Here is a 67,472-nt window from a genome sequence, read left to right as displayed (position 1 = left end):
AAAACGTCACCATTTTGTGACGTTTTCAAAAATGCCGTACTGTTCACATGTCACCAATATTGGTTTTTTTTTTTTTTGATTGTGTTAGCTGTCACAATCAACAATCACATTGATCTTGCCAAGGTTATCTTGAACCAAAAATTAGTTACATGCCCACAACAACACACATAAAACGACTTTCTCCCAACAATCAGTGATTTTCTCATATTATAAACATATTTTAAGTGCCTCAATGCTACATCATTTATCATTGCATTGTCTATAGTGATTGAACAAATTTTATTCTTAATACTTCCGTCTATAAAACATTTATAAAGTGCATCAGCAATAATATGTAGAGAGTGTGGATATAAAATACTGTAGAAGTTCAACACATACCTATTTAAACACTATTCTATAAAATGACATGTCACAACCATATATGACACTTTTTTACACAAAGTCTACGTGCTAGTTGTGATGTTAACTTTGTAAGCCCAATTCAAAAAAGTTTTCAATTTATTTTTCTCTGATTCATATTTGGCAAAGTAAAGAGACTTGGTAGTAGCCCAAGAATTTTTTTTGTCACTGCAATGTGCAAGCCTTCATAAACTTGTTAAATAGCTAATGCTCCACTTGCATAAAGTGATACTCATGATAAAGGATCGTGCATGTGAGGAAAAATTTCCGACAAAACCTTTTGCTGCTTGGAGCCTATGAACTTGAAACATTTTTTCAGGTTCCTACCCAAAGTAGATGTAGAACTGAATTTTGATTTGGTGAATTTTATCTTGCACCATTTGCATTTTTTTTTTTTTTTTTATCACCACCCACTTCCATTTCAAAAACAAATGATCTCACATAAAATTATCACCACATTGGTGGTCTCTCAGCTTCTCTGAGCCTCCTAACGCCTCTCACGTGCCACCGCGTGGTGCCCACCCAAAGCTTGGTCTTCACATGCCGACGCATGGCTTACAAGCACCACCCAATCACCGATCTTCACCTCGGTTTCTACTGTTGTTGGTTTTTCTATGGTTATTTTTGTCTTTGTGTTTTTTCCTTTGTTTTATTGTTTTAGGTTTTTGTCTCCCTGCTCTTAAGTGGTTTGATCTAGTTATGGGAGATCCCATTCGAATTTTGACAATGCCTTCCCCCCAATCGTCCCCCGGCAGATGTTGTTATCTAGCCGGGGTTCGGGTAGGGTTGAAGAGTATTCTCCTATCTATGCTCCTTGCATTGGGGAGCCCACCCCTCTTTGGATTTTTGTTTCGTTGCAACCCTTTGCCTTTAATACGATGTATTTATTTATTTTTAAAAAAAAATAATTCATTACAAGATTCACAATAGACACAGGTGCACGCCATTGTTACAACATGAAGAAAAAATACATTGAAGCAAAAGCAAAAAAATTTTATTAAGGCAAATTGCTCTATCATCTCTCTCTCTCTCTCTTGGCGAAAATGCCAAATACTTTATTTTATAATTAAAATGGCGGGAACACTTTATTCTAAAATATTATTATCGAGAATTGCTAGGAGCATGCAGCAAAGAATCCGTAATCCATCCGCAAATGGGTGACATGGGTGGCTAAAAAGTAATCGAGATGGAGAATTCCGAATTCCAAGTCCTTCAAACGTTGTATAAGGCTTTAATTCCTTGAATATCGTCGGCATGCAGACCTTTGGTGACTCCTGAAGTGATGCTAGAGTACATGATAGCTCCCTCAACTTCGCTATGCCCGAGTCCAAGAAGGTGCCCGATTTCATGCAAGGCAACTGTCTCCAAGTCAAATGCACCTGACACTGCACCCACACTCCATCTCTCGTCTCCATCATAATGGAATCTCCCATCAGTCGGTGCAAAAGCATGAGCCAAGGTGCCACCAGCTCCATCAAAAGGGTGCCCGTCTCCATGATCCCCACGACTAAAACCAATTTTGATATCCGCGTTTGAGACGCCTTGAGCCTGTGAGAAGGTGAAGTGCGTGTTTGAGGCCCATGTCAGGAAGGCTTGTGCGACGGGGTTCATGGCTTCACTTGGTGTGCCATCCACAAATCCGTAGGTGAGGTGATACCTGGAGTTGGAGGGCGGCCACTTTGGTTGTCCACGGAAGAAACTATAGTGAGAGACGGTATGCAATGAGCCATGGCTCTTGTGATGCCTCTTCTTCCCCGGACGCATCCAATTTGTACCGTTGATTATGTCTGCCACGCCGCAGCGAGGCCTCATCATCGTTGATACTGTTTTGTCATCCAAAGTGCCACTCGCATTGAGATGGTAATTGAGTTGGTATGTTTTGACGGCCGATTCCAAGAGCTCGTCGAAATCGTCGTCGTTGGCATGGGTGTGGTTTTTGGAATGGCTATAGCTTAGATAACCAAATTGCTCCAGGTATTTTTTGAGGTGGTGGATGCCTTTGGTCTTATTACCCTTGTGACACCCCTGAAGGTGTTTGAGAAACTCGAAGGGTGAAGATTTTTTGTCATGCGAATTTGGTGAATTAGTTGCATGAGCTGAAAGGAGAGGAAGGAGGAGGAGGAGGAGAGCCAATGAGAAGAGAGAAAAAGCTTTGAAAGAAGCCATGGTTGGATGGATGTTGCAAAATCCTCTTAGCCTCGTGGCTTTTTATAGTGGTGAGTCGCTGACGATAGTTTTCCTGGAAGTAGCGCAATATTTAGACCAAGTATTAGCGTTGACGCGAGTTAATTAAGAAGAAATATTAGCACGCTAAAGTGAAGAAGAAAGATCGAGTAGAGGAAGAAGTCCTGGACGGCAATTGGGTCTTGGATTGGACTCCATTCCACGCATTTTATAATATTATTGACGTAATTAATTATGGCATTTTTCACACTTTGGTCAAATAATTGGTTAGAGGGTATTTTAGTTCATGTTCAAAATACTTGTGTTCATATATACTTTTTGATAGCCTCAACGCACCAAAAACCTATTGAGTCTCCTTTCTTTGTCTTTCTTTGTATGTGGGCCCCACGTTTTTGAGTTGAAAAGTCTCCTTTTTTCCAAGCCGTGATTGGGTCCCATCTTTTTTTTTTTTTTTTTTTTGACATGTTCACACAAGAGAAAGGTGAGGGGGATTCAAACTAGTGACCTCCATTTTATGATGTGTGATTCACAAGTTGATTGAGCTATCCCTTAGGAACTCTCTTTTTATTTTTGTTTTTGTTTTGTCTTTTATACATATCGCTTGACTTGTCTTATTGTATTCCAATTGCTACAAATATGTAATTACTTGGATTAATATATCAATTAGGGGGTGGTTTCAGCCTTGGGGGTGGTTTCGACCACCCCCATTTGGCCTAGGTGGCCGAACTGTACTCTAAGGTAGTTCAGCAACCTCAAAAGGCCAATTACAAAAAAAATTAGGGTTGACCCTTGGGAGTGGTTTGGCCACCCTTAGACCGACTGATATGGGGTGGCCAAAATTACCCTAGGCCAAATGGGGGTGGCTAAACCACCCCCAATAGCCTTGGGGGTGGTTTCGGCCACCCTCAAATCGGTTAGGGGTGGCCGGCCACCCCCTTGAGGAAAAATGGGGGTGGCTTGTTACCCGAAAGAGGTGGTTGGAGCCACCCCTTTTCTAATTTTTTTTTTTAATTTAATTTTTTAATGTTTTTAATCATTTTATTATTTTTAAAAAAAAAAAAAAATTATTTCTAATTGGGTACCATCTAGATGGAGATACCATCTATGTTTTTATCCATTATCGAGGTACTATCAGTGATATAAAATGAAATGAGGGGTCAAAAAATAAAGTTGTTAAACCCAAGGAGCAAAAAAGTATTTAATTGTAATTCTTATGATAATAGATTTTTTTTTTTTTTTTTCGAGGTATGTTACACAATTATCTTTCAACCATTTTTCAATCATATTTTTTTGCAAATTTAGTGGTAGATATTCATCTGTTTTTTATATGAAGATGGATAAAGGATGGTTGAAAGAATAAATTTTATTATTTAACTTTGGGTGAGGTTTTGCTGCCTTTAATTCCTGCTTGATTCACGCTTATAATTTTCTTCAGTCAAGCTTCAACTCGATCTTCAAAGAAAGACTTGGGTGTGTTTGGGAAAGTTCCGTCAGATTTGACCCCCCTTGAATTCTGCGTCATTGCCGTCTTCGCCATCTACAAAACACACCATTCGCCCCGCACTACACTGCTCAAGAACATCTTCTAGATCTTGACATAGAATTCCATTGTTTCAAAGATGGAAATTTCTATTCATAACAAAACCTTCTCATTCTTCTTGCTTTTCTTCTTCTTTGCCATTTGCTTTGTCTTCTTGTGAAAAGTTTTTTATTTTATTTTATTTTTTATTCTTCTAGTTTCTTGTTTCTTAAAAAAAAAATAAAAAATAAAAAATAAAATCCTTCTAATTTTCTATCAATTTTTACTATTGATGTTTTCCTGCATTTATGTAACATTTTAAGCTCAAAATTAGTGCACAACAGTACGTTATGATAATGCTTAATTTAATAAAAAGAAAATGTACACATTTAAGTTATGCTCAGCTAGCTCGATTGAATAAAAGGGTTTTTATAAAGCTCAAAGAGATTAACCATGAAAAGGTTGTTTGGTGGCTGATTTGAGAAACTCATATGATATTTGCAATGTTGTTAAATCTAAGATTAATGCCTTGCTTATTGATAATAGTATAAATTCTCTTGAGAATGACTTAAATGAAACCAATAAACTCCTTAATAATTTCTCAAGTGATAGATTGGTATTCAATAAACATGTTGCTTCTGCTTCACACATGCTTTTGATTCTATAAATAAGACCATGTTTGTCAACTTTGTAAAAATTGGGCATGTTAATTAAGGTTGAGCAAGCGTGCATGTTTGGATACAGCAACATCGATCTAGTTGCATGAATGATTGTATGAATCCCAAATCCATTACTCCGTCTAACAAACAAATTTCTTGATTATACAAGGGTTAAGCATGTTTGCTACTAATCTAATGCTTTAAAGCATTTTCTTCTTTTTGAAAAATGAACATCTCTCATTCTCATTCAATAACTCAGTAACATATCTGGTAAAGATCACAAAGAAGGGACAGATTCTTCCCTTCGTACAATACCATAGATGTCCAGTGGAACATTCTCCAACCAGGTTGCATCTGTGACATGGGTGGTAGCCATTTTGGTTAACCGATGAGCAGCAGTTTGGCTTCTCTTGATACATAGATAAATTGAACATTCTCAAAAGTCCTCATTTCAGATTGAATCCCCTCCACAAAATGTCCATAAATGCTTAGGTCCCTCTCCATTGATTTCCTTTATGATTGTCTGGGCATCCCCTTCAAAAATAACATGCTGGAATCCCATCTCCCTGCCGAAAACAGTAGCATAAAGTGCTGCTAGAGCTTCCGCCACTGCAGGTTTCGCCCTTGTCACCTTTGTCATGCTGCAGTCCTATTCTTCCATGCTTCGCGTCCACCGCAGCGTCCCAATATTTCAACTTAATATAATCCACTGGAGGCGATGTCCATTTCCCCACATTCTGAGTAACTTCGTCCTATGGTGCCACTTCCTCCCTCTTGTTCGCCTTTTGATAATCCTCCAGGGCTTCACGTGCTTGCCGTAGAAGTTGGTTTGGGTCCATGAATGTTTCTCCGTGAATCACTGCATTTCTACGTAGCCAGTATGGAAGTTTATTGATTATTGAAAATGTAAGGATGTAGAGAGGAAGAAACACTTAGGGACTACATTTTTCCCCTGATATATTTCATTTCATTGATGGCTTATTTATACAAGTGATTTACTAGCCGTTATAATATAGCCGTTGCTATGTTTCCTTTTGTTGTCTTGTTTCCTTTTGTCTCATTGTCTTTCCTTTTGTTGCTTTGTTTCCTTTTCTTGCTTTATCTTCTTGCCTTGTATGCCTTAATACTCCCCCTCAAGATGAACGATCTGATAGGAGTGTTAATCTTGGACCTCTTGATTGATATGCTTGAATCTTGGGGCTTGACAATTGTGGCCTTCGAATTTACTTTGATTTCGGTAATTTTAGCTGATAGCCCGTATTTGAACTTTGGCCTTCAAAAATTCTATTGCTTGACAGTTGTGATCTAAGTCCATATATAAAGTCCTAAGACTACATTTCGCTCTTACTGAATTGATTTGTTTACAATACATAATGCTCTATTTACAGAGCTTACACATAAATGTAATATTAATCAAATCTCCTAATTTAAGGTAATCAAATCATAATCAAATTCCTAAAGTTAGGCTAATCTAATATTCATCAAATCCCTAAGTTTAGGGTCATTTACATATGCTCTAACATCCTCCCTCAAACTCAATGCATAAGATCTTGAAACTTTGAGTTTGATTGATTTTATTTTTATAAGTTGGAGGAGGTTGGTGCACTTTAAATAACAATACAAAATAGGGTCATCTATAGGCCAAAAGAGAGCCCAACTATGGGCTGAAATGAGCCAAAGGTCAAAGAAAAATGAACCAACTATTGGCCAGAAATAAAAACTAACTGTGGGCTCAAATAGGCCGGGGTTTTAAAAAAAACCACAAATGCCGAAGATATTGGGCCATCAAAGGGCAAAAAATGGGTCAGGTCAACAAAGGACCAACAATAGACCAAATAATGATTAGGCTAACAAAGGGCCAAAAAATGGGCAACTTGGCCTCTTGATTTTTTTTTTTTTTTTTTCCTTTTTTTGTCAACTGAGATTCTTTCCCTATTTTTTTTTTTCTCGGTTTCAATTGTTTTTTTCTTTTATTTTCTTTCTTTCCTTTCCTCTCTTTTTTTTTTTCTCAATTTTTTCTCGCATAATGACATCGCATCATCAAAACAAAATATAAAGACAACCCAAAAAATCAAAGCACTGTTGTCGTAACCTCTCTTGATGATCTTCCTTGCTTTCGCTTTAAAAAACTTTTTCGGCAATCTCTCCTTGCTCGTGGCTTGTTTGGGTGTTCTTCGAACGGATGGAGTTGCTGAAACAAGGAGCATATGGGTGGCTCACGGACATAGACGGCCCAATTTGCTTCTTCTGCACACACATAGTGGACATCTCTAGATTGCTTCGGCCACTAATGCACAATGAAGGTGATGAAAGGAAATCTTGGCAGCACTTGGGATTTCCAGCCTTGGTGGACCAAAGGTGCCATCAGATTTGGCAAATCACGCCGAATAGCGAAACCATGCCAAATAGCAGAAAGCCAAAAGACGCAATCAGTGATTTTTTTTTTTTTTTTTTTTTTTGTCGAATACAATGCAAGATCTACGGTTATGAGATTTGCAAAAGTATTGACTATCACGAACAAGACAATAAACCAGAAGATGGAAAGGAAAGAAAAATCAAATTCACAGGACCACTGGATCGAATATTGACATTAGCCTATATTGCTCTAATACGATATGGAAGCTTATTGATTATTGAAAATGTAAGGAAGGAGAGAGGAAGAAACACTTAGGGACTTCATTTTTCCCTTAATACATTTCATTTCACTGTTATACAAGTGATTTACTAGCCGTTATAATATAGCGGTTACTATGTTTCCTTTTGTTGTCTTGTTCCCTTATGTTGCTTTGTCTCCTTGTCTTTCCTTTTGTTGCTTTGTTTCCGTTCCTTGCTTTGTCTTATTGCCTTGTATGCCTTAATAGCCAAATGCGTCACACTACCGCTGCAAAAAGCTCAAGATCATTGCTATCACATCTGTCCGTAAGCTCCTCAAAAACGTTAATGAAGGACTTTCCCACACATTTGCTCTTTTGTAGTTTTTTGATCCCACATCCCCATACGTCTTTTGCCGAAGGACAGCTCCAGTGAATATGCTCTACACAGGCTCCTCTTCTCTCTCACATATAGGACATGTCTTATCTTGCACCACCCCCTGCAGAATAAATTCACCCTAGTGGGGAGTGAATTGTTCAAAGCCCTCCACAAGAACATCTTAACCGGTGTGGAACATCTTAACCGCATTAGGAACATCTTGACCTATGAGGGAAAGCAACTTGAGGATCACATGCAAGACCTTGGCTTCTTATGACATCAAAGAAGAAACCACCTTAGAGATGTTTCCTGCCATGATCCAGATATTTGTTAGGGCATGAAGTGGGGAGACCATTACTCTTGATGTACATCGATATAACACCATTAGAGATGTCAAGAACAAGATTTTGCAGAAGCTGACAGGTGTCCTGAGTAATGATTGGAAACTGATCGATCTATGCAGGAAAGCAACTTGAGGATTGTGATGTCTTGGCTTCTTCTGACGTCAAAGAAGAAACCATGCATGTTAGAGATTTTTCCTGTCTTGATCCAGATATTATTCAAGACATGGAGTGGCCGGGAAGACAATTATTCTTGATGTACAACGATGTAACACCATCAAAGATGTTAAGGATAAGCTTCGTGGGAGAGGAATTTCCCTTTTTCGTCAGTGCATTTTATTCAATGGGAAAAGGCTTGAAGATAACCGTGATCTAGCAAGCTATGGTGTCCTTAGGGATTCCACCCTCCGTATGGTACTCTTTTAGCCTGACTTTTCTACTGTTAGATTATATGTATTGTATGTCTCACATTAGTTACGTATGTGTATATATATCTGTATTATTGACCTGTATATATAGGCTCTTTCTGTACATTTAGTGTGATTTAGCATACAACCTTATTCTTATCATGGATGGTATCAAAATCAAAAGTACCTTGAATTAAATCGAACCTTATTTCTATCAATTCATCTCTTATTTCAGTTAAATATTTCGCAGATTGATTCTCACTTATTAAAAAAGAATTTAAGCTCAGTACTGTAAAAGACAGTGCTATAATATTAATCAAACAATTAATTATTAGGGAGACCATTAGTACTCTTGATGTACAGCCATGTAAAACGATCTATAATATTTAATAATTAGAAAATATGACGAAAGTATGTTAATCCTTACAACTTATTCAGACGTGATGCCAACAGGGTCAACTACAAATAAAAAAATTAAAAAAAAAAAAACACTCTAGTAGCTCATGTGCTTCCCTTTATCTCTTGGAAAAGGCTAGCTTCAGAAACAGTACACGTATCTTCTGCATGGGGAATTAATGTTCCTTAGTCTATTTAAACCTGTTGCGTCTGATAATCATTGATGGCTCATGAACATAGAGGCTCCTCCTTTCTGGTTTGAGTTCCTGATCCACAGCTTGATGAGATGCTGATCCTTTGGAAGGCGCATCCATCCATGAATTAGAATATTGTGAGGTAATTTGCTAGCTGTACATATGTTCTTCACATCCCATTTCATCATTTCTTTTCGATCCTTTTGTTTTCTTGGCATGCAATCCAACTCCAAAATCTAGCTATATATACCAGTATGAGAAGGAAGCAAAAAACAGAGAGAGAGAAAGAAAGAATATAATGAAAAAGAAGATGAATTGAAGTCACGTTTTTTCAACTCTATTTTATTTTATCATTCACACAATATTTCCTTCCTCCTGAAGTATATACGTACTCTCATCATCGTCATATCTTGTCTCCTTCCTTTTCCAAAACCGAGTTAAGTTGGTTCTCATTGCTCTTCATCAGCCCATGCCCGGATCCGGAACCGGAACCGGATTCCACATCTGTGAAGTGGATGTCGGGTAAAGAATTCTGGTCTTTTGACCTCAACGCCTTTATTGAGCCGCCACCAGATGAGCCCTTTGACTTCCTCCGACGAGAGTGTTTGGGGACAGCTGGCAGGTCTTGTGATTGCAAGTCTTTTCCATTAATCGAATTCCGGTGTCGTCTTGAGTGTCGTGTGCTGCCCGGTGATTCTCGGGATGGGGAATCCGTTGATGCATCCGTTGAGCGGTAGCGCCGGGAGTGCTTTGGTGCATCACTGCTCCGTCGGGGGGAGTTAGCAGGTGACCCACTTCCTGCTGATTTAATATGTTCCAGCAGGCTTTCTTTAATTCCACCGCCACTTCGTTTTACATCTACTAAACCATGCACCAATAATTAATACAATACAACACCTACTCTTATACACACACGCGCGGGCGCACATGTCTGCGTGTTTAAAGTAATGTCATATACTGGACAAGTATTTGCCTTCCATTCATTATAGAGCCGATGTAACGGGGTTTTCTTCAATAAATTAAAAAAGAAAAAACCATTTACACCCACCAAATGTTAGTATTACCACGCTACATCAGTTACTTTGGTGGATGAAAGCTAAATTCTTGTCTAGTATATAACATTACTAGTTCGCTATATATATCCACGTTGACGTAAATGATATGTTCCAAAACATGAGTAATCATGTCAACTCAGCAAAAATGTTGACATTACATTATTAATTAAATGATTAAATTTACTCTTTCTTATTAGCTAAATTTTTTAGAATATTAGAACATATTTAGAATTGCGTTGGAAAATAAAACTTTTGTCATTTCAAAAAAAATAATAATTAATTTTTAAATTTCTCCCGAAACACGTTTTAGGCTCTTTTAGAGCAAAAAAGTGCTTTTATGTTGTTTTTACTGACGAACTCATTTTTGCTTGGCATATCTTTTCAAGTACTTAAAGCATTTTTTTAAAGCTCCTTAATGCAATCCTAAACAGGCTCTTGAAGTCAAATATTTTGAGTTCAAACCTTAACTCCACAATTTACCTCACATTTCAATTAAATATTTCACCGGTGGTATAAGGGATCCTATTAGGCTCCAATGTCTTGTCAGGTGCCAAATAATGTGAAAATGTTTTCAAAATTCAGTTTTATTGTTCTTTTTAATACAAGTGATCATGAACAACCAGATAGAGGACCATCTATATATATCTAATTTGAAGGCCTATAAGCCTTCAAATTATATACGTGATAAATAAAATAATTAATATGATTTTAGAAGAAGCAAACAAACCTTCAGATGACAATTTATTATCTTCTCCAAAAGAATCTAACTGCCCGGATGAGACCTTTGGTGTAGTAGAATTAAACCCCCTCATCTGCACAAACCATATCATCACAATCATAGTTTTTTGTAAGATAATCTCCAGAAAATTTGCTTGATACCCAATTAATCTTGGAGTTAATGAAGCTTGGAAACATCAACAAATTGGCTTTGGTTAATAACAAGAGATTAAAGAGGCAATTACGAGAAGAGAGGAAAATGATTAATGAATGGCATATATATATATATACGTACCCAGGTCGGCGTATTATTCGCAGACGGACCCTCCCACCCAATGTGCGCAACATGCTTTACATCCGTGGGGTATCCAATTTGCATTTCTGGTTCTTTCTGATCATCTGCATATATAATCGACAGTTTTTGTCACCTCGTATTTTTTTCAATTGAGATCGAGGAAAACAACTTACTCATTGAGGAGAAGTAATGCTCAAGCTTGCTTGTTGGAAAAATGGGAAAATGTGTCAACAAATTAAAAAAACATAGCATCCCAAGTGGTACCATGGCATGTTATGTTGAGAAATCCGTATTTCATCCACTAAAGTTGATATGACATGATTCTCCATATATAACATTTGGTGGATAGAAATGAATTTTTTGGTTGGAGGCAGTGACGGAGCTCGGGGTTGCCGGTGTAGGCCATGGCTCCCCAACCCAAGGAAAAAAAATGTAAAGGTCAAAAAATAAAATATATAGGATATAATTTTATTTTTATTTTGCTTATCGGCCCCTACAGGCTACCCATGCCAAACTCTGGCTCCATCCCCTGGTTGGAGGGATCAACCATGCACGTCGTATCAGTTTTGGTGGATGGAATACGGATGTCTTAAATCCGGGAAAGAAGTCTTACCAAATATCTGTGATATGTATCTTAGGCCTTTTAAAATACCCTTCACCTTGGTCGCCATTTTGGGTCAAGTAGTACTAATTGGCTATATGCACCAGAGGCAGAATGCAGGTTTGCGTTCGTTCAAGCACAGCTTCCTAAACCCTAAACGCAAAGCAGCAAAGAAAATTTAATAACAAGAAAAGAGAAAGAAAAGAAAAGGGCCTAAAGAGAAAGCACGTACAACACCTTCAGAGCATAATAAGTTGGCAAAAGTGCTTGACAATCCAGGGTGGTGTGCTTATGTTGGAATCACGTAGCATTTTTCGACCACATCGTTGCATAACTCAACTGTACATGAAACTATCATGTCTTCAAAACATTGTAACCATAAAACAAAAAAACTTTTAAAACAAGAAATCCATGGAAATATGCAAAATAGTTCTCTCTCAAGCTACCGATATTGCTTAACTGTTAATTGTGTATTGGAAATCGAGATGAGGAAATGAGGAACATGGGTTTTGTTCGATACTGTCGACAACGCGGTTTTCGTTCCGACTGCCAGTCAGATTAAAACCAGCAGCTTGCCGGATTTTCAGGTATGCATCCTGAAAGGAAGAGCTAGAAATCCATATTGGCCATAGGCTAAATATGGCCGGCTTTCTCAACGGTCAGTTTGTGAAAGCGCGGGAAAAACGGTTGGGAATGAAATGTATGGCACCTGTGGAATAGGTTAATTAACTGACCCATAAAATAAAAAATAAATACTTTACGCATTAATTACTTCTTCACTCCAATTAAAGTCGTTAAACATGTGGTTTAAAAAATACGGTTATCAAAACTAAGCAAATCCTGTCCAAAGATTTATAAAATGAATAGTAAGAGATGAACAGTACTTGAAAATACTGAGTAGTATTTTTTCATAAAATAAAAAATACAAAAAAATACAAGCCAATAACAGCCATAGCTAGACATCACCAATCGTGGAGGCATGTTATGGTGGGGCAATTAATTAGCCCATTGAGAAACTGGTTAAATTAATTAATTTGTGGGTTGATCAATTACAAGAGATATTTTTAAAAATTTGAATTTTCTTGTAGTTTTGGAAACTAATGAGCATATTAAGAAGAGAAAAGTAAAGATGAAAATATATTAATTATTTAAGTAACGGAAAATTTATATATGGTTAATCCTTGAGTTTTTGCGCAGTTTTAATTTAGTGCATGAGTGGGTGGTGGGAGGCCCAATTAAGTCCACCTCCCCCTTTCCCCCTCCACCGGCAGTGTAGGTTGTGAAGTTGGGGGAGGGTGACCGCTACTGCCTCCCCCCTCTTTTCACCAACTCTATGAGCTAGGGTGGGTCTCGAAGGTTCTGCTGTTTATTTTGCAACCCTAAGAATTGCATTGCTTTGTAAAGTTCATATGAGACTTCTTGGGACCATGTTAGGGCCAGGTTGGCAGGTCTGTCCTGTTTTTTTCTTTTTCTTTTAATGATCAAAATTTTTAAAAGTAAACTTTGAGTTTACAACACTCCAATAAAACTATAACCAAAACGGACTTCAACCCTATGCCCTTTCTTTACTCATCTAGCAACAATCTCATCCCATATGATTGACAGATCTCTAATGATCAGAGACCTATTCTAATCTCTAGTATCCAAGTTATTTCTACAAATTTTCCAAACCATTATAGTTTTTATCCCAAACTCTTCATTATAATGCTGACGTGTTAGTTTCAACCAACCCTTGAATTAGTTACTGTTTTTCTTTTCTTTTTTATATATATATACAAAAGTTATCAAGCATTGTAAGATAATTGTACAATAAAAACGTTATATATAACATTACTTCTTTGACAATGAATGGCAAAGCAATTTGATCATTAAACATTTGGCACCATCCAAGACCAATTCAGAGATCCAATGACAGTGGTTGCAGTGGATTATGAAACCGTCTAAACATATCCACCAATTAGCATAGTTAAAAGTAAAGGGGTCAAATAGGAGATATGATATACTTCATTCTCTCAACTATCCTTCAACCATCTCTTTATAATGAATTGGTGAATCTACCATTGAATTTTTGTAAGACCCACATAAGTCCACAAATCAATAATTGATTCATTAGATTTGCAAAAAAATATGGTCGAAAGATGGTTGAGAGAATGATGTATAACATATCTCGTTAAATAGAACCATGCACTTTCTGACTTTCGATCTCAGAAAGTTTTGTTGAACTACTCGGTCTTATCTCTTTCCCCTATCCAATCTCCATTTTCTTAGTCAAAACATGACACAATCAAATCTTTATCACTATTCTAGATACTCTTATTCTTAGCTAAGTATTGGTTAGATGTTACTCTGTATGAAAATGTCAAACATCGATATTCAGCATCAATGCTTGATGGGGCTCTAGTCTAGAACAAATTAAGGCTAATATGTGGAATCTTCATGCCACTCTAAATGATATATTCAATTTCTGGTGAAATGTTAACTACAATTAGCTGATTAAAAAGAGATAACCCTGGTAATGTGAAACTGAAAAAACCAACCCTGACATGACACAGGAAAAGTAAAAACAAAAGTTGAACAAAAAACAAGATTTGAAGGAGTAATTGGCAGAATGGGTTGAAGCAACTTATAATTTATGAGTACTCATACTTTAGAAGCCCAAGTAAATTATCCAATACCCAAAAATAAAAGAGAAACAAGGCGAACAAAACAGAGTAACTTGAAGTAGACGCCACTCATCAGGAGACATTTTCCTCATGAAGCCTTCAGATCATCAAAAGCCAACACTAGCCTGTGTCAAGAGAGGAACTTCTGTGAGCTCTAATTACAATATAAATAGCTATTAAAAAACTCGAGGTAATCTGTTTGCTGGGAAAACAAAGGTAATCAAAAATCTAAATATCACACTATTCTTCAAGCCCAATGCTACACCTTTTGTGCTCAGAATTATGTTACTCTTAAAACCTCAAACCCTTCTGCCCAATTATTTCAGTCTCATGCCTCAAAATTCACAATCTCACAGTTGCATTCTTCCTTTATCCAAAAGGAGCACATCCATCATTCAAAAGTTGGTAAGGAATTCGTTTTCCCCTTCTTCTTCGTTCTCTAATCAGTAGTCACTAGCCATAAATTTTGCGAATACGGCCAGACTCCAATACTCAAATTTTAACTAAGTCAGTCAGTTCTGCACTAATGGAAGAAACCTTACCAGAAACTTGTGATTCTCTTCAAGAAGAGGGGAAAAGGTTGTGCAGAATTTTCCTATGTCAGCATAAATGTCTCCACTGCCCCCTATAACCTCCATGAACTTCTTTCTATCAGGAGCAAGCATCATGGCAAACTGCAAAGTAAATATCTAATAAGTCAAAAAGTCTGAATGAAACTACTCTAGTATACCCAATTGATATAATTCAAAAGGTCTAAAAGGTCAGATCACCAAGCCAAGAAAAAAGTCTAAAAAGGGTGGAGCTAATCACCAAGTAAAGTTTCCATCAATATTAAAAATACTAAAAAGCGACCATATTGGAGCTAATTCTAAGAATCCAAGTAAAGTTTCTATTCCAATAAATAATTTAAGAATTACAAGGACATTACAGAGAAACTTGAGCGAGCAAGCCAGCCATGCCATTTCTTCAGGGTCTTGCCGTAGGCGTCGGAACAGGCCTGTGACATTGCCCAATCCTTATGCTGGAGTAAGTTGCGAAATAATTGCACCAAGAAATCCATTGCTCTGAAAATTTATCATAATTAACAACGTGAATATGAAGGTCTCACATTTCAAAACAAATGAAATAACAAAACTTACCTAACACTTGTCACTGTTAAATTACTGGCGAAACACGTGAAATGTTTAATTTAAATAAAGGTGATTCGATGAAGTCAAGGTTTGCTCCCAAGACCTTTAACTCTAATACCACGTTAAATTATCAGTTATCATATAAGCTTAACCTGATAGGAAAAGATAAATTTAATCGTTTAATCACTTCAACAGGGACAAGTATTAAACAAGTTCCCTTTGAGGTCCTGTGCTCCATGTCTAAGATGTTTTCAGATAAAAACATGCTAGATAACAACAATATTAAGCATTACCTTTTTTATTGAAGCAGTAATCTTTGGTCTGAACATGATTGATCAATTCATCTCTAACGAAAAATTAAAAACTTGCTTCGAGCTTTTTAGAGCATATTGACAAAGGAGACACATCCATGCCACGAAAATGGGTATATACGAAGGCACATGCAGAGAGAGAATAATGTTCTATACATTATTCATTCTCGTTTTCTTCTACATTCCTCTACATTTCCAGAATACTAAATCACTTTGATCTTAAAGAAGTATTCGTAAAGCTGCATGCAAATGGCCCAACACAACAAAATACAAATGGTACCCAAAAAAACACAATTTTAGGAGAAACTTCACTTAATTCCCCGTGAACTTTCAACATTTTTACAATCATCTTCTTAAACTTTAAAAACTATCAATTTAATGTATATAATTCTAAAAAATTTGCAATGTCACACTTACTATTAGAGTTAGAGGTTAAATCAAACGGAATATAAATGAAATATCTTTATAAACCTGTATTTAAAAATTAATTAGTTAAAAAATTCTATAAAAAAAAAAGGTTAAATACTAAATACCCCTAAGGGTTTTGTTTCTTTATTTTTTCCCTCCCTAGGGTTTGATTTTTATAACAAGAAGTCCATGTGGTTTTAATAATAAACCAAATTAGTCCTTCTGTAGTTGACTTAATGGAAGTTCACGTAGACCAATCAAATGTTGACATGTGACACCTACTTAATTTTTTTATTTTAGAAAAATAAATTTTTTAAAAAAAAGAAAAAAAAAATTGGGGGTGACCGAAACCACCCCCAGTGGTTATTGGGGGTGGCTGGGGGTGACCGAAACCATCCCCATTGGTGGTTGGGGGTGGTTTCGAGTCTCGAGCACCCCTTAGGCTCCATGGGGTGGCCGAGCCATCCCCCCAGTACCCACTGGGGGTGGTTTCGGCCACCCCCTTGGAGCCAAGTGGGTGACTTGGCCACCCCCAAATGGCCAACGGGTGGCCAATTTTTTTTCCTTTTTAAAAAAAAAAATAAAAAAATACTTTTTTTTTTCTTTAAAAAATTTTAATTAGGTGTCACGTGTCAACATTTAATTGGTCAATGTGGACTTCTGTTAAATCAACTAATGGTCAACTGACAGAATGACTAATTTGGTCTATTATCAAAACTACAGGGACCTCCTATAATAAAAATCAAACCCTAAGAAAGAAAAAATAAAGAAATGAAACCCCATAGAGTATTTGGTATTTAACCCCCCCAAAAAAAAATGAAACCCACAGCTTGCCCGTGGCTAAGCCTCCTGGCAACAAATTTTTTTTTTTTTTTTTTTTTTTTTTTCAATATTGGTATTTAGGATATTTTGGCGTCCTCCACTAGGATTTAATAGAAATCTTAACAAAATGGTAACATTGCAAACTTTTTTAAGTTGGATAGACTAAATTTAGAGTTTTTTTAAAGTTGTTTTTTTATAGGTAATTACAAACGTCGAAAGTCTAGAGGGTTAAGTAAAGTTTTTTCTTACAATTTATTCCATTTACCTTGTCAACCAAAGAAGAGCACCGACGCAACTGTATCCTTTTGCTGCAATATCTGCTCTCACGATGCTATACAAGTGGTTGAATTCCGATGGATTTGAAGAATATTTAGATTCCAATCTCTACAAGAAATATCATAGAGAAATCTTTACAACGCAAGAAAAACTAACTCATTTCAGAGACAAACTACTGAACATGACTGTGGAAAATACATAATAAGGACGTCTTACCGATATGTTTCCACCAATATCAGTTTTAACAAGAGCCATTGCACCTCCGAACTTATCTGGTATCAGAGAAATAATAGTATCAGAAATAATGATTAAGTAATTAAATTTGTCACCTAAGAAACAAGCCCAAAATGAAGCAGGTACTCATATTATACATTTGATAATTGAGAAGACATTAAGGTGATATAATTATAACGTCTTTTAAATCATCAAACATATAATATATCACATGAAAAAGCACCAATCATCTAACATTGTGCAAGCGCATGGCATGAAGTTGCACAAGTACACATTCTAGTGTACTAACAATGCCTAATCCAAATCAAGAATAAGTTTTGAAAGTTTGAAAATGTAGGAAGTAGGAACTATAGAATGGTTTTAGTAAAAACTAAATATCCAGCTGCTAGATAAGAAATTAGAAATGGCAATGCTGCCACCTTCGAATACAGTTTCCTGAATTTATGGTATGCATTAATGCACATAACGGGAGCAAGAGCATTCACCTATAACAGGTAGTATCTGCTTGCAGACCTCCAAGAAAGGCTTGGACAGCAATTCACCTTCCTCAGACTTCACATGCTTCAATCCTTTCAAAGCAGGAGTTAACACAGTCCCCTGCATATCTGTCTTTTACTGCAGAGATCACCCCAAAAAAAAAAAGAATAGTAAATTAGTGTCGAATTTCAGATTTTGGGAACAACAAAATTACCTTTGGTTCAAAAGAGTGACAAAGAGTATCATGGGTAAAACAAAGTCTGATTCAAGCACAGAAACCGTGTTTGAAATTGTTAAAATTCACCAACCCATGATTTCGAAATTAAAATTCAAGATGGGAAATTAACCCAGATAACAATACTAACTAAACTAGACCTGTATATACAATAAAAAATTCATTTTGTATATTCATAAATCTCAAAATTTTCGCAACAACTTTCTTAGCAACCAAATAGAGAGAGATTGAATCAGATACGTAAACAATCACAAATTTAGAGATAAAAGAAGCAACAAAAAAAGAATTGAAAGAGAGAATATGTACATGGAAGTTGTGGCTACGGTTCCTGCGGTTTAGGAGCTCAGAGACGCTCACTGATTTAAAAGATAAATTGTAAGGAGAAAGATCGGGGAAGTAAGAGAAAAAGTGTGGGATTGATTCGATAGAGTAACGAACCTACGACAAAAGAAGGAATCAGATGTGATCCGATAACGATTATCTTGGGTTCTCCTCTATGATTTACTTGGGTATGTATACTTTCTTTTTCTCTGGAGACAAGGCTATTGTATAATCAGATGCGATCCGATAACGATGAATCAGATGCGATCGGGGCTCTTCGGAAAAGAGCGACAGGACCATGGATGATGGGTTTGCGGTGGGGCGTGTAGCCACCGGGATCCAAGGAGCTGCGTGTGGTACACCGACTGGGCAGGAGGCATAAAGTGAAAAAGAGAGCATTCCGGTGGAGAAGAGGAGAGTGGAAGACGGAAGAGGGCAGAGGGCAGAGGGGGCAGAACAGGACGGAGCAGGGGAGGATTTTCTTTTTCGAGAGCGTTTGATTTTGTAAATGAAAATGAAAATTGGAGGGAAACTGGTCATGCGATAACTCGGTTTCTATTCGTCACCCCTGTTCTCCTTTGTTTTTAAAATTTACGTTGCGTATTTTTTTAAAAAAAAATTAATTAATTTTTATGCACAAAATATTATGAAAGAACACGTAACATAAACTTCAAAAGATGAGAAGAAAATGGGATTAATGTGATGTATAATCAATACTTTTATTCATCATCATTAATTAGCGTAACAACAAAATTCAAGTAGTTTTCTCGTTACGTGTCATTGTTGACATAATTGATTACTAAGATTTACAGGTATTTATCCAATTATTTTTTAATATATCATCGTGATTAATATGGACTATATTCATGAATGAAAAAAATATATATATATCACTATTAAACATGTTTGGCCGGGTTGGTACCCATTCAAATGCCGCCCTAGTTTTTTCTTATCTCCTAATTGCCCTCTGATTCTCAATGTAGTCCATAGCACAAAGCAACTCCATCAAGTTCATAGGTCAATTCTCTGCTCTCGTAGGACTCAGGTTCCCATCGAATACAATAAAAAAAATGCTCATCAAATTCCTTAAAAAGAGCAACCTCTGCTTTCACTTGAGGTTCCCTCTCCTCGAATGTTGTCCAATGCCTCCACTAGAAGACTTGTCATTGTCTCAATTGCTTGGGTGGTGTCCAAGATATTCCTCGTCTCTTTAACGAGCAGGGAGGGTCCCTCGCCATAGTTGTTTCCGCATGTCATCCTGATTTGCGGGTTTAGACCCCTTTCGAACTTCTTGGTTTTCTTTTCCTCGTTGGGAATGGGATATGTAGCAAACCTCAATAGTTGGGTAAACTTTACAGCATACTCTATTACAAACATTACCTTTTACACTAGGTCCACGAACTCCCGGGCCTTAAATTATCTATTTGAAAATCAACTGAAAACCTTTTTGTGCTTATTGCGAAAATTGGAAAAACAAGAAGAGAATTGATGCAGATCCAAAATTTAAGATAATGATATGTTATTTCCCTAGTTTTGATGAATTAGAGAAGTCTAGGAAAATAAGCATAGATGAGGGTTCGGTAACAGCTAATGAAAATTGCCTGGTGAAATGCAGATGAGACTTCTTGGGGGGCATGTTATGGTGGGCAGGTCTGTTATAATTTGGTATCCATCTTATTTAGAGAAATTTTCCAAACCAAATAGAAGATAATTTTTCTCCCACACTCCCCATTACAATGCTCTGATTTTTAGCTCTTTAAGAAATGAAAAATTTTCTTCACAAAGAGGCAACACCTCAAGGAACCAGTTTGATAATGAATGCCCAAGCAATTTGATCGTTAAACATTTGGCACCATCCAAGACCAATTAAAAGGTCCAATGATAGTGATTGCAGTGGGATTATGAAACCTTCTAAACTTGTCCACCAATTACCAGAGTTAAAAGTAAAAACAATACCCTTTATAATTTATCAGGAAAAGTAAAAACAAAAGTTGAACAAAAACAAGATTTGGAGGAGTAATTCGAAGAATGGGTTGAAGTAACTTATAATTTATGAGGTCTCAAACTTTAGAAGCCAAATTAAATTATCCAAAACTCAAGAGGAACAAGGCGAACAAAACAGGGTAACTTGTAGCAGTCGCCACTAATCAGGAGTCATTTTCCTCATGAAGCCTTCAGGTCATCCAAGCCAACGCTAGCCTGTATCAAGAGAGGAACTTCCGTGAGCCTCTAATTACAATATAAATAGCTATTAAAAAACTCGAGGTTAACCTGTTTGCTGAAACAAAGGTAATCAATCAAAATATCACACTGAATGCCAACACTTTTGTGCGCAGAATTCTGTCACTCTTAAAACCCTCTAAATCTTCAGCCCCATTATTTCAGACTCCTGCCTCAAAATTCACAATCTCACGGTTGCTTTCTTCCTTTATCCAGAAGGAGCACATCCATCATTTAAAAAGTTGGTAAGGATATTATGACCGGGAAAGAAAATCTTTTCCCCTTTCTTCTTAAAGTTCTCTAATAAGTCACTAGCCATAACTTTTGCCTAGAACAAAATACGGCCAGACTCCAACACTCAAATATTAACAAGACAATATGTTAAAGCAAAGTCAGTCAGTTCTGCACTAAAAGAAGAAACCTTACCAGAAACTTGTGATTCTCTTCAAGAAGAGGGGAAAAGGTTGTGCAGAATTTTTCTATGTCAGCATAAATGTCTCCGGTGCCCCCTATAACATCCATGAACTTCTTTCTATCAGGAGCAAGCTTCATGGCAACCTGCAAAGTATCTAATAAGTCAAAAAGTCTGAATGAAACTACTCCAGTATACCAAATTGATATAATTCAAAAGGTCTAAAAGGTTAGACCAAGCCAAGAAAAAAGTCTAAAAAGGGTGGAGCTAATTACCAAGTAAATTTTCCAGCATTATTAATAATATTAAAAGGGGAGCATATTAGAGCTAATTCTAAGAATCCGAGTAAAGTTTCCATTTCTATAAATAATTTAATAATTACACGGACATTACAGTGAAACTTGAGCTAGCAAGCCAGCCATGAAATTTCTTCAGGGTCTTGCCATAGGAGTCTGAACAGGCCTGTGACATTGCCCAATCCCTATGCTCGAGTAAGTTGCGAAATAATTCCACCAAGAAATCCATTGCTCTGAAAATTCATCACAATTAACAAGGTGAATATGAAGGTATCACATTTTCAGAACAAATGAAATAACAAAACATAGGTAAATGACAAGCATTAAACAAGCTCCCTTTGGGGTCCTGTGCCTGCTTTCTAAGATTTTTCAAGATAAAAACATTCTACAGAACAATAATATTAAGCATTACCTTTCTTATTGAATCAACACTCTGGTCTCAACATGATTGATGAATTCATCTCTAAAGGAAAATTAAAAAAGTTTCCATGCCACGAAAGTGGGCATACACAAAGGCACATGCAAAGAGAGTGAGAGAGAGAGAGAATAATGTTCTATACATTCTTCATTCTCGTTTTCTTCTATATTCCTTTTTATTATCTTTTTTTTTTTTTTTTTTTGGGGTGCAACCTATAGTGGTAGCTTACGTTAATGATATCTTCAAAGTATTTTCTGCATCAGTAATACCACACATTTCCAAAATGCTAAATCACTTAGATCTTAAAGAATTCTTTATATAGATATACACTACATGCAAATGCCCCAACACAAAAATATATATATATAAATGATACAGAAAAAAAAAAAAAGAAAAAGAGCACAATTTACTAATACCATTTACCTTGTCAACCAAAGAAGACCATTGGTGCAACTGGATGATCCTTTTGCTGTTTTAGCTTCAACCTCTGCTCTCACCATGCTATACAAGTGGTTGAATTCGGATGGATTTGAAGAATATCTAGATTCCAATCTCTACAAGAAATATCATATAGAAATCTTTACAAGGAAGAAAAACCAATTCATTTCAAAGACAAACTAGTGAACCTGACTGTTTGAAAATACATAATAAGGACATCGTACCGATACGTTTCCACCAATATCAGTTTTAACAAGGGCCATTGCAGCTCCGAACTTATCTGGCATCATAAATGATTAAATGATTAAATAATTGAATTTGTCACCTATGAAACATGCCCAAAATGAAGCAAGTACTCGTATTATACATTTGACAATTGAGAAGACATTATAATTATATCAAATGGCATGATTATATCAACATGTCATGTGATATAATTATAATGTCTTCTAAATAATCAAATGTACAATATATCACATGACAAAACACCAATCACATAACATTGAGGACGCGCATTGCATGATGTTGCACAATTACACATTCTACTGTAGTAAAAATGGCTAATCCAAATCAAGAATATGTTTTGAAAGTCTGAAAATGTGGGAACTATGGATTTGTTTTTATTAAAAACTAAATATCCAGCGGCTAAATCAGAAATGATAATGCTGCCAACTTCGAATACAGTTTCCAGATGCATCCATTATGGTATGCACCTGATGGGAGATAGAGAATGCACCTATAACAGGCAGTATCTGCTTGCAGACTTCCAAGAAAGGCTTGGCCAGCATTTCACCTTCCTCAGACTTCACATGCTTCATTCCTTCCAAAGCAGGAGTGAACACTGTCCCCTCCATTTCTATGTTCTACTGCATATATCACCCAAAAAAAGAATAGTAAATTAGTCTCAAATTTCAGATTTTGGGAATAAAAATAAATTGACCTATACTTCAAAAGAGTGACAAGGAATATCATGGGTAGAACTAAGTCTGATTCAAGCACAGAAAGCGAGGTTGAAATTGTTAAAATTCACCAACCCATGATTTTGAAATTGAAATTCGAGATGTGACATTAACCCAGATAACAATACTATACTAAATTTGACCTGTATATACAATAAAAAATTCAATTTATATATATATTTTTTAGTTTCTCAGATATGTGTTTATAGAAACACAGACACACAAAAATTTAGGGAATTCTTCAATGCGAAATAAATCGCTCGAAGCTATAATCAGATGCGAAGTATGCCACGCATTGACGATCGCACAAAGATATAAAATATTGCATTATTTCCTATATCGCATAAGTCTCAAAATTTTGGTAAAAACTTTCTTAGCAATCAAATAGAGAGAGATTGGATCAGAGAGGTTAACAATCACAAATTTAAAGATCAAAATAGCAACAAATTTTTGAGAGAGAGAGAGAGAGATCCATACGTACATGCAAGTTGTGGGTACGGTTCGTGCGGTTTTGGAGCTCAGAGACGCTCACTGATCTGAAAGAGAAATTTCAAGGAAAATTATTGGGAAATTAGGAGAAAAAAAATGTGGGTGTTATTCGATGGAGCAACGAACCTCTGGAAATGAGAATTGTCAGGAGAGTGATGAGAAAGAACGAATCAGATGCGATCCGATAACGAGGGAAGGTTTTTTTTTTTTTTTTTTTTTATAGTAATTTGGATTTTAACTAATTAATTGAAGAGGAACCGGTCGTGTCGGTTCCTCGGTTTGAAGTCGCAGTCCCGTGAATGAGAGAATAGAATGCAAGGGAGGTTTCCATTCTATTCTCCATTGCCTGGCCCAAATGGAACCTCAAGCTCTATCGGCTCAATCTTCAAAAAGCCCAAATGTGACTCTAGGACCATTTAGGAGCCCACAAGCCCAGACCTCCCAACAAGCATTCGGCGTTGGAGGCAAGTCGCCAGTAGAGAAACACGTACACCTAGGGCAACAAATTCCCATAATTACGACTTCGTAAAAGAAGGAAATAATGCCTACCAAAGGGAACCACTTAAAATGAAAGTATTCTACCAAAAGGCAAGGATATGCTAAAGACTCCTAAGGAAGACATCTTTAAACGAAACCTCAGTACCGTCAAAGGCCCAATCAACCAGTAAATCTTGCTTTACCCACTACCCAGACATTCAATCGAAGCCGAAACCACATCTATATAAAGTTAGCCAAGAGCTAGACCTACGTATGCTCTTAGACCCAGATATGCTCACATGGATGACAAAAATGTTGAGATTAAAGATTAAGAGAAAATTAAACTTTACCCATCAAAGTTGTCAGTATTTTTTAATTCAAACACTAAAGTTTCAATTTTTGTAATCCACTCCCACAAAGTTCTAATTTTTTTCAATTTGACCAATATTATCCTAAAATTCTCATTGCCCCTAATTTTTATTTTTATTATTTTTATTTTTTATGAAAAAATAAATAAATTTGGGTCTACAAAAATGGCTAGATGGCCCGAATTTTTTTAAATTTTTTTTATAAAAAATAAAAAATAAATAAAAATTAGGGGCAATATGAGAAGTTTTAGATACAATTTGTCAAATTGCAAAAATTTGAAACTTTGGGGGGTAGATTGCAAAAATTGAAACTTTGGTGTTCGAATTGAAAAACGCTGTCAACTTTAGGGGGGTAAACATAATTTTCCCAAATATTAAAATAATATATATAAAATTAGTATACCTATTCAGTGTTAAGAAAATATACAAAAGAGAAATGCTAAAGGCCCAACTTTTTTGCCCAACAAAAGTCCAACTTTTACCCTTTATTTTTTTTCTAAAAAAAACAAAATGGAAAATGGAAAAAATGTCTGAAGCAACCCTATCTATTTTTTGCCTTTCTTTTATTTAATATTTTTTTAAAAATGAAAAATAGTATTTTTCTTCATAATAATGACATTTTCTTGAAAAAAAAAATGACATTATTATGAAAAAAATACCAATTTCATTTTTTAAAAAATACCAAATAAAAGAAAGACAAAAAATAGATAGGGTTGCTTCAAACATTTTTTCCATTTTTTATTTTATTTTATTTTTAAAAAATAAATAAGGCAAAAGTTGGACTTTTGTTGGACAAAAAAGTTGGGTCCCTATCATTCTTTTATACAAAATAATTGTTTCAATTATAATTTTGCTTGGGTTTTGTTGGGTTTTAGTCTCCCTTCATACTTAGGGTGGTAGATTTTTGCAGTGAAGACTAGTGCTTCCGGAGACAGTACTCCCTTTTCTTCGGTTCCAGATCCAGATCTTATCAGTGTCTTTTCAGTATCGACTTCCTTCGGGTGGCTGATAGTGTTCTTTGCTGGGGATATAGATAGGTTTGGAACTCTTAAGATTCTTACACCTGTTTTGTCAAATTTTAGTCTTATCGCCCTACATCAAACGCCGCCAGAATTTTTGATACCCATAGTCTCAAAATTGTGCCAACCTATAGATTTGGAATTGCCATCGGCCCTCCGAAGCGCCGCCATGCACCTCTGCCAGTTTCTGTCTGCACTGTCACTGCCCTTGCAGGAGCTACACGCTTCTGCCGCTGACGATAGTTCAAACGCCGCCAAGTATAAATCTAAAGAGATCTAAAGCGTCTAGGCTTTCATGGTGGTGCTCACACGCGCCACCAAAAGGTTCTGTCTGTCAATAAATGCGCGTTCCAAGAGCAGTTTACGTGCTAGCAAGACTCGCCTAAGAATCTGTTTGTTCCTTTATACGCCTCCACAAAACTCCGATCACATCCGCGATAGCGCCAATCGATAGATCCGGGCCAAACGAGTCTAGAGCCGTCGAGCACAGCCTCATCGGATGATCCACGAGCCTCCACGCACCACTCGAAGATGAAGCATTTCCACACATGCCGCTGCAGCTCCTCCACGCGCCGCCACGTCAGTCCGTTCATGAATGTTGCACGTCCACCTTGCAGATCTAGCGCCGCCGGTCAAGAATCCCCCAAGAACGTCGCCATCAGATATCGGACGCACCTCCACGCGCCGATGGTAGCTCCTTCGCGTGGGTTTCACGCGCTCCGGTATCTCCACCCATTCCGGTCGGCCATGTCATCCAGCGCCACGTCATAAGATCTTCCACGTCAGCTTCACTGCCATGTCAGCACATCGGCCACGTCAGCGACTTTGCCACTTTAGCACCTTGCCATAGTTTACTTTTCCTGCATTGACTTTTGACTTTAACTTTCTACAGTGTTGACAGTTGACTTTGACCAGACTAAAAGTTGACTAGGTGTTTTCCACTCAATTTTCGTTCTAATTTCAAATTTATGGTATATTTTTGCTTTTGGCATCTCTATATGGCAGAAAACAAGATTCTTCGCCAAATCTAGGCATTTGTTTTATGCGGTTCAAGTCGGTTCATGCTTTGTTTAATTAGGTTCCACAGCCTTTTTCTTTGGCGCAGTTCAATCCGGTTCATTCTTCTTGCGGTAGGCACTCTCGGGTCAGACCAATCTTTTCTCAGGTCTATGGGTTTTCGGGCCAAAGAAGCCACTTTCAATCAGCCCACTTATCCCTTGTCAAATGCCGCCATCACCGAGACCATTGATCCATTACTAGTGAGAAATTTTTTTTTTTTTGTCAAACATTTCAACGGTCCAAGGATTTCAGGCATGATTAGCCTCTTCAACAGGCCATTTTTCTCCCTGCTTAGCTCAACCGACCAGGCAAGACGGTCCAAGGGTTTCAGGCATGATTAACCTCTTCAATTGACCCTGCTTATCTCAGTCGACCAGGCGAGACGGTCTACTAGTTAGAATTTTTTGGATTAGACTTTAGTTCAGCCGACCAGGTGAGACAGTCCAAGGGTTACGAGCCAAACAAGCCCCTTTTAACCGGCCCTACTTTTCTCAACCAACCAGGTGAGCTTCTTCATTATTAGTATATGGTTTTCAAGTCAAATTACAACCAAGTGAACCAAGCTCCAGCTTAAATGCATAGCTCAATTCAGGCTTTATCCACCGGTCTCTAGCAACTTTTATGGCGTCACTCCGGCAACTCATTTAATGCATAGCTCAATTCAGGCTTTATGGCGTCACCGGTCTTTCGGCACAAGCAGCTTTTTCAGCGAATTCATTTTTCTTTCCATTTTCTTTTACCCAAACTCAAGTTTACACATTGAGTTTGAAGGGGAATATTAAGAATATTATGTTAGGGTTATTTACTTCCTTAGGTATTATTAGTCTACTAGATTTACCTTTCTTTAGTCTATTAAGTTGCTTGCCTCTTTATAAATAGAGGGATTTGTATTCATTATTATAAAGAATATCAATACAATGTAGTCCATTGTCATGTGCTTCTGCTCTTCCTATTATTCTTCCGCTCTTCTTTATATTTCCATTATTTCAATATGCTATCAAAGCATTCTAACAATCCTAACCCAAAACTGTTCAACTTTATTTGCATTTTGTTATGCAATCCAACTCCAATTAGCTCCAATGGACAGCCTGGTCCAATTTAGTGACGGCTCTCTCATAATCCTGCAGCTTATGGTCTTGTGGCATCGTTCTATTACACCCTTGGATTAATAATTGTTTCCCGAAAAGAGAATAATAAAAAGAAAGATAATCGAGCATTAATCATCATTGACAAAGGATTCTTGTATCAAAATGTGTTCTCAAGCTCAGGAAACAGCACTACTACATTTTGATAGGACTTTGGGTTGGGTATTTGATTGCATTCTTGACAATTTTTTTGGCGGCAGCATCGGCAAGATCAATGCCACATATATCAGCCAACCTGATAAGGTATAGCAAGACATCAGACAGCTCCTCTCCCAGATGCTCCTTATCTGATTCCTCCCAATTTGGCAACCCTCTGTCCACCTCTCCTCTCCACTGGAATATTTCTGACAGCTCTCCCACTTCACCAACCTACACATGAGATATAAAGAATGGAAATGAAAGCTAAAGGATAGTCCAAAAATATTTAGCATATATATACACCAATTTGCTTATATATATATAATTGCCATCATCAGTATTTGTTAATGCTTTTTAGAGGGTTTTTTTTTTTTTAATTTTTTATTATTATGATATGATATAAAAGTGAAAACAGTTTACTTTTATTTTGAAAATACAGAACAAAAGTGAGAAAGATAATGGTTTAACAAACAAAGTTTTTGATTTCATAAGGGAAAGAGAGAAATATCTTCGTTTGCCCTCAAGGAAAATTCTCCAAGTAGCAGAAATGTAGAGATAGACTTCTTCTTTATGAATAAAATTTCTATTATTCTATTAACAACAAACACAGAATTACAAACATCAGAAAAGATATATATATATATAACATTTCAGAGGATGAGACGACACAGAAACTGATAGAGTATTGCTGTGAAAGAAGATTATAAGATTTGCAAAGCTAGGAAGAGCATTCTGTTTTTGTAAAATCAATTATATAACCAACCTCAGCTCAGATACACACACACACACACACACACATATATATATATACACAAATTAATTAATATAAAACATTTTCAGCTTTTTTACAAGAAGGAAAGCGAATAGTATAAGTGGTATTTATATATATGTAAATAAATTACCATAGCAAGGAGTAGATTCCTGGGACTATGGTACTTCTCCCAGTCTCTGGCCTTCGCAAATTCCTCGAGCTTCACTGAGAGATCTTTCAGGCTAATGTCCCTGCAGCCTTTCTCCTCCGATATTACTTCTTCTTCTCCCATGCTAGCTTCTTCAGTTTCTTGGAGCCTGCATATATGGTGAGAAGGAGGGATTTCTTATGGCTTTAAAGAGAACAAAAAGTATATTGTTTCTTGGGGAATGTGTCTCTTTAATTTTCAGCAATAAAATTGAGAAAAAAGTAGCGGATGGTAGTGGGAAAAATACCTTTTTCATGGCTTATACATGAGATTCCTTGCAGCCGCCACCAAGAGAAAATGGCAAACTTTTATGAATGAAATAGGTAAGAATATTCCGTTTTTACCATGAGCTTACCGAATCCAATAGTAGGGCTTAGATTTATTAACACATACATGCCCATTGAAACGCCCATCGATATGAAATGATCAGAATGGATCATACATGTATTTAGTGATCTAAATACTCTTTGATTACTATATTCTAATCCTAATGGCACAGATTGTTAAGTCGTCAATTACTTCACAATAATAGATCGAGATTCGAAGAGATGATGAAGATTCTTATCTCTTATCTTTATTTACTCTATTAATTAAGCTCACATAATTTAATTCAAAACCTTGTGTTTGAAAACGTCTAAGTTCCTTTCAACGAATCTAAAAGCTTTATACACATGCAAATTCATAGGACTTGTCATAAAATTTAATTCCTAGCTTACATACAAACACTTTAAAACTTGAAGAGATTTATATAATTAATCTGCTCCTGGTAAAAATGGCTACATCCAAATTAATCATATTTTGATACTGATCAAATGTGTAATGAATATATATAACTTAAAGAAAACTTGTTCAGAAAAACACATGTTTTGAGGGTAATTAAAGAAAACTTGCTCAGAAAAACATCTTCTCTTTAATTTCCTTTTCTCTTTTCCTTTTCTGTTGTTCAGAAAAAAACATGGCTATGCTGCAAATGCATGCCCCCTCACCAATATTTTGGGTAATTCGTAAGGACAAAGTTGAAAAGTTGGAGAGACTTTGTGGCTGTCGAAGGGCCATGGCATCCATGATCAGTGCACCGACCATATCACGGGCATTAACATAGCGGGGTCAAATGGAAATATGATCTGATTCTCTCCCTTTCCCCGTGAGACGATACTCAGCGCTAGCTTAGCTGTATATATATATAATCAGCATATATATGCATGCGTGCATGTTTCTTTTTTCTTTCTTTCTTTCTTTCTTTTTCTCTTCAAACACTCGATCGTACGCATATCATTTCAAAGATTCTTAAAGGAAATGCCATGTTCCTGAGGCTTTCGTTTAAAACATCTAAAAAGATGATCACCAGACATCATTGTGACGAAAATTTTACAAATGATTGGCGTACGTGGCGGCCATTGTCATATATATATATATATAGAAAATTGTGAGCAGATATGTTAATGTCAAGATAAGACCTTGAGAATATTTATGATTTTAAAATGGCATATAGAATGAAATTCCCTGTATAGATATATAGAAAGCATCAATTCTTCATGTAATAATTTTATATGGCTAGCCCCACCCTGACCGACCCATGCATAAATTAAAAAGCACCCTTTGAAGAACTTATATATATATGGCACAAATAAAAAGGGACGTCTGATAATATTTCCTTTTCTTGAAAGTATTCTAATCTCATAAAAATTCTCACACCAAGATGAATCAAATCTTATATCTCATCCTTAAAAAGAAAAGGTAACTACCAACTACACGTCGACCATTAAGATATTTAATAAGATAAATTTATATAATAAAACCTTATTGTCATAGGATACAAATCATACTATAAGTTAAAAATAAATAAATAAATAAATAACAGTCTTAGTGTTTGTGACAATTTTGATAAATAGAGCTTTTAAGTCAAAAAGAGCTTTTAGGCAAAAACGTTATTTTTAAAGCTTTTGCCAAAAGTACGTTTTAGTCATTTTTAGGCTTTTTGAATATTTAAAAACGCTTTTAATTTTTTTACCAAACAAATACTTTTTTTCTTCAAATGGACTTTTTGAGTGTTAAAAGCATTTTTAGGCCCATCAAACGCAATCTCAAATAGGCTTTAATTGCCAATGCCAAAAGCCAAAAAATAAATTGGAAATGGGCAAAAAACAAAAAAAAAAAAAAGGTTTTAGATCTACCTTTCCTAAAAAATTTGTTCCAGTTGGGGCTGGTGTTGAAGTTCTTATGGCTGAAAGCCTGAAACACCTATAACCCAAACCTGTAAGCCCATTTGTAGCTCTACCCAATTATATATATATAATTTAGGCCCAAGTTTTTTAAACGAGACCCGGCTCTTTGGGCGAATAAACCCGACATCAAGAACCCTAAATCGGACGGTCTCAAAACTGCTATAAAAACGCCTTTAAAACAAAAACCCTAATCGCTAACAAAAGCTTTCATTTCCTCGCCTTCACGATACGCCTATCTCTCCCTCTCACTCTCGCACACACTTCACGAACCCAAAATGGTGAGCCTCTCCCTGCATCTACTCCTCGCCCCAACACGACGTGGTGCTTTGATCTCGTATTCTGATATTTGTATTTGGTTTTCTTTTTCTGTGATTTGCAGCCTTGCAAGAGGTACGTGGAGATCGGGAGGGTCGGCCTCATCAACTACGGTGAAGACTACGGCAAACTCGTCGTCATCGTCGATGTCATCGACCAGAACCTAGTACGTCCCTTTTTCCAAACGATTTCTTCTAATTATCTGTTTGGAAGCTGAGAAAATAATGAAAGGGAAAAAATAGTGGGAAATAAAACAATGAGGGATAAGTTTGGGAAAATTGTTGTGCGGTGTACTACCTCTGTTACATAAGTTAAATCCATGTCTTGTAGCTATGTCCTCAGTTCAACTGATTTGATCTTTATTGTATGCTATGTTGGATTTGTTTCTGTTTGTGTATACAGTACGTTTGTTTATTTTGTTCTTGGCAATTTGGTTTATGGATTGCGATTTGTATAGTTTTTGGCTTTCTGCTGTTAAAGCGAAGTTAGAAGTGGTTCACTTAGACATATGTGCTTTTATTTTACTGTTTTCCGGGAATTGGTTATGGTGTTTTGGTTTCGAATTCTTTCAATCTGTTTTTGGGTTTACTTATAAGAGGACGAGACAATTTTTTTTAATCTATTAATTTATACAGTGATTTTTGAAAAATCATCAATTCAACTGCTCGATGTTACTCATTAATTCTAAGGTTTAAGATATTGAAAAGTCTACTTACTGAAAATTAAGTCCATGTTTCATTTTTGCTTTTTTGTGGCCCTTCTTCCCCAAATAGTGTCTTAGGAATTGTTTTTTTGTACCTTTGAATCTGTCTCTTACATTCCTACATAATTTTATTAGCTTTATGTTGATTTGGATATTTTCATAAATGGATTAAATGCGTTACTTCACATCATATCTATAGACATTTTTACCTTGCACACTATTAAGTGTTTGTTAATTATTACCCATCTTATGGTGATGTCTGTTTCATTTATACCCATAGGCTCTTGTTGATGCCCCCGACATGGAGAGATCCAAGATGAATTTCAAGAGGCTTTCTCTTACTGACATTAAAATTGACATTAAGAGAGTTCCTAAGAAGAAGGAATTGCTTGATGCTATGGAGAAAGCTGGTAGGTACAATTAGTTGTGGAAAATTATGATTCTCATTTTTATATTCAATGATTTCCTTGTTTTTCTGTCTTGGCAGATGTTAAGAATAAGTGGGAGAACAGTTCCTGGGGTAGAAAACTCATTGTTCAGAAGAGAAGGGCAAATCTCACCGACTTCGATAGGTTCAAACTTATGTTGGCAAAGATCAAGGTTGGTTATAATATATGCCTTTATAAATGCGTTTCTTTAGCAACTCTTCACATAAGTATTTTGCTTTAAGCCTTTATCGATATTTCTGATTTTGGCTGATTACAATTATTTGTTTGCCATTCGTTTTGGCTTTGAAGCCATTAGCCTTTTTTGAAGTCTCAATTCTGATGGATCTGTTAAATATATTTTTGCAGAAAGCTGGACTGGTAAGGCAAGAACTAGCTAAACTGAAAAAGGAGAGTGCCTCTTAAGCGTAATATTACAAGGGTTTTTCAAATTTTGTTGATGAATTTGTTCCAGTTTTATTTTTGGATTGTTGTCCTGTCTTGCAACGAATTCAGAGTTTAAGAGCACGGCTTGAGTTTTTATATATTTCTGACAAGACTATTGATAGTCAGTTTTATTGGTAAACCTCATCTTTTATCATGGTGTTCATGTTATTCCATTTTTTAATCTTAATATGGGACTTAATTTGGGTGTTGGGATGCCTATATTTTGTGGTCCATGATTTATTCTAGTGAATTGTATGGTTATCAGCATATATTGTGATCTGAAGTTTGGAATGTCTGCTTTTTGTACTTTTTAGAGTGTTTTCATAATGGCTCTCTATAATTAGCTTTTCTAAAAAAAATTAACATAAATAATGAAAACACTCGATTTACAAGTTCCCTTCAATGCTTTATAGGCTAAACCCTATTGTCTATTGATGAGCACAAAGGCACCTTGTTTGGCAAAAAACTTCACAAGCCGTAAACTATTCTTCAAAAAAATCAATTTTATTTTTTATATCACATTAATCACTTTTTATTATTATTTAAATAAAAAATTACTACAAAAATCACTTTTTATTAATAAAAAAAAAAAAATCAAAACTTTTTGGTACATCGATCACTCCCTACTACAATAAAAATGCTTAAAGCAAGGCCCTAGTTTTCAGAGCAATCATTCCCTTGCCTTGCTGTCTTATGTCTCGGTTCAGAGAAATTGGATGGGTGAGGTAAGGTGAAGCAATTGAATTTGTACCTTTTTTAAATTTTCGAAAGAGTAATACTTGATATTCCAAAAACAATATACAATTCCTTCAAGAGACTATTGAATATTGTTTTTCTCATAATGGATATCTTGCCGAACTCTATGAAAATAGGCCAAGGCATGTGCTCGATTTTATGCACTCTAGGGCCTCAAATCTTCCGACGAAAGTTAGAGTTAATTGTGATCGTTTTACTTTTTAGCAGAAGTGCTCCACCACCATGAATGAATGATTTGTTGGCATCTCTGGCAACTGAGTTTTCAGAGACATTTTGGGTTACTGCTGAGGACTTTCAGTGCTTATTAGATGGGTAGATTTTTTCTCAGCTCCTTTGGGATGGGTTTGGTGAATAATTATTTTAGGAATTGTGCACCAGCTCAACCAGCCTTCTTTTTCGTTTATTTATTTTATTTTATGGATGAGTAGAAACAAATATAGTTACAAAAATTGAAAATTATAGAATCCAAAATACAAAGACTTGATAACGATCTAGCAAAGGATTTTCGAAGATGGAGAAAGCAAGCGAGAATGCTGCCAACGAAGTTGGTTGTAGCGGCCCGTAGTGGACGTTGTGTGTAATAGGTATTAACAAAGGAAACCATTTTAACTTAACTCCTGACCAACTTATGAGAGAGCTGAAGAGATTAATATGTAGCAATACAATGGCAGAGAAGACACCATCTAGGGCGGTGGGGACAGAGAACAATCAAGATTTGATATTTTTAGGTTCATATCAAGAACTGAAAATTACTAGTAAACCAAAACCAAAAGGGTTTTACAAAGAAGAGCTAGAGGTGTTGTGATTGAGGAGATTTAAATGAGTGGTGGCGCTTGGGCATACACGCGAGAGAGGGGGGCTAGCAAATGGTTAAGTGGTAGCCAGCGATGAAGGTGCCTGTAGGTGGTAAAAGTTGTGAGTTTTCAATAGATCTGACCTCTAATGATCCAAACATAATATTAGAAAAACTAAGAGGAAAAAAAAAAAAAAAAACAGAGTGAAAAGAAAACACGAGAGTTGGTGTCAATTGTTATTCTTAGGCCTATTCATTAGCTTATACAATTCAACTTTTGAAGCGGCATCAAGCATGCCTGATATCTTCATTTCCTAATTCCCACCCTACGCCAATCATTTAACGGCTGTGGTTTTCAGTTTATTTTCTTTGGAGAGTTTTATTTTCAATATTATTCATATTTAATGTCATTTTCAATTTCTTTTCATGCCTCAGTTTTTTTAAAACTACTATTACTCATATGTGAAGTGTAATGAATGTACATATACACTATACTATAAGATAAATATATAGAATTGATATTATATTGCTTAAGATTCTAGTTAATTTATCTAATTAACTCAAATAACAAAATGTTAATAATAATTAATTAACTAATCATTATATATATATATATATATATATATATATATATTAAGAACACACGACATTTACTTTATATTTACAATGAATAAGTTAATTGAGTAGTTCATAAAAATTCGAGTTCGTTTGAAAAATAAATGAACATAATTTACACATTATTTAGTTCGGTGATAAGCTTGAGCTCAACTTGTGTTTAAAAAAATTAAAATTAAAATGAACCACGCTTTAATATTGTATACTCGATTCAATTACAACCTCAACTGTGTTCTTTTTCTTTTCTCCTGCCTTCGAGCAACTTGGACACTTTCTAAATAATCAGTAAATCTTTCAATTGCCATAATCGTTCCAATATAATACTTTGTGCAGCTTTACACACATGATTTGCTAAAGCAACTGTGAGGGGTACGTCAGCATTAATCTGCTATATCTAAATCTAAATTAACGAGGAAAAATTCTAATGAAAATGAATTTTTGTCCACGCAACATTGTTAGCCACCTTTATAAACTATATCAAAATTTGCAACGACTAATCAGTCTGTCCATCACCATAATATCTGGCTGTAAGATCAGTGAGTTCAACCATATCTATAGGACCTCCAAGGTTTTGCAGTAAACTGTGAATAGCTGCTATGACATGTTTTCTTCCGTCCGGCTGACTCCACAGGGCCTGGAGGACTTCTGGTGGAAATACAGGAGCAGGCTGAGCAACCCATTGGTGGCCATCTACTACCTTTCCATTCAAACTAGCATAAGAGAGAGAATCATGATGAGAACATTTTGATGATAGCGCTCATAAAGATTTATTGAAAGCTTCGCCAAAATTACCTGTTGAGAATGCTTAACATGTTAGGCCATTCACAGAGCTTGAAATGCACATCAACGGTTCCCTCATGTCTCTTTAATACGTTCTTGACCACCCCAAAAGAATTGCATATGGTCTCCATCCTCGGATTTGTGCCGTTAATGTTCGAAATGCGTACCACTGTCGTCCTTGGTGCATCAATTCTAAAGACCAATAGCTTCTTCCCCGACACACATATGGAATGTTTTGCAATTGCCCTCTCTTTGGCGTCTTCAGTCTGCAAAGAGGCACTAAAGCATTAAGTAATGGAAACTTGGTTAAAGATCTTGACTTGTAACCTCAAAGGATAGCTAAATCGGCTAAGAACCACGTCTCATGAAACGGAAGTCAATAGTTCAAATCTCCTCTTTCCTCTCACCTTGGGGCCAATTATTTATATATATAAAAGATCTTGACATGCATCAGAAGACAACTTTGGACTATGGTTGTGTTAGAAGGAAATTCTACTGGAGGAGAATTCTGGATTTCATGGCCTCTAGAAGTTACAATGGCCAAAATAGAGGTCTCTCCCACAAATTAAAGGTAAAGGTACATAGTCAAGAAAGAGCTGGAAAAATAAAATACACACAAATGTTGTGTTTGTGTGTGTGTGTGTATATATAAACCGACACACACACCAAAAAAAAAAAAAAACAAAAACAAAAAAACAAATAGGTGAAGCTCTAGATCCAATTTGCAACTTCCAACTGTGGCTCTCAGGTTACATAAATATCTTTGTTTAGCTTCAAAATTGGGTAGGAGTAGAGTGATAGCCAACCTATAGACTGGGATTTGTACACTACTCAGGTCAGCATTCCTCATCTAACTATTAGGTCATATTTAGCCACAACAGCCAAAAAAATGTTTATCAAACACATTCTTGAGAAAATATCGGTATAAGTTCAGATTTATGTAAGCTTTATATAATAATTAGATAAGAATGTTATTTTAAGTGGAAGCCGCTGCCAACCACACCCTAAGTTATAGAATCTAAGAAGGCACTTTCTAATATATGACTGCTTAAGACCAGCAGCAAAAGTGACAGAAGCCTAACCTCAAATTCTACGTAAGCAACAGAATTTGAGGAACCCAAGGAAAAGCTGGATATGCCACTTTTGCAGAAAGCAAGAGCTTCTTGCAGCTGACATGAGCTAATATCATGAGTCAATTGTTTAATTTTCGCTGTTCTGATGGGATTCCTAATCAATGCAGCAGGAACGTCAGGATCACCAATTAGCTCAGGAATGGGAATCCTAGTAGGGGCATCTTCCATAAAAGAAGTTGCTTCCACAATCACATCTTCATAATTTACCATCAGATCAGTTTTCTTGAGAGCTTTCTGCAATGCTTTCCTTGTCTGCAACAAAACCAGATGCTTGTTTAGAAAATTCGAATAAAATGAATGTTTATATAATTTAATGCACATTTTCTCCCAATCAACAAACTTATGGTATGTTTGGTTTACAGATAGACCAGGTACAAGCTTGTCATTTACCATCTATAGGATGGAACAACAAACCTTCTCCTTCATGAATTATCTTTCGCACTATGAACATAAATAGAACATAAATAGAATGGCCCCTAACTGAGAAATCAAAAAGCAGTTAAGGCTTCAAAGTACAATGCTTAGTGATTAGCCCTAACCTTAAAATGCACGTAGGCATCTTCAAAGATGCTCCCTTGAACAGAGGGAAGTTTTTGTATCTTTGCAATGGACCCACAATCCTTAAATGCAGACATAATATAAGTGTTATCCAGTTTCGTCATTAAAAATCTAACCAATACTTTGTTCTCTATGGATCTTTCTTTTGTTGAGTCTGTTGCTGGGATATTATCTAGGTCTTCTGTGTTAGCTAGAACAGGAACCAGTGGAATTGGATTTGACGCTGTGTCATTAGAGGCTGCAAAATCCACACTGCCATCCTGCTCATCCTCACACAACTCACTATGTGTCCCGAATGGAATATCCATACATGGCACTTCTTCAGTCTCATTCAACATTTTACTTTCTTTGCCCATAACATGGCTTTTCAACAAAGCTCGTCTATTTTTAGCATCGCAATCTTGCAAATCAACCCCAGGTTCTGTCCTTTTAACTAAGCCTCTACTACTGACTTGCTTAGTATTACTGCAGATAGAACTGTCATGAGATTTAACAACTGATCGATCTCTAGGCAGCTCCTTGATGCAGTCAATTAGACCTTTAATATCAAAACCTTTTGGTCCATCTTCCCCTAATGTTTCATCTGAATATTCCGAAAATGCATTGGGTGTTAAAAAATTGCTCTGTTTACAAGGCATTTCTCCTGCTGATTGGCCGTTCTTCATCTTTATAAACAAGTGTGGCAAGCCTGTGACCTTGGGGGCACCATTAGATGTATCAACTTCACCCAAATCAGAGTTGGCATCTGGTATTTGAACAAAAGTGGCAGATTTCTTGTCATGCTGACGACTTCTATCTCCAAAAGTCACTCCATCTGCACCATTTTTTTGCAATGTTCTAGATGCTTCGTCTGGTAACAGATGGGAGCAAGTAAGGTGCTCAGGCTCTGAGTTTTGATTTATGTCCCCTAGTATGCTGGATAGTCCCTCAAGCAGCCTGTGCCCATTTTCAAGCTCACCTTCCGCTTGATCACCTGAAGAGTTTTCCCTCATTTTATTGGAAGATGCATTTACTGAATAATTTTTCTCATAAACTTGAGAATCTGTAAATGCTTCTGATGATTGAACTGCACTTCCTGTCTCACTTAATTTAAAATTATTTGGACTAATATGCACCTTACTAACCTCAGGAGCTGTCATGTTTACCAAATCTTCAGAAGCAATTTCACCCCGCATATGTGATAGCCCACTTATGGCTCCTGATGATCTAACTATACTTTCAGGGTCCCCAGGCTCAGTTCTTGTTGGCCAACTACTAGTATTGTTAGTCTCAGAAGCTGTTGCATCAGCCACATCCCTGGAAGAGCTTTCTCCAATTAAATGGGATTCTACACTTGTTGAAATCCTCTCCTTGCTAATTTTAGAATCCACTATAGTTTCAGATGTCTGAAGTTTACTTTCCGGCTCACCAAATTCAGTATTACGTGAACTGTTCTGTGGTATGGGAACCTTTAATGCTGGCTTATCAGCGGCAGAATCTGATGTTTCGCTGGTGACTTGATTCCACAGCATCTTTACCTTTAAATTAGTAAAAATGCGTTTCATAGCGTTCCATGATCCCCCGACTCTGTTTCGAAGTTGTGTTGCTTTTGGTAAGAGACCTGGTTGCATTTCCATATTTCTGTACATTTAAGGATTTCAAGAGAAAAACTTTAAATAACACAATTGTTGGTAGAGCTAAAAACACACTATAAACACATCAAACATGCAGCCTAATGAAACCCCTTGCCTCCCCAAACCACCCAAAATCCAAGCTCACACATTAGCAAGTGGCATTCATGATTTGTATCAGCTTCTGTTCTCTAAAGCAATTTATTATAAAGAAAAGCAAATAGAAAGAGGTATGTAGCGATTTCTTTTTCAAGCTTAAAGAGACAGGTATTGTCACAGAAGAAAGAGAGTCTCAAAGAGATAATATAGGATAGATGGGACAGTTAGGGACAAAGTACTCTATTGCATGTTGGTTTTGTTCAAGTTATTTTTTCTCTTTAAGAACTCTCTCTCAAACAAATGAAAACACATCAATTAAATTAATGATGTTTCCTGTTGCAGCAGTAACAATTTTGCTCGACCATCGGTGGGATTTCATATTAAACAGTACAGAAACACATATTTATATGTGGACACATGCACACTAAATAAAGATACAGGCTTAAGCCAACTGATTTAAGCAACGGAACTAGCTGCTGGAAATTTCAAAAAATATAAGGTATATAGCAATTCATCTTTCAACAGTTTGCAAAATTAGGTCATGCTACTTGTCACTGATTTATTGTTTAACTGGGAATCACAGGGTCGCAAGTTGTAATGAATATACTTGGCAGGGCCTCCATAAAGCAGCAACTATAGTCATGCAAAGAAGGGTGCATGAAATGGGTAATCGACCACTCCAGCCAAAAGATCCTAGTATATTTGAACCCTGAACCCATATCACTTGCCAACTTGAGCAAGGGTTCCTGCCACCTTCAGGCATGACTGAGGCTTGAATTGTCTCATGGAGTTTGTTTTTTCACGACACTACTAAAGCAAAGAATAATGTAGTGGACCAGATAAGAAATCAAATATAATAGCAGAAATCCATCGAGGTTATGTAGTGTTAGTCAATTCATATGCATCAAGTTTTTATAAGCTAGGATAGACAGCAAAGATATCTCACGTTCCGTTTCCTGACATGAAGTGACAAATCTGTGTTTGATGTGTCCGGACCGGGTCCATGGTGTTTTCAAGTCGTATCCAACCCATGTCCAGCCCAAAATTAGTAACTTCTATTTGGATGCATAAGAATACATATCTGAGACATGTCAGGTGCATATAGTGCCCTGACCATGTTTGATACTTGAAGATTCCACCCCTGCAGCATGTCCATGCTTCATGGACTCGACATCTTGTTGAAGCCCCCAAAGTGGTACATGGATGAATAAAAGATCTAGTGTTATCACCAAAAATCAACAAGGGAACACAAGTGCCTTGAAGCAAATCTTTTTTTTTTTTTTTTTTTTTTTTAACTTTTTTATAAGTAATCGGCACATCATTAAAAGCGTAAGTCGCCCCTAGATATACAGGAAGTATACAAAAGTATGCACCTAACTAGAATGAACAAAAAGAACAAGAAAATCACTATGACTGATCGACATAGGAGAAACATAAACAGCTGTCCAAAGATACAAAGTTTGGAAGATTAAGGATTTAATCTCCTCCAAAGTCCTCTCCCGATCCTCAAAACTTCTGTCATTCATTCCCTCCATAAACACCATAAAAGGCACATAGGCACCATCTTCCACAAAACAGCACTCCGCAAATTGCTAGTAGTCCACCAATAAGCATACATGTCCACTACACGTTTAAGCATAACCCAAAACAGTCCAAAACAACTGAAAAGGGTAGTCCAAATGGCATAAGCCACGTCACAATGAAGAAGAAGAAGATGGTCCATAGACTTCCCATTCCTCTTACACATACAACATCTATCTACCACAATGACGTTCAGCTTTCTGAGGTTATACATAGTAAGGATCTTACCTAGAGCCGCCGACTAAGCAAAAAAGGCTGCCCTCAAATGAGCCTTAGTCCACCAAACTGTTGCCCGACAGGAAAAACAAAACGAAGCAAGTTGTTATAATTTTACCTTGACATACCAAATATGTTTTTCTAATTCTTTCTTTTTTTTTTTTCTTTTCGTGTGGGGGGGGATACCAGCCATGTATGTAAGAGGTTTACATAGAGGGGAGTGAGGACAAAACTAAGCAAAAAAGAAAGAATGAAAAAGAAATGAGATTAAGCACGTAAAAAATCCATAGAATCTAGGAAGTTATCCATCCTATGATGACGACATGATTCCGTCATCGAAGCACAAAATGTGTGTTAAAAGATAGCTCTTTGCATCTCCGATTTATCATTCAGTTGCATCAAAAGTACGGTTACTATGCTTGCCGTAACAAATATGAAGGGACAACTCTTGGAAACTATGTGTATTCTCTTCAAGAAACATCGCACCAGATCACAATTTCCCTAGGGAAACTGTTCTAGATAGAACACAAATTCACTCCAAAAAGAACAAAAATAGAACACCAAAGCCCCAAGCAACTTCGAAATGCGAAATATGCAATTTACATATTGCATCAGTTTTACACAAAATACACACATCCATAACATAATGCCAATGCACACAAGGTTGTCAACAGTTAATATCTTTCGCAACATTGCTATCCAGACAGAAAAAAACTACTTCAGGAGGAACTTGCTGCAGCCATATCTGTTTCCATAGAGCATAAATAGTCCCAGGCCCTTTCCAAGCAAGATCTAAGATTTAACCTCAAAGCACCTGATCCTAGATAAAGCCCAATCTGACTCATCTGCCCCCTAACCGTCATACTTCCATCCTACACTATTTGTGGCATTTGACACCAAAAAAAAAAAAAAAAACAAATATGTTTTTCTTTTCAATTTAATAATAATCAGTGTGGTTTGAAAGTGTGCCTAAGTCCATTTGAAGCACAAAGTGCCAAAAGACAAGTGTGTGTTACCCCTAAAGCTAAATGCATGTAACTAAAGCACACACAAAACAGATGAAAGATAAAATCACTAAAAGTCAACAAGCTTTGATGTTAAAAATCAAATTACAAGCGGGATGGTGATTCCAAAATGACCGTCAATAAATTTACCTTTATTTTTTAAGACCGTCACCAGATGTTGACAAGCTTGACAAAAGGAACGACCTTTTGTAATGTCAAGAATTCACTTTGATCCTTTGAAGCAGCTCACACTGATTTTGCTCTATGTTCAAATCATTATTTGTCCCAGTTTTGTTAAAAGTTCAAGGCACACTTCAGTGCAAAGGCCTAGTGGAACTTAGGGACACAGTGCACAACACAAGCACACGCTTGATTGAAAAAAAGCGTGCATTTTAAATACAATGCATAATCATTTCTAGGAGAAAGATTCATCCAAATATTCCTTTAAATCAAAATAGTGATTATTTAGATTATTAGCTCAAATAGTTTATAATATTGTTCAATTATAGAAAGGTTATAGGTTCGAAATTCTAAATCCCACATAGACTATTTAAATTCTTGAAATCTCTATAAATTAGATTCAATAAAATTATCAATGGATAGCAAGTAATCAACTAAACCAATTAAATTTAAATATAACAGTAGATACCATTATCTTGTACTTTACACAATTTATTCTTCTCTGCATTACAAAACATACCTAACCATGGTAGAAATGTTCAAATTCAAGCACCCTTTTTTTACCAACTATAGCCAAAAATTGCAGAAAAATAGTATCAATAATCAAGCTTCATTCTTAATTGATTGTTGACCAGTTTTACTTTTAATTGAATCAAACGTGGCTTAATGGAAAATAAAAAAGCATGCCTTTTTATGCCTGGCAGTGCTGCCTTTTTAGCTTTATAGCTGCGCTTCATACGAATGGTTTTCTCTTTAAGATCAAGAAACACTTTTCCCTTGATGCCTTGTGCTTTAAGAGTGCCTAAGCACACTTTGAATAGTCTGCCTTGCCAGGTTCAGCTTGTGTATTAATGGCAGGTATCTAAACATGTTGGCAAGCTTAGTCCAGGCACTCTCAGGCAGGGGACAGGGCATACATGTGGATGAAAAAGAAGTTCATAAAATCGCTTAAGCATATGAACAGAAGGGTGCATATTATGAGTTTCTTAATTTTCAAGATGTCAATTATTAAAGAACTCTTATCATCACATTATCTTCATTGTTATTCTTGCTGTTTTATGGGCTTTTTTCTATGACTTGAGATGTTCATAGAAATAAGGTCAATATAGCCCAATTAAAGGTATGTTCTTTAGCAACAAGCTAAAAGTTACTGCTATACACTTGGGCATAAAGGAGGATAGGGAAAAGAGTCATTCGGAATTCTTGATGGAGGTAGAGACAAGGAATGTAGCAAAATGAATAACTAGGTAGAAAGAGGACATTTTTGGACTTCTGCTTATTTGCTTAAGAGATAATTAAGCTATCTTATCTCCTTGGTTAGGTAAACTCTTTTTAGTATATAAATTTAGTGAAAGGTGAAAAATGAGATGCAACTCTAGTAAACAAGAGTATCCAATGAAACCCTAAATAAAGTGAAAATTAAATAAAAAATAAATTACTAAAGTTTAAACCTCAAAAGATCCAAAAGGTCAGGAGATAATGAAAAGCAATTTGACGTCATGTACTTGTGGAGTACAAAAATCCTTGGGGTAGGCGCATATGAAAGTTAGTTCTTTGTTTAAGAAGGGTGCTTCAACTTTGATAGATATCGTTGGAGAGAACCTCCCCCACCCATCCTCCCCCCTGATTTGCTTGTTTTCTGGTTTTCATCTGAATTGATGTTTGAGTTTGTTTTGTTCTTGTGGAGAAAATTTCTCTTCACCTATTTTCTTAGTAATTTCATAATCCCATAAAAACCAATAATAAATAAATAAACACTAAAACTAAAACAGAAACTTCTGATATCTCTTTCTTCTAGTCTCGACTTATCATTAAAGCCCCTTGGTTTGGATTTTGCTGGCGAACGAACTCCAAGCCATTAAAAACATAAATACATTTTACTTCAAAATTTGAGCATTTATCTCAGTCTTGTTAATTCTGATGAACCAAAAGGACCAAAGATTTACAGATTCAAGCCCCAATAACAACAAGCAAATTTCACATCTTTTTGCTTTTATTGGACCCTTATTATCAATACTACAGTCTCTGTTTTGGGTTAAACATGGGAATTGGTTCTAGATTTCCCTGGGCCAATACACCGAAGGTGCATCTATTTAACCATTAAACTCACAGAAAAATCATGAACTCTAAGAGAAAACAGCAATTTTCTTAAAATTTGTACCCGTATTAAAATACCCATTAAAAGCTTTCTGCAGCAATCCTTATCAATCAAATTTTTAGCTAAACATAAACCTCAAAAAAAAAAAAAAAAAAAAAAAAAGACATAAACAGAAAACAAAATTGAAGCCTACGATATAAAAAGTCAGAGTTTCTGGGTTTTTAAAAGACCTCACTTCTTCACGTCCGGTTCCGTAGCCACTGCCCTCTGCTCCCTCGCCGCCTCCTTTGGATGTGATGACTGCTCTGTCCCTCCGCTTGATAAAGGCGATGAAGAAGAACACCATCTTTTTGACGATTGCCCTGAAATGACATTACAAGCAAAAACCCAGAAAATGTTTCATTAAAAAAAAAAACCTTCTATGTACGATAACGGTTTTCATGAAGTGAGTTTTACCTATCTTGCGCAAATGAAGCTGAAGGCCTGGTTTTGGAAGAAGGGGACGGGAGAGCGCCATTGTGCTTTCAGCTTTGGACCTTGTGGAAGTGGAAGTAGAGCGAGAGAGAGATTCAGACAACGGGTTTTAGAGAGGTTTTAGGACATGATTATTTTTACCTTTCAGCTTATTTATTTTGTTTTGTTTACTTTTTTGCTTTTTTGGGTAAGGTTTTGGTTTGGGGATCGGGATCTTAAAGAAAATGACACCAAATAATAATAATAATAATAATAATAATAAGTCTCCAAGAGGTAGCTCAATCGGTTTAGACCACGTCTAAGAAAGCGAAGGTCACTAAGACATGTCAAAAAAAAAAAAAATAATAAGCCAATCAGTTAAATTATGATACAAAATTGGTATTTCAAATTCATGTTTACAACTTTTAAAAGCAAGAATTACTGTTTTTCAAGTAAGATTTGGTCAATAACAAAACAAATATTTGCACAAGCTCAATACACGGTCCAAATTATTTTTAAAATAGTTTCAAATATGCGCTAATGGAGATCCAAAAAAGCCCAAGAGACTAAAATAGGCTTAAAATGCCAATTACCTCATATGTGGATAGCGGATAATAATTGTATTTAATAACCGTAATAACCACATGAATGCGGTTAGTAAAAACATGATACGAATATCTACAAGTGATATTCGCATTTTGCGAATAAAGCTATAGATATTGTAAATAATCGCATCCACGTCCTTATATGTGTACTCCCCAATCTCAGTTGCAATCAATAAAGCATGCCGAAAAATTATTATCAACAAATACCTTGTTGTAAGACCCAAGTTGTTTATGAATAACCTATCCCAAATAATTTCATTATGCGCTTTCATACAAGCACGGATTAGGTTTAATTTTATCTTAACCATGTAACTTTTACTAAAAATAATTTTCTTGTCACTTAAACCATTAACTTATTCTAAAAGTTTAAACTTATAGAAGATGAATAGGAGAGAACCAACACGGGCTAAAAAAACTTAAACTGATAAGAAATAGTGAATTAATTATTTAATTAATACTCTAATTCTTCCCCTCATGTGTGAGCTCAATAAATAAAGCTCCACATTTGAAATATTCAATTGAAATGAAATATGAATAATAAAGACAAAGTTCTAATTACTTAAAAATATTTGCTATAATACCGGATTAAACCACCACATGTCCATGTTTCAAGCATGATATATGCCAATCAAATAAAGGTGACAAAGGGGATCATACATTCGGATTCGGTGTTTGTAGGTTTATTAATTTAAAGATGAGTTGGCTGTAATAGTTGGCTCATGCAGCTTGTGTTCTAGTTGTAGTTGGTTCCTATTAAGAATTTGTGAAAGAAACAAATGTCATTTCTTTTTAAGAATACTTTGTTTTGCTATAAGGATTCATAGGGCTGTAGTCGAGCCGAGTTTTGCATTTTTTGACTCAATTCGACTGAATAACATTCATATTTAAGCTTTGCTCAAACTCAATCCGAGCTTTGAATCTCTATTTTTACTTGGCTCAAGAATTCCTTTGCCAAGGTTGAGCTTGGCTTGAACTCGGCAAGGATCCTAAGCCAAGCCCATATCGAATACTCAATTGGCTCAAACTCTAAATTTTTTTTTAAAATTTCCCAATTGAAAAAAGAAAATTAATAAATAAAAATCTAAATAAACCAAAATACCAAATGTTATTATTGAAAATTATTCTACAAACTACATGTGTTCAAAATAAAGAACAACATTCTTGCCAATGTGATTATCACTTTATATTACACATTTTCAACATATAAAATTAAATTATCCTACCACCAACAATAAATGTTGTCTCCAAAGCCACCGTGGTAATAAGAATTGCCAATATATCATATGTCGTCTTAGACAAGATGCGATAGGGGTGTCAATGCGGGCGGTTAAAAACCGTCCGCTAACTGCTAACTGCTTAACCGTATTAACCGCTAACCGCCTAACCGCTATAACCGCCTAGCGATTAGCGGCTATTGGGTTTATTAACCGTAACCGCTAACCGTCTTTTTATATAATATATTTTTATAATTATAATTATAAAAATATTTATACATATAACATAATCGCTTGATCATTAAATCACAATTTTTTAAAAAAATAATTAAATCACAATTTGAGTATTAATATATTATCACTATAATTTATATGATTATATCATATAATCACTTGATCATTACATCATAATTTTTTTAAAAAAATAATAATAATTAAATCACAATTTAAGTATTAATATATTATCATTATAATTTATATGATTATATTACATGATCAATTGATCATTAAATCATTTGATTATATAATAACAAATTATTTATATATAATATGACATAACTCATAAGTATACCAATTCATACTAATACAACAATTAAATATCTAGAGACTTATTTCCAATGTATGTTATAAACTTATAAGTCTATATATGTTATAAGTCTATATAAGTCTACATATGCATATGAATAATATAAATGTATAATATCAATACTTAATCATATGATTCGATGACAATTCAAATACTTTATTCAAGACTTCAAGTGAATCATATTATTAATGTACAATGATGATATGATTCGTATAATATCAAATTAAGTAATTGACATTTGATTAAACAATGACCAATGTGTTACTTATAAACACAATTTAAATATTAATGTATTATCATTATATGTTGTGACAGTTGTCTGAATTTTGAACTATTTTTTATATGTTGTGTTGATTTTTTTTTTTTTTTTAAAAGTTAACCAGTTATGATTTAATATTTAAGGAAATTTTTTTAAAGTACAAGTAAATGTAAATTTTGGGTCAAATATTTTTTATTTTTCAATATGGGCTCTTTTTATAGCAATTAGGCCTAAGAAGACACTAAAAATACAACAACAAAAAAATTGAGGGTAAAAAAAAGGCCCGAAAAGCCCAAAAAAACCCAATTTTGAAAAAGCGGTTAGCGGGCGGTTATCTATTTCACTAACCGCTAGGCGGTTAGCGGTTGCGGTTAGTGAAATCTACTAACCGTAACCGCCTTGACACCCCTAAGATGCGATGCTTGAAGCTATTCACTTTCCACGGCTCTAAAGTATCAAAATCCGTATCCGAACCATCTTCACATATAAAAACACTCTCCTTTAAATATACATCCATTTCATATTTAATAGGTTGAACCATATCAACACTTCTTACAATTAATTGAGACATTGACCCATCACTCTTAACATTTCTTCCATTAATTGAACATTGGCCTATCACTTTTAACTCTTCTCCCAGCAGCACTAGCAGAACAACCTCTAGAAGAACTTTCAAGAGCATTTTCGTCTTCACTTTGTTCTACAATAGCTAAACTATGACTCTTAATCCACTCGTTTAAACTCGATTTGTGACTGTAGAAACACACTCGATTATTAAGTGACACATACACTTGACGAAACTCATTTAAGGGTCGTGAGCCTAACTTATATAAAGCTCAACCCGACTAAAGCTACGAGCCTAGCTCGGAAATAATAACCAAAAGCCTTTCCACAAGGCTTATGTTGAACTTAGATAAATGCATCTCCATTGTAAGGGATATTTTTCTCTTTCAATTGCTTTAGAATCTATTGATGTATGTTTGGCTTATATTTATTTTCTTGGATTGATGTATATTTGGGTTTACTTGTTTGTATTCTTTAGGAATAAATGCAAAATTGGTCATTGTGGTTGGCTTAAATTACAAATTACTCCCTACAGTATAAAAATAATTTATAGGTTCTCAAGGTATGCGAAAATAACAATTTACTCCCTGAAATCAATTTCCATGCTCTAAAGACAAATTTCAATTTAATAAAAAGAGTAACCAAATTTTCTCCAACTTAATTTAAAGGAAAACTTTGTCACACTTTATTAACTTGAATATTATTTTTATTTATTTTTCAATGGTTAGAAGATGTGACCGTCAAATTCTCACAAAATGCTCATAAATCGTGGCGAGGAAGATGAAAATGAGAGAGGATTACGCACAGGGTAAAATTTCGAGGATAGAAGAGATTAAGTTAATTTACTGAAGCAGTATGACTTTGAGTAAGGGCTGGTGTGTAATCTTAGCTGGTGTCCTAAAGTGATGTGAAAAATCCTAGTTGTCATTTTTTAAAGTAAGAAATTAATAATAACATGTATCGCGTTTTTATTGGGTATGACGGTTAAGTTACTTAATGGAAATTGATTTCAAGGAATAAACTATTATTTTGGCCTATCCTGATAATCTATAAAAAATTTTTTTTTTTTATACCATGAAGAGTGATTTGGAATTGAGGCCAAGTACATAAACCTATAAATTATTTTTTATATCATAAGGAGTGGTCTGTAATTAGGCCAACCACATAGACCAATTTGTGTTTATCCCTATTCTTTATTATCTAAAAAAACTTAGTTTTGTTGGAGGCTCATGTTCGGGTTGCTTTTAAGGGTTTATTTCAATGGTTAGATTGTTTAGGGTTAGATTGTTCTGTTTGATCTTCATAAAATAAGGACTAAACAATGAAATGAGGTTTCATTTTGTAGTCTTCATTGTTAGGGTCTAGATGAATTGCTTCCAAATACATGTAGTTCGTTCCCCAGTATATTTTCCTTGAGTTTATTTTTAACTCTTCATTTATTTGCTCAGAAACTAGAGCAAAAAGTACTTTGTTAATGCTTTCCTCTGTTTGTTGTTGATTTGTAATTTGTTTGGGTGTGCTGTTTTTGGGATGTTTGTAAATTTGTCTTAGTGGGGTGGGCTGCTTAAGGGTAGCCATGTCCAGGTTTAGCCTTGTTTGTGTGTGTTTTTAATGAAGCTTATTCATATAAAATAAAATAATAAAAATAATAATAAAAACTAAGCAAAATTAAGTTAGTTACTTAAAATTAAGGGTAATTACCTTTTGCCTCCATGAATTACAACGCTTTGGCACTTTCCCCCCATGAACTACCAACTATAACACCTGACTCCATCAAACTACCATCTTATGACAAAAAGTCTGATTCTGTTAGTCAAATAAGTTAAAATTAACGGTCAACGATCATGTGCAAGCCATGTGTCATTTTAAATTTTTTTTCTTCCACTTTTGCCCTCACTTCAGACCGAAAAAATGACGCTTGTACCCTCCTAAACATATTAACTTTATCTGTTTGAAGTGAGGGTAAAAGTGGAAGGAAAAAATTTAATATGGCATATGACTTGCACATGACCGTTGACCGTCAACTTTAATCCTTTTGACTGATGGAATGGGGCTTTTTGTCATAAGATAATAGTTTGATAGGGTCAGGTGTCATAATTGGTAGTTCATAGGAAAAAAGAGCCAATGCGTTGTAGTTCATATGGGCAAAAGGTAATTACCCCTTAAAATTATCGTTTTCCAAGTGGGACTCTTGTAGAGTTCTCATATATGGTGATAGTTGTTGCCAAGAGCAAATTAAGTTATTAATGTTCAACCAATTCATGCCTTATTTTTCTTTTCAATGTGACAGGTTGAATCTATTACGCTATTAGTTTACTTACATATATATATATATATATATGCTTGTGTATTGATTTAGATGTTAACTTTCTATTATATATATATTTTTTAACATACAATACTAAAGTTTTAATATTAAGCATCACAAGAACACCTACCACAAGGAATTAAGCACGCCTTGCATGTTCCTTTCCCACTAGTATTAGATTAAATAATTAGGCAAACTCTCCAAAAGACCCTCCCAAAAACCAAAGGAAGAATTAAAAAAAAAAAAAAAAATTGTGGTAATAATAATATGTACTAGTTCTAGAATCTTTAATTGTCAAAAGCATTTTCTTGACAAGGACATATAACTATGCTTCGACTTTGGAATTAAGTACAAGTCAAGGTAGAAAAGACTCCTGTGTCAAAAATTGGTTTATTTATTCCAATTGCAATGATCATTTTAGTAAAAAAAATAGACTCAAATTTATTCACCACTTGCCTAGACTGCCATTATAACTTCAGTGAATTATTGAAAATCCCATTGAATCTAATTTGAGCTCAATCTTCCGGTAGGGGTATCAATTTGTATTTATGTGTCCATTTCGAATTCAGGATAGGGTTATTAACCATAATTCAACCCATTAATTAAACGAGTTAGACTCGTCAAACCGAGCTTACTAACTTGTGCCACCAAATGCCAAGGAAAACAAAATGCTACTGAATTTCATTGCACTTTAATGGGATATTAAACCCCTTAAAATGATTTCATCCACTTGCAGTTAATAGCGATGGCCCAAAACCAACTTGGCGTCCACTGTCGACCTTTGAAGTTTGCAGGTGGTGGCTTAAATTTGAAGCTTGTAAAAAAGCCAGCATATGGCGTGGGGTTGGAACTTGGAAGGCATAAATCCATAAACCAATATTGCTAGCTGCACAAAAATCTAATCAATCTCTTCACCTATCTCACCAAATCTCAATTTATGACGTCTCTGCATGCAGTAGACACTTGATTGGTCGATTATTACTTTAGCAAAACAACCCAAGAAAACAATCTGCAAAATCTTAACCATCAACCTATTTCACCTGCAAAACAGGCGGCCAAATCTCTGCATTTGAGGAGGTCTGTTAACATGAATATTGCATAGGATGTCCGGGTCCCCATCAAAAATGAAACAGAAAAACCTGGTAAGTTTGAGGAACAGTAGAAACCCAAAAAAAAAAAAAAAGTCTCCAATTTCAGGTAGAGAGTTATTCGGTATATCTACCCAACAGGATTGCCAAATTTTCTGCCTCAACAGAAAGCAGAGAAACTGACCGTTACATGTTTAATTTTCTCCTTCAATGCGTTAACCCAAAAAAGTCTGAAACCGACTTTTATAGACTTGTTATTTGAAGTCAAACAGCTCCACTTAATATTACCAAGGCAAGAAAATAAAAGCTTCAACTTTCTTCCTCCATCTCTCATTTGCTGCTCTCTCGTGATCATCTTCTAGAGCGTCTCTGATCATATTTCAGGGACAGATATGGGACTCAAGGATCTTCATCTCATGCTCAAGGTGGGCCTGTAATTTCCCAGTTCTTCTTTCTCTTTCACTTAAGAACGCATATGCTATTTCCTTATATTTTATCTTGGATTTCTTGGTCAATCGGATAATTTACACTATTGGGTTTAAGGAGTTTTGGTTGATTCTTCTTTATTGTTCTTATAAACACTCATGCACACGCAGGCACGAACCAGGATGATTATCTAGGGGGGCTGGATATAATCCTAAAATAAAATCTCCTATCACCTAATGTAAATCAGTCCCTAACACATGAGCAGTAGGGTATTTTTGCTGAATGATAAATCGAAATATATATATATATGATCTAAAAGAATCATAAAGATATTTATTGTCCTCATCTTTTTTTTTTTCTTTTTTATTATTATTATTATTATTTCAAGTAATTTGATTCTACAATCAATAGGTAAAGTATATCCTGTCAAATGAATGTAAAAGTTGAAAGATTTTTCTGTAAATTTAATGTCAAGAAGTTGGTCTTACAAGCCCTTCTTTCTTTAGCTAAAACATTTACTGGGTTTTATAGGGACTCAGGCTGAAACGCTTTCTGATAGGAGAAGGCGGGAGCAAGAAAAGAAAGCAGAAGATTTCAAGGAGGCCTTCATGGATGATGCAAGTATCACATGGGTATCATGTTGTGGAGGATCAATCATTAAGCAGTGGTTCAGATGAGGCTGAGTCCGACTCTGTTGTGGTACAGAGAGAGCAAATTGAAGAGCTTGAGACGTGGTTTTTTGGAGTTTTCGATCCTCAAGTTGGAGATGAAGTTACCAAGTACGTGCGATCCCATTTATTTAACAGGAATCCCAAAGAGGTAAGATTTTATGTAATGCTGTTCTTTTAAGTTTTTGAAAGAAATGACAACTATTGTCAATACAAAAAGTTGTGCTTTGGTTTTAGAATGTTATGTTGTGCTTTTGCAGACAAACATAAGGAGAAAGAGCAAAGAGACAATGAGAAAGGCGTACCTTGGTGCAAGAGCAAAGATCAGAGAGACACAGAAAGCAGATGAGACAAGTAGAGCGGGTTCGGTTTCTGTGTTGGTCATCAACACCGAAAAGCTTGTGACGGCTTCCATGGGAAACTATAGAGCTGTTGTCAGCAGAAACGGTGTGGCTCATGAGATAGGCAGCAGAGACCAGAAATCATCCAAAAGATATTGGTCTCGCAGACTCATTTCAGGTATCCAACACTTTACTACTTTGACGACTGTCATATAACTGGGATGAATTGACAATAAAAATCAGCTTTTGAATCAGTCATATGTAGTTGTATAATAGTCAGATAACAAAGTTTTTGAAGCGAAAACAGAATATGTTTGGCACTATCTGATAGTAGTTTCTGTTTTTGTGCGTCAAGTACGCAAATACCTTGGCAAAGTAGCCAGCACTAAGCAATCCAAAGGCTCGGACCTTCTTGTTGGTGCTGAAAGAATTGATTCAAGTACTGAATTTGTCATCTTAGCAAGCACTGGCATATGGGAGGTAAATGCATTTACTATACATTTCTTTACACTTCCTCTTCCTTCTGCCATATTTCCCCTGTATTTCTTTTATCATCACAGGCATCCCCTGACCAAGGTGGGATGTACTGATGTACAAACAATAGTTGTATTATATTTTTTTGCCTTGTTTATCCAGGTTATGAATAACCAAGAGGCTGTGCATCTTATTGGGCACATAGAAGATCCACAAGAAGCTGCTGAGTGCTTGGCAAAGGAGGCTTTAGTTAGAAGGAGCAAAAGCAGCATTTCTTGTTTGATCATACGCTTTGACTAACACATCTTTTCATGTTTCTTTATTGCAACAGAAATTTTAAATTTTTTTTAGACTCAATATTTTTACTGCATATTGCTTGACAAACTAAGCCAATATGCAGTGGCAGTGAAAAGACAAGAAAGAAATCATACTGATCATGATGAATTTTTGCTTTAGTTTGTGCAAAAGCCGTGCATTTTTACTCCATCATGGTTCTATTGCCAAATGTGGCAAAATCGTAACGGTAGGGGTGAAACTAAAAGGCGTTACAGACATTGCAAAGTTTGATAATTCGAAATTATGATTGCAAAATCCTTGACAGTTAGAGAGATGGTGAAGAAGTTTCCCATAATTCTATTATGATCAACAATATGCCCCATCTAATGCAACGCCAATTCAAAACAAAACTAGAAATTAAAAGGTTAGAGCCTTTACCTTGATTTTTGGCTAGCTTGCTTGGTGCTATAACGTTTCTGGAGGGTGCTGGCTGTGAAGGCGTTGGTTTAAGGAAGGGAGCTGTGTGTAAAGAAAACAGAGAAGACAAAATGTGAGTGTTTGCCTTATTGAGTATAAAAATATATAGAGAATGAAACAAAATGTGGGCTTCGGTTTACCAAAAAGAAATGGAAGAGTCATGGCCGGGGAAATAAAAAGGTTGCAGGGTCAAGTGAGGTCGGGGTGTTATGCCACGTGGGTTTTTCTTTGTTGTCTTTTGAGGTTTACTCTTTTGTAATATGTAGAGACAGACGATGTACTGTATTTTCTGTTAAAGAAGATTGATACCTTTGAGAGAGTCGTCTTTGTTCCTACTTCATCAACTCTCATTTGTGTCCGTGTCATGAACCATCCCTTACTCTATACTGTCGTCCAAGATCACAACCTTTGCCCCTTACTTCAGCGACCCTCGTTTATACTCATACTTTGAGCAATTGTTCCTACTTCATAAACACTTGTACAAGCCCCCTATGTCATGAACCTTTGCCTCTCACTCCAATAACTCCAAAGACTTTTTGTCCGTGCTTGCGCCGCTCCACCATCATCAGCTCTGATATCACTTGTTAAAGAGATTGATACCTTGGAGAGTTTTTGTTTTAATGAGCTCATAATATAGCATGTTAAGGCACCAATTAACCCAAAAGCTTAAGCATATAAATTTGAACTCAACTATGCTATATTAATCACTCAAAAACTTGTTACACTTTTTCAATATAGGACTCAATCTTTTTGCGCTTACACATGTATACTCAACATTTTAATTTATCAAGCTTCTATCATGTCAAAGCTCGGCTGATTTTTACTACACATCATCTAGTTGTATAATAATTGTACATGAATCTACTAAACACAAATTAGAATCAGGGTCTCAAAGAAACCAATAATAACGCTCACGCTCACGAAATAAGTGAGAAATAAAAATGTCTTGTAACCGTCATAGCTGGAGGAGTAAGGTGGTAGAGTAGCACTTAAAATGTGCTCCAATGGCAGGTACAGAGGAATGCAAGTTTTCCGTTATCTTCCATGTTAACAGTTAAAAAGAGTTACAGGTGGACTAGCTTTACCTGCCTTAACAGAAACCAGAAAAAATGACCGTTACATGTTCACTTTTCTTTCTAATGCATAAATAAAGAAAATCCCTTCATATTTTATCTTTCAACGCGTTAACCCAAAAATAGGACGTCTAGAAAAAAGTCTGAAACAGCTTTTTGGAGTTCAGATTTCACTTCAAACTGGTCCAGCTTCATCATATCAGCAAGCAAGAAAAGCTAAAGCTTCAATTTGCCCAGAAAGTTTCTGTGACTCCATCTCTCATTTCTTTTCCATTTTGAAAAGATTACCCTTCTCTCGTGATTATCTTCTTGAACTGCCGTATATTCATCAAGGAGCGTCTCTAATCACATTTCAGGGATAAACATGAGACTGAAGGATCTTCATCTCAAGCTCAAGGTAAGCCTGCCTGTTATTTTCCAGTTTTTTTTTTTTTTTTGTCCTCTCTTATTTTAAGAACGAATAGCCTTTTATCTTGGAGTTCTTGGTCAATCGGATAATTTAAGCTCATGGGTTTTGAAGTTCTGGTTGATTCTTCTTTATGTTAGTTAGAAACATTCACATGCCAAATGAAAGAAATATGGAGAAGGAAAATGTTAACATCAGAACATGCAATGGATATACATACGAGCAACAAAGACTGATTTTTCTTGATGTTTTTGATTCAAGAATGTTTAAAGTTCAAAAGATTTTCTTTTCTGGGTTGGTCTTTACATGTAACTCATTTACTGGGTTGTATAGGGAATCAGGCTAAACCGCTTTCCGATAGGAGATGGAGGGAGCAAGAAAAGATGGCAGAAGATTCCAATGCCTCCATGGCTTGCATTATTACATGGGTATCATGTCTTGGAGGATCAACCATTTGTAAGTGGTTCAGCTGAACCTGAGCCTGACTCAGTTGTGGTACACACACAGAAAATTGAAGAGCTTCAGTTGTGGTTTTTCGGTGTTTCCGAGGGTCAAGTTGGAGATGAAGTTACCAAGTACGTGCGATCCCATTTACTTGACAGGAACCCCAAAGAGGTAACATTTTATATATTGCTATCCTTTTAAGCTTACTATCATGAAAAAGAAATGGCAACCATTATCAATACAAATTCAAAATGTGGTTTGATTCGCGAGTGGCTAGAATATTTATTTCCCCTCTTTAGCTTTAGAATGTTATATTTGTGATTTGCAGTCACAGATAAGGAGAAAGAGCAAAGAGGCAATGAGAAAGGCATACCATGGTGCAAGAGCAAAGATCAGAGACGCACAGAAAGCAGATGAGCCATGGCGAGCGGGTTCAGTATCTGTGTTGGTCATCAACACGGGAGATCTTGTGATGGCTTCCATGGGAAACTATAGAGCTGTTGTCTGCAGAGCTGCTATGGCTCATGAGATAGGCAGCAGGGGCCAAAAATCAGCCAAAAGATATTGGTCTCGCAGACTCGTTTCAGGTATGGAAGAACACTTTCATACTCTAAATTAATTTACTGGGATAAAAGAGTATTTGAAGCGAAAACAGAATATCTGATAATTGTTTCTGTTTCTGTGCATCAAGTACGCAAATATTTGGGCAAAATAGCATGCAATAAGCAGTCCAAAGGCCCGGAGATTCTTGTTGGTGCTGAAATAATTGATTCGCCTACTGAATTTGTCATCTTAGCTAGCACTGGCATATGGGAGGTAAAGATGCGTTTATTATACATTTCTTTACACTTCGTCCTCCTCCTGCCATATTTCCCACGTATTTTTGTCTTGTTTATGCAGGTTATGAATGACCAAGAGGCTGTTCTTCTCATCCGAGACATAGATGATCCTCGAATAGCTGCTGAGTATTTGGCAAACGAGGCTTTGAATAGGAGGAGCAAAAGCAGAATTTCTTGCTTAATCATTCGCTTTAACTAACACCTTTTCATATTTATAAATTGCAACAGAATTTTTTTTTTTAACACTCAATAGTTTTACTGCATATTGCTTGATGACAGACTAGGCCAATATGTAGTGGCAGTGAAAAGACTAGGAAGAAATCATTATGTACATGTTGTGGTGCCAACCGCTGCACAGTCCACATACCAGATTCAGAGATGGTGCTGTCCATCCATGTGATACATATAGACTAAGCATTAATCAAACAAAATTGTACCAAGTTAATAGCTAATGTTTGATTTAGTCGGTTCACGCAGGGAGCTACTGAATAATTCACCATTCAAACATTGAAATATGAATATGATGTACAAGGACCAGTTTGACAGCAAGGTGACTAATAATTATGCCTTTTCACATTAAAACAATGATATCTGTAAAAATTCACAACCAAAATAGTGCAAAAGACACAAGCTGCATTCTCACCTTCATATATATCATCCACAATGTCACGATGTCAGTTTCTTTTCACTAGTCTTGCTACGGAAGGGTGATAACAAGGAGAAAGACCGAGAACCTGTAAGCAGACATAAAATTCTTAATCTCAAACCCAGACAGCAGGAAAAAAGATATAGATAGAAAGAAAGAATGAATGAGGTTTGGTAAGTTGCATGCATATTGAGCACTTACTCTTTTGCGAAGTAGTGCCAGCGGTGGGAGTTTCGTCTTGGGAGATCAAATTCTTCAATGTGTTAACTGATGATGACAATGAAAAAATGACGGTTAGCAGTCAAAAATGACAGTCAGCTTGGGCAGTAAAACACAGCTAATTAGTGTGAAACAGAGATTAGGGTTTAACGATAAACCTTGACTAATTATGAAATAATTTGCAGATTGGAATCAAACGTTACGAGGAAAAGTTAATGTGGGAATTCAGCAAAACAGAATAAGTAAACACACTTCAAAAGGTTAAAATGCTATTTTACAATTTATGTATGTAAGATGTGATATTATGATTTATGCAAAGAAATGTTACTTTATGAGTTATTCGTTGAAGGGTTATTTTTATCGGCATGATAGTTATGTATTCTAGCAAAGTGAGATGAGCCCTAAAGTTATGAAATTGGTTTTTATGGCAGGTTTTTACCCACAGCTAATTTGTCATGATTTTGAGAAAGAGAAAAAGAAGAGTACATGAAATTTGTTTTAGTACAAAGAAAAAGATAAGCACATACTATATATAGTATGAAGGTTTATTGAAAAGAAATAGTAGTAGTTTAGCCACACTGAAGAACAGAGACACGAAGGTGTGGGTCGCAGAGAGTTTATAGCAACGGTACCGTGTGATAGTAAAGAGAAAAGACTAAAGGATATCATGACGCAACCACACTGAAAGACGGATACACGAAAGTGTGGGCTATCGCATAGAGGGTTTCTTTCTTGAGTGAGCTACCCGTGGCAAAGAAGGGATATGCAAAGTCATGATCAAGCAAGAAAGTATTCCCGACACAGTGCACACATCCTGAGGCCTTAGGGAGTTATGATAGAGGTCCTAAGGGACGCGTCAACACTACATCATATGGGGGTACGGTACGAACAAAGGCCAAGGGGGATAGTTATAGTGTTTTACAGAGTGTATTTTATGCATCACATAGTACAAAGTTACAAAATTTTACAGAGAAAGTATTTTATGCATAGAACAGTACATAGTTACTGCGTTTCAAAGAGAAAGTAGTTATTTATTCATAGCATATTAAAGAATTTCAAAGAGAGAGAGTTTGATTCATGCCTAGTATAGTAAAGAGTTTCAAAGAGAAAGTATCTATTTTGCTCATAGTATGTTAAAGAATTTAAAAGAGATATAGTTTGTTTGATACATAGCATTAGTATAGAGTTTTAAGAAGTGTTGTTTTCCGTATAGCACGTTAAATTTTTATGCAAAGAGAAAGCATTGTTGTTTCAAGAACATTTTCATGTTTTAATGAGGGCTCACTTCAATTACAAATTTGGATAGTTGTTTATTTATTGATTGTGAACTCACCTTCCAACTATAAAATTATTGTTTTAGGACTAAGACAGGATGAGCAGCCAAAGTAGGCGATAGATATGATCTCCATAAGGCCTTTGATTGTATAGTTTTGATATAGCTTGATAGACATCACGCATTATATTATGACTAATGTATCAAATGATGCAATAATATGTAAGAAGTAATTATTGAACAGTTGATGTCTATAGTATGAATGAATGAAATGATGTTTATGCACAGAGTTCTGGTGATTATTTATGTTGGCATCATAGTTTCAAAAAAATTATAGCAATTTCCGCTACGTATTTAATATCCAGGTGTAGTAGTAGCACTCAGCAATGGCTTTTACTAGGTTATATTATAAGGGGCGTTACACATACATGGCCTCAATCATTCAAATGGCATGAATAAAAGAAGTTGAGTTACCTAAAGGGGGAAAAAGGAAGAATAGAATCAAGTGAAAAAGATAAGCACAATCCCTTTCATACATGCGCACAAGGGAAGCAAAATTTTATCGAATCAACAGTCAGCATAGAAGAACGTTTTACACAAAACTGAATTTTTGTTGAAAAAATAAAAATAGGCAATCCTACATTGTGGTGCAGTGGAGCGAAGACTACAATTTAAAATTCATACAGAGCATCCAAGTAACATAATATTTATATTTGTCTAGACAAAAACCCAAAAGAAGACCATGCTCAAGAACCCATTTAAGACCAAATTGCCAATACGGTCTGAGAATCACCAGTCAATTTGTGTAATCCTTTTCATAATAGAATCACTTGTTTTGGATTCTGAGAAAATTGTTCACTGTTTGAAAGTTAAGTGAATCACCAGTCAATTTGTGTAATCCTTTTCATAATAGAATCACTTGTTTTGGATTCTGAGAAAATTGTTCACTGTTTGAAAGTTAAGTGTTACTGTGATTTGTTAGCCATAGCCAGTAGAGTTCAAATGCATGCCAGTTGCACATTTTGAAATTGTTCATCAGAGTGCAGGGGAGGGAAGAGTACATGCATGTTACCTTCACTTGTAGAAACATGGTTTGCCCCAGAATCATCTGCCTCAGAACTATTGACGCTGGCATTATCTGATTCAATATTACGTTCACCTGTAGCTGAGCTATGACTCTTTCTCCCAAACTTCAATAGCCGTCTAATCCCTTTTGAAGAGTCCTTTCCTTGATGCTTCTCCAGTGATTCTGGAATCTTTTCTAGAGTCAAGTTTCTAGAATCAGATACAAGTGCCTTAACAGTCTGTGTGCCTGTTGTCACAATCTCTGAGCTACTTGGTGCTACTTTGCCATACTCTGAATTCCCAGTACATGGATCTTTCAAAGAAGAAACCCGAGCATAGGGGGCTTGATATGGTTTTTCAGCGATACCGATATTAGAAACCTTTGGAGGTTCTTTGTCCGCATTAACTGTTTTGACCTAACCTCAGAAGTTTTTAAATAGATGAAAGGAATTAAAAAGAAAATTCAGACTATCAAGAGAGATTCTCTTCTTTGCCAAAAGAATAATATAGCTAAAAATATGTTTTCCAATTCAAAGATATTTCTGAATTTTATTCTCTGGTTGAGGCAAAAGAAAGAGAGATAAAAATACAAATTCAAAAATATATCAAAGCAGCATTTTTTGGTACCAAGGTTGCTATTATTACAACTAGAGAATATAATCAACTGTAAGACAATGTGCTTATTTGAGTTTAGCCATAGAACAAAAAGTTTCGCAGAGCTATGCTGGTACTAGTAATAATATATCCATTTGTCATAATAATATACATGCATGCATATTAAATCCATTTATCATCAGCAAATTGCAATTACTATGTTACGATATTACTTTGAATGTTTTTATTGACAGAAAGCATGGTAATAAGATCAAGATATGATGAACCAGAAGTAAGCTTGTGCATCTCACTCAATTGTAGCACATTATTCTAGCAAGGATTGCAGCATTCAAGAGTACATAAATCAATCCTACTTGTTATAGAACGTTAGGTGTATGTTATATTCATCACAGTTCTAAAGAAAAGAAAAAAATAGTTAACCAAAGATCAATGCCCCTTCAGTTCTGACCAACCATACCTGCTCATATGAGGCGGGTCGCTCTTGTGATTGGTGTTCAGAGGGTTCCCCATAATCATTTGTATCCATCTTAAGTGGTGAAACTGGGGCACGTATAGCAGCATAATCTGACACAATATCAACTTTCTTCCCTATCTCAATGTTACCATATTGTCCCTTTTGTGCCTCCGCATTTTCTTCCAATGCATGTACAATGGGAATGGAGGGCTTCTCGCATTCTAGCATCAGAACAGTCTTTTCAATTACTGGGTTGTCATCCCCATCACTATGATGTGAAATATTTTCACCGTTCTTCAGTCCAGCACCTTGAAGAGTTGTAGAAGACTTATTTTTATTAACCTTTTGTGTCACCTCTTTAGCTGCTGATTTGCTACGGGCACCATCAGGTCCTTTGGATGTCTTAATCTTCAGTTCTGGAAGGGTTGCAGCCTTGCTTCTATCATGGTTCATAATAGCCGATATTTTCTTGGTCTCAGGTCCACCAGATATCTTTGTCTTTGATACTGGTTCAGCACTTCGTGACTTCATTGAAGAGACGTGATGGCTGCTACTCATTTTAGGCTCTGATAATCTTCTAATTCGAGCCATTGATGCCTTAGTATCAGCTGTAACACCACTGTTCTCTTTCTTTGGTTCAGGCAATGATGGCACTGAGCGGCTTAACCTATTTCCAGCAGAGTGACTACCAGTACTCAATCTGCTGGGTTTAGAGGCTGCTTCAGAATCACTGGATCCAACAGGAGTTCTGATGGAGAACCTTTTCAGTGGTGAAGATGATCCTGGCTCCAAATCACTAAACTTTGATCCTTTGTGAGTGCTTGGGGAAAGTTTTGCTGGCAATTGTTTCTTGGTTTGCTGTGACGGAAATGGTGACTTAGCTGGAACTGAACTCCCTCTAGCAGCAATTCTTTTTTGCCTCTCTATCTTTAAAGCTTCCAGCCGTTTTACTTGTTCATCTTCCTGAAAATGAAAAAAGTTGAAAATACAACTATCTGTTCAACAACCCAAATGAGCAAAGCCGGAAAAAGAAAGGAATAGACACGTCCCAATAGAAAATATAACTTATGTGATGTAAAAGGTGTAAGAAAAAATGAATGGATGTGTTGTAGCCTAGATCAGTGGCCACTAAGTGTTTTACTTTTTGATGCCCCCCCGGCAACCTTTTTTCCCCCAACAATCCCCAAAAGTAAATGGTAACCAAAATACCTTCTCTTTCTTAATTTTCTGAAGATCAGCTTTAAAGGTTCTTAGCCTCTCAGCACGTGCTCGTGCTTCGTCCAAAGGACTCAACTTCGAAGGCTTCCCTTTCCTTATTGGCCCCCCAGTCTTCTTATCTGAATTATCTGGTGTAAGTCTCGATTTCCGGTCCTTGTCTGACTTTTTTGAACCTTGCTTGATCTCTACCTCCATATTTTTCTTATGGAGTGAAGCACCATCTCCAGCATGAATTTGCATTTCATAATCTAAAGCAGGGTCATAACCATTTGACTCCTTTTCTGTTCCACGACTGGGCATCAAACTCAATTCATCTAGCTCATAATTGAATTGGCTCCCAACTTTATTAGACGAGTTCTCTGCCATCTGAGATGCAGATGGGAATTCAGAATCCATGTCAATAGCATTTCTGTCATTGTTCCCAACTTCGTCTAGTGAATTTGCCCTTAATGCAACGATGTATGAGTCATCATCCATATCATGTGATGGTCTCTTATTCTTGTTATTGGTTACGCGATCAAATCCATTTACAAGTGGATCTAAGGAAGAATTTGTATAACCTGACTGGCTTTCTTGCCTATGTGTCATAAAATCATCATTTCCAGTTCTCCTATAGCCACCTCGTCTTCCATCTATTTCTGTAGGCAGTATGTCCTTAGAGCTTCTACCATCACCAGACTGACCATCTCTTCTAGAAATCAACAATTCATCATTTGATGCCTTGCGCATATAGGTAACGTTTCCACTAATTGTATGCATATCATCCATAGCAACTTCTTGCATTTCACCCTTACCTGGCCCACTAAAAACCAAAGGATCATCACCTACAGGTTTTTGCCGCCTTTTCAGCTGAACCTCCTTTTCCATCGCAAACATGCCATGGTCAACTCCACGTTTGTCCTCATCAGCATCTCTCAGTAAAAAGTTTTGGAATGCCTGCCAGTGTCCACCATCTGCGTCCTTCCCATGTGCCATTTCTTCCTTATCGTTTGAATTCAATTTATCCATGGATTTTGTACGACTCCCTTTTCTCTTGAAAGATCTCTGAGAGTCCATATGTAAATCTCCACCTTCCTCATCAGTTTCAGAATCAGAAGCCGATTGTGATTCACTACCAGAAGAGTTCTGTCTCTTTGATGTTATGTAATTAATGTTCCGAATGACAACCATCCCTGATTGCTTTTTACCTGATCGGCTAGCCTTCTTCCATGATTCTCGATTTTGTGAAGCTTCTTTCTCCAACTCCAGTTCATCTTGCGGTCTTGTTTTTGAAGCATCCATCTCCCAATTTTCTAATTCAGTAGTGCTCTCCCGACTATCCATAGAATGCCTTCTCCCCATTCTTGGATCAGCACTAAGTCTAGGGTCCAACACTGATGGATATGGTGGCTGAAAATATTGGCCGTTTCCGGGATAGTTCTGATAGTAAGGCATGCCTTGCATGGGATATGCTTGATAGACTGGAGGTGCACCTGGAGGAGAATGAACAGGCCAGGGAGGGAACATATGATGTGGAAATTGTCCTTGAAAATATTCTTGATTGCCTAATGGTGCTTTGTGATCTGTGGGAGGCTTGTCATCTGGGCAAATGAATAGAAAATTTCTCAAATAAAAAAAGGCAATACAGACAATACACATGGGATATAATAGAGGAATAACACTCGATGAAAGCCATGAAATCACTCGGTCACATTTCAGGCACTAACATTTGTAGCATAGTTCATTTGTCTTGAAGTACTACGTCAACGCCTCATATTGATTTTGACACCAATACCAGTGTCAGTCTTGGTTCTTTTCTTCTTTCTTTTTTTTTTATTTTCTTTTTTTCTTTTTTCTTTTTTTAAGTTTTTTTAAATTTTTGGAAGCTGCTAGAGAATATATATTTTTCCCATGAACCTTTTATAGCACTCTCAACAGCTTCCCTAAATATAGGAAAATTTCTCAAAATTTTCCAAAAAACCACATGCGGCAAATACCCTATAGCTTCCCTATCCATTATTTTAACACAAAATATTTATCTCTTCTCTCTCCTCTTTACCTTTCATTGGGGACAGTTGAGATTTTGTAAAAAATGTGAGGGTACGTAGGAAAATTACATTTTGTAAAGAAATAATATTCCAATGGTATTGGAAAAGATAAAATAAGATATTGCTGAGAGTGCTCTTAGAAACATGCAGAGCTATAAGCCCCATAAGTTAGCCAACTTTATGGTTCACTGTTTAATTTAATAAGTGATACGAAGGACAAAGTTTTAGTTCCATTCTTCTACTCTTTACATGTCGCATTAAGTATTATTCTCGCTCTCTTCTTTCTTCCAAACAATGAAGTATCATTACACCCTTAAGTCATTGTCTATGGAAACAAATACCGAATGAACCCTTTAGTTGGAGCAATCTGAACGTCATCATGTCAGTACATACATCCATATGATAACATACCACCAAAACATCTCTATTTCCAGAAATGAAAGTTAGTGCTTTAGTCAAACAGTTCAGAAAACAAAAGAACAAGGCGCTCCATCATAATACTAAAGATAATAAGGTGGTTACGTATATGCAGGACACCTCTAATGCTAAGAGCCCATACCTGCACTTGCGCCACTACTTGTGTTCGCACTATTTTCTAAGGCCACCTCATGTTCTTTCTGCTTGTTGGCCACATTTGCAAGCATAATGCCTGATGCATTCATGGCAGAGAAGTCCGATCTGCTAGACATTGCTTCAGCTGCTTCAATTTCAAGCCACTGCCCAGTTTCATGCTTTCTTTTCCATAACTCCATAAATTTTTTACATGCATCCCTGTTATGTTGAAAATTTTAACATCATCAGGGAAAAAGAGCCCAATATATGAATATTTTGGCGAATTACAAGCAAGATGCTTACATTAAACGCGAGGCTCCAAAGCATTCAGCAAATAACATCAATGGTGACATGTGATCAATGTCAAAGCCAGCAGCTACAGCACGTGCAAAGGCCATGCCTTGTTCTTTCTGCAGCACGGTTTTGCGTGTCTCCAGGACTTTCAAAAGTTGAACTCTAGTACAAACCAAAATACATGAAATTAATGCTAGTGAAAATGTTATCAGGAGGACAAACAAGACATATATTAAGATGATTGCAATTCATAGTTAGACAAGACATGAAAAGTTGCCACCCATAACTTCTTCTTTTTCTTCTTCTTCTTCTTTTTTTTTTAAGTCATTCAACATTATTCCTGACTAAAAGAGGTTCCTCTCGAAAAACAAACATTTTGCCAATATTGAATTGATATGGGAATGGAATAGATAGAATTCCATGCACACTAATGCAGATTTTTCAAAAAATCTTACTTAGGAGAAGGTACTGAAAACAAATTATATAAATTCAAAGAAATGGAGTATCAATGTTACAGAAGAAGAAAAAGTAAATGACGTAATTTGACTTTTTGTTCAGCTTCTAATAGTACGCATTATTGCACTTAGACATGTTTATGACATTCCTGATTCACTTTCCACATGCAGAAGACTTGCAAGAAACTAAAGGATGTAAAATCTCATGAAAGAATGTTGAAGTTCAAAGTGATCTATGGATATCATATATGATCGTTCATACAAAAGCCTAAAATAGCAGTTTAGTTTCTATAATAGTTTTATTTATCATAGCAAGATTGATAAGTAGGGTCTAAGAGGTCATAGGAAAAATATGCAAGAATTAGATTATACTTTGAATTTCCCTCCTGAGTGGTGGATCCATTTGCTTCAGGTGGATTTGCTCCAGGCTGCCAGATACCAAAAGAAACAAAATTAAGAAATTGGCCTAATGTTAATTATAAGTCAGGGGCGCTTAGTGCAGGCTTACTTTGTAAAGGACAATTGCTGTCTCCTCATTAGTATCAAGCACCAGCCTGCTGCCTGTCCAAACCGCAGGATGTTAAAAACCAATACAGAAGTTGTTAAAGATTGAAAATGATGTAGAATTCATTACTAGAATACTAAATAAAAAAATGAATAAACCCACAGAGACAAATCCTCAATGACACTTCACAAAACAAAACCTTGAAATATGACAATAGTACAAATGGAGAGAGAGAGAGAGAGAGGGAGGAGTAGACTGGAAAAGAAAAAGCAGCCTCCCCCTATCCCCCACTAATTCCCCAGCATCCCCCTCCACAACCCCACCCCCACCCCAAAAATAAAAAAAACCAACGAGAAGAAAGAAAGCATATCATGAAGCCAAAAAAAAAAAAAAAAGATTAAAACATCTCACAACACAAACATTTGTGCAACATACACCCATTTCCCCTTTGCCACAGTACCTTCAGTGCTTTCTACAGGTTTAGCTTGATAATCTTCTACCTGCCACACAGAAAGAAAACAACTGACATTGACCTTTCTTTGACAATATGACACTAAAATAATAGACAGCTGATAGAATTTACTTACGGTACTCAGCCCCATGTCATTGTTGCCTTGAATCGCAATTGCCTCCTCAATTTGTAAGATCTCTGATTCTGTAGTGTAGACCCTTTCCAAGACCTCTGGAGTGCTTACGAAACGAACAAACCTGTAGAAATCATAACATTTTACTCTAACATGCAATTTTATGGGGAAAAAATGTATTGAGCTAGCACCAATTGTTCTGTACAAGCTCTATGTGAATAGTAACCTCAACAGTCACAAGGCACAAAGCATTATGATTACGTGTGTAACCAATGAGACATGGTTTGGATGGCTATATGGAACACCTCCAATTTTTTGTGAGAGAAAAGAAAAAATATATATTTTTGCTTTTTAAAAACAATAAAGAATTTACTTCCAGAATGAAATTCAAATGCACATATTGTGCACCACTCGTGTTAGTTCTACCTATGAGTTCCAACTGCTGAACAGAGCACACTTGAGCAAAATTCAAATTACGCACAAACTTAACAGTACACACCTTTCTATTGTGTCCT

At 36.0% G+C, this 67,472-nt stretch overlaps 10 protein-coding genes across 15 annotated transcripts in view; 3 read left to right on the top strand and 7 right to left on the bottom strand.

Annotated features, from left to right (window-relative positions):
- Positions 1 to 1,346: 1,346 nt before the first annotated feature.
- On the bottom strand, positions 1,347 to 2,565 carry LOC132179646 (metalloendoproteinase 2-MMP-like). Its single transcript, XM_059592403.1, has one exon. It carries the CDS (start codon positions 2,563 to 2,565, stop codon positions 1,612 to 1,614), a length of 954 nt encoding a protein of 317 aa, XP_059448386.1. The 3' UTR covers positions 1,347 to 1,611.
- Positions 2,566 to 9,472: 6,907 nt separating this feature from the next.
- Positions 9,473 to 11,807, bottom strand: LOC132178295 (CRIB domain-containing protein RIC1). Its single transcript, XM_059590737.1, has 4 exons — positions 11,750 to 11,807; positions 11,137 to 11,240; positions 10,852 to 10,936; positions 9,473 to 9,927 (listed from the first exon to the last, which is right to left on the bottom strand). The coding sequence occupies exons 1-4, from the start codon at positions 11,805 to 11,807 to the stop codon at positions 9,473 to 9,475; spliced, it is 702 nt and encodes a 233-aa protein (XP_059446720.1).
- A 2,543-nt stretch (positions 11,808 to 14,350) lies between these two features.
- LOC132179769 (glycolipid transfer protein 1-like) lies at positions 14,351 to 19,072 on the bottom strand. The gene is made up of 8 exons (XM_059592540.1): positions 18,732 to 19,072; positions 18,600 to 18,649; positions 18,067 to 18,196; positions 17,564 to 17,619; positions 17,337 to 17,455; positions 15,329 to 15,464; positions 14,943 to 15,074; positions 14,351 to 14,525 (listed from the first exon to the last, which is right to left on the bottom strand). Exons 3-8 carry the CDS (start codon positions 18,182 to 18,184, stop codon positions 14,508 to 14,510), a joined length of 579 nt encoding a protein of 192 aa, XP_059448523.1. The 5' UTR covers positions 18,185 to 18,196; positions 18,600 to 18,649; positions 18,732 to 19,072; the 3' UTR covers positions 14,351 to 14,507.
- Positions 19,073 to 20,551: 1,479 nt separating this feature from the next.
- LOC132179768 (glycolipid transfer protein 1-like) lies at positions 20,552 to 24,053 on the bottom strand. 2 transcript variants are annotated; one of them, XM_059592538.1, is made up of 8 exons: positions 23,973 to 24,053; positions 23,839 to 23,893; positions 23,135 to 23,264; positions 22,623 to 22,678; positions 22,384 to 22,514; positions 21,640 to 21,775; positions 21,261 to 21,392; positions 20,552 to 20,813 (listed from the first exon to the last, which is right to left on the bottom strand). In XM_059592538.1, exons 3-8 carry the CDS (start codon positions 23,250 to 23,252, stop codon positions 20,778 to 20,780), a joined length of 609 nt encoding a protein of 202 aa, XP_059448521.1. In that variant the 5' UTR covers positions 23,253 to 23,264; positions 23,839 to 23,893; positions 23,973 to 24,053; the 3' UTR covers positions 20,552 to 20,777. The 2 variants fall into 2 exon arrangements, with proteins under 2 accessions (XP_059448521.1, XP_059448522.1); XM_059592539.1 differs by lacking the exon at positions 23,973 to 24,053 and having other exon boundaries at positions 23,839 to 23,966.
- A 3,893-nt stretch (positions 24,054 to 27,946) lies between these two features.
- Positions 27,947 to 29,150, bottom strand: LOC132177698 (uncharacterized). The gene is made up of 2 exons (XM_059590128.1): positions 28,955 to 29,150; positions 27,947 to 28,283 (listed from the first exon to the last, which is right to left on the bottom strand). Exons 1-2 carry the CDS (start codon positions 29,093 to 29,095, stop codon positions 28,050 to 28,052), a joined length of 375 nt encoding a protein of 124 aa, XP_059446111.1. The 5' UTR covers positions 29,096 to 29,150; the 3' UTR covers positions 27,947 to 28,049.
- A 2,254-nt stretch (positions 29,151 to 31,404) lies between these two features.
- On the top strand, positions 31,405 to 33,280 carry LOC132177697 (large ribosomal subunit protein eL14y). Its single transcript, XM_059590127.1, has 5 exons — positions 31,405 to 31,514; positions 31,616 to 31,717; positions 32,535 to 32,664; positions 32,742 to 32,854; positions 33,049 to 33,280. The coding sequence occupies exons 1-5, from the start codon at positions 31,512 to 31,514 to the stop codon at positions 33,103 to 33,105; spliced, it is 405 nt and encodes a 134-aa protein (XP_059446110.1). The 5' UTR covers positions 31,405 to 31,511; the 3' UTR covers positions 33,106 to 33,280.
- A 2,281-nt stretch (positions 33,281 to 35,561) lies between these two features.
- LOC132179986 (uncharacterized) lies at positions 35,562 to 45,130 on the bottom strand. Of its 4 annotated transcripts, none has more exons than XM_059592814.1 (7): positions 45,006 to 45,130; positions 44,785 to 44,911; positions 40,417 to 40,644; positions 37,743 to 39,381; positions 37,153 to 37,455; positions 36,083 to 36,336; positions 35,562 to 36,000 (listed from the first exon to the last, which is right to left on the bottom strand). In XM_059592814.1, the coding sequence occupies exons 1-7, from the start codon at positions 45,064 to 45,066 to the stop codon at positions 35,784 to 35,786; spliced, it is 2,829 nt and encodes a 942-aa protein (XP_059448797.1). In that variant the 5' UTR covers positions 45,067 to 45,130; the 3' UTR covers positions 35,562 to 35,783. The 4 variants fall into 4 exon arrangements, with proteins under 4 accessions (XP_059448797.1, XP_059448798.1, XP_059448799.1 ...); XM_059592815.1 differs by having other exon boundaries at positions 44,780 to 44,911; positions 45,006 to 45,096; XM_059592816.1 differs by lacking the exon at positions 40,417 to 40,644.
- Positions 45,131 to 51,733: 6,603 nt separating this feature from the next.
- LOC132179448 (putative protein phosphatase 2C-like protein 44) lies at positions 51,734 to 53,990 on the top strand. Its single transcript, XM_059592178.1, has 5 exons — positions 51,734 to 52,051; positions 52,584 to 52,871; positions 52,981 to 53,239; positions 53,417 to 53,541; positions 53,698 to 53,990. The coding sequence occupies exons 1-5, from the start codon at positions 52,019 to 52,021 to the stop codon at positions 53,833 to 53,835; spliced, it is 843 nt and encodes a 280-aa protein (XP_059448161.1). The 5' UTR covers positions 51,734 to 52,018; the 3' UTR covers positions 53,836 to 53,990.
- A 1,694-nt stretch (positions 53,991 to 55,684) lies between these two features.
- Positions 55,685 to 57,261, top strand: LOC132179920 (putative protein phosphatase 2C-like protein 44). The gene is made up of 5 exons (XM_059592728.1): positions 55,685 to 55,758; positions 56,101 to 56,382; positions 56,540 to 56,798; positions 56,903 to 57,027; positions 57,112 to 57,261. Exons 1-5 carry the CDS (start codon positions 55,726 to 55,728, stop codon positions 57,247 to 57,249), a joined length of 837 nt encoding a protein of 278 aa, XP_059448711.1. The 5' UTR covers positions 55,685 to 55,725; the 3' UTR covers positions 57,250 to 57,261.
- Positions 57,262 to 57,532: 271 nt separating this feature from the next.
- Positions 57,533 to 67,472, bottom strand: part of LOC132177031 (COP1-interacting protein 7) — a 10,965-nt gene continuing 1,025 nt past the window's right edge. The window contains exons 2-13 of one of the 2 annotated variants that reach the window (XM_059589234.1): positions 67,457 to 67,472; positions 66,961 to 67,081; positions 66,834 to 66,873; positions 66,377 to 66,429; positions 66,241 to 66,296; positions 65,423 to 65,575; positions 65,127 to 65,338; positions 62,532 to 64,120; positions 61,326 to 62,285; positions 60,261 to 60,669; positions 57,898 to 57,963; positions 57,533 to 57,784 (exon numbers count right to left, since the gene is read on the bottom strand). The exon at positions 67,457 to 67,472 is cut by the window's right edge and continues 164 nt beyond it. In XM_059589234.1, coding sequence (XP_059445217.1) covers positions 57,717 to 57,784; positions 57,898 to 57,963; positions 60,261 to 60,669; positions 61,326 to 62,285; positions 62,532 to 64,120; positions 65,127 to 65,338; positions 65,423 to 65,575; positions 66,241 to 66,296; positions 66,377 to 66,429; positions 66,834 to 66,873; positions 66,961 to 67,081; positions 67,457 to 67,472 — 3,743 coding nt within the window. In that variant the 3' untranslated portion in view covers positions 57,533 to 57,716. Of the gene's footprint in view, positions 57,785 to 57,897; positions 57,964 to 60,260; positions 60,670 to 61,325; positions 62,286 to 62,531; positions 64,121 to 65,126; positions 65,339 to 65,422; positions 65,576 to 66,240; positions 66,297 to 66,376; positions 66,430 to 66,833; positions 66,874 to 66,960; positions 67,082 to 67,456 lie in introns of those variants that run through there. The other variant, XM_059589235.1, reaches the window with a different exon arrangement.

Source organism: Corylus avellana, chromosome ca4 (genome assembly GCF_901000735.1).
Source record: "Corylus avellana chromosome ca4, CavTom2PMs-1.0".
Lineage (NCBI taxonomy): Eukaryota > Viridiplantae > Streptophyta > Magnoliopsida > Fagales > Betulaceae > Corylus > Corylus avellana.
This window is presented reverse-complemented; position numbering and strand designations above follow the sequence as displayed.

Bases quoted from the DNA above. Each gene is read 5' to 3' on its own strand.
- LOC132179646 (XM_059592403.1), bottom strand. From the start codon at position 2,565: ATGGCTTCTTTCAAAGCTTTTTCTCTCTTCTCATTGGCTCTCCTCCTC.
- LOC132178295 (XM_059590737.1), bottom strand. From the start codon at position 11,807: ATGGCGACCAAGGTGAAGGGTATTTTAAAAGGCCTAAGATACATATCA. The intron at 10,937-11,136 runs GTACGTATATAT...TGGTTTGTGCAG, and splicing joins CGAATAATACGCCGACCTGG to ATGAGGGGGTTTAATTCTAC. The intron at 9,928-10,851 runs GTTTGTTTGCTT...ATGGTTTAGTAG, and splicing joins TAATAAATTGTCATCTGAAG to ATGTAAAACGAAGTGGCGGT.
- LOC132179769 (XM_059592540.1), bottom strand. From the start codon at position 18,184: ATGCAGGGGACTGTGTTAACTCCTGCTTTGAAAGGATTGAAGCATGTG. The intron at 17,620-18,066 runs GTGAATGCTCTT...CTCTGATACCAG, and splicing joins GCAGATACTACCTGTTATAG to ATAAGTTCGGAGGTGCAATG. The intron at 17,456-17,563 runs GTAAGACGTCCT...TATTTCTTGTAG, and splicing joins ATATTGGTGGAAACATATCG to AGATTGGAATCTAAATATTC.
- LOC132179768 (XM_059592538.1), bottom strand. From the start codon at position 23,252: ATGGAGGGGACAGTGTTCACTCCTGCTTTGGAAGGAATGAAGCATGTG. The intron at 22,679-23,134 runs GTGCATTCTCTA...TTATGATGCCAG, and splicing joins GCAGATACTGCCTGTTATAG to ATAAGTTCGGAGCTGCAATG. The intron at 22,515-22,622 runs GTACGATGTCCT...TATTTCTTGTAG, and splicing joins ATATTGGTGGAAACGTATCG to AGATTGGAATCTAGATATTC.
- LOC132177698 (XM_059590128.1), bottom strand. From the start codon at position 29,095: ATGGGAGAAGAAGAAGTAATATCGGAGGAGAAAGGCTGCAGGGACATT. The intron at 28,284-28,954 runs GTAATTTATTTA...TCTCATGTGTAG, and splicing joins GGAATCTACTCCTTGCTATG to GTTGGTGAAGTGGGAGAGCT.
- LOC132177697 (XM_059590127.1), top strand. The intron at 31,718-32,534 runs GTACGTCCCTTT...TTATACCCATAG, and splicing joins ATGTCATCGACCAGAACCTA to GCTCTTGTTGATGCCCCCGA. The intron at 32,855-33,048 runs GTTGGTTATAAT...ATATTTTTGCAG, and splicing joins TTATGTTGGCAAAGATCAAG to AAAGCTGGACTGGTAAGGCA.
- LOC132179986 (XM_059592814.1), bottom strand. From the start codon at position 45,066: ATGGCGCTCTCCCGTCCCCTTCTTCCAAAACCAGGCCTTCAGCTTCAT. The intron at 40,645-44,784 runs GTGAGGTCTTTT...GGCTTCAACAAG, and splicing joins ACGGAACCGGACGTGAAGAA to ATGTCGAGTCCATGAAGCAT. The intron at 37,456-37,742 runs GTTAGGGCTAAT...GTTTTGTTGCAG, and splicing joins ATGCCTACGTGCATTTTAAG to ACAAGGAAAGCATTGCAGAA.
- LOC132179448 (XM_059592178.1), top strand. From the start codon at position 52,019: ATGGGACTCAAGGATCTTCATCTCATGCTCAAG. The intron at 52,872-52,980 runs GTAAGATTTTAT...GTGCTTTTGCAG, and splicing joins TTAACAGGAATCCCAAAGAG to ACAAACATAAGGAGAAAGAG. The intron at 53,542-53,697 runs GTAAATGCATTT...TTGTTTATCCAG, and splicing joins CAAGCACTGGCATATGGGAG to GTTATGAATAACCAAGAGGC.
- LOC132179920 (XM_059592728.1), top strand. From the start codon at position 55,726: ATGAGACTGAAGGATCTTCATCTCAAGCTCAAG. The intron at 55,759-56,100 runs GTAAGCCTGCCT...TGGGTTGTATAG, and splicing joins ATCTTCATCTCAAGCTCAAG to GGAATCAGGCTAAACCGCTT. The intron at 56,799-56,902 runs GTATGGAAGAAC...CTGTGCATCAAG, and splicing joins GTCTCGCAGACTCGTTTCAG to TACGCAAATATTTGGGCAAA.